This window comes from Glycine max, chromosome 13 (genome assembly GCF_000004515.6).
Source record: "Glycine max cultivar Williams 82 chromosome 13, Glycine_max_v4.0, whole genome shotgun sequence".
Classification (NCBI taxonomy): Eukaryota; Viridiplantae; Streptophyta; class Magnoliopsida; order Fabales; family Fabaceae; genus Glycine; species Glycine max.
The window spans coordinates 38,243,194-38,296,951 of NC_038249.2; the positions used below are offsets into that span (position 1 = coordinate 38,243,194).

At 31.6% G+C, this 53,758-nt stretch overlaps 6 protein-coding genes, 1 non-coding gene and 1 pseudogene across 8 annotated transcripts; 3 read left to right on the forward strand and 5 right to left on the reverse strand.

Moving 5' to 3' along the window:
• Positions 1 to 5,648: 5,648 nt before the first annotated feature.
• GM2S-1 (2S albumin) lies at positions 5,649 to 6,471 on the reverse strand. The gene has a single exon (NM_001251514.2). The coding sequence runs from the start codon at positions 6,443 to 6,445 to the stop codon at positions 5,969 to 5,971; it is 477 nt and encodes a 158-aa protein (NP_001238443.1). The 5' UTR covers positions 6,446 to 6,471; the 3' UTR covers positions 5,649 to 5,968.
• Positions 6,472 to 7,448: 977 nt separating this feature from the next.
• LOC100806336 (DDRGK domain-containing protein 1) lies at positions 7,449 to 11,961 on the forward strand. Its single transcript, XM_003543249.5, has 8 exons — positions 7,449 to 7,657; positions 7,775 to 7,883; positions 8,779 to 8,885; positions 9,544 to 9,645; positions 9,736 to 9,894; positions 10,081 to 10,137; positions 11,460 to 11,496; positions 11,576 to 11,961. The coding sequence occupies exons 1-8, from the start codon at positions 7,535 to 7,537 to the stop codon at positions 11,779 to 11,781; spliced, it is 900 nt and encodes a 299-aa protein (XP_003543297.1). The 5' UTR covers positions 7,449 to 7,534; the 3' UTR covers positions 11,782 to 11,961.
• Positions 11,962 to 12,857: 896 nt separating this feature from the next.
• LOC100786691 (COBRA-like protein 10) lies at positions 12,858 to 15,872 on the reverse strand. Its single transcript, XM_003541832.4, has 2 exons — positions 15,298 to 15,872; positions 12,858 to 14,631 (listed from the first exon to the last, which is right to left on the reverse strand). Exons 1-2 carry the CDS (start codon positions 15,743 to 15,745, stop codon positions 13,229 to 13,231), a joined length of 1,851 nt encoding a protein of 616 aa, XP_003541880.2. The 5' UTR covers positions 15,746 to 15,872; the 3' UTR covers positions 12,858 to 13,228.
• A 2,214-nt stretch (positions 15,873 to 18,086) lies between these two features.
• LOC100805808 (rab GTPase-activating protein 22) lies at positions 18,087 to 25,797 on the reverse strand. The gene is made up of 11 exons (XM_006594748.4): positions 25,377 to 25,797; positions 24,377 to 24,472; positions 22,949 to 23,052; positions 22,378 to 22,640; positions 21,959 to 22,081; positions 21,324 to 21,412; positions 19,960 to 20,065; positions 19,584 to 19,681; positions 19,031 to 19,291; positions 18,773 to 18,856; positions 18,087 to 18,346 (listed from the first exon to the last, which is right to left on the reverse strand). Exons 1-11 carry the CDS (start codon positions 25,464 to 25,466, stop codon positions 18,332 to 18,334), a joined length of 1,329 nt encoding a protein of 442 aa, XP_006594811.1. The 5' UTR covers positions 25,467 to 25,797; the 3' UTR covers positions 18,087 to 18,331.
• Positions 25,798 to 28,838: 3,041 nt separating this feature from the next.
• Positions 28,839 to 30,697, forward strand: LOC100787250 (early nodulin-like protein 3; annotated as a pseudogene).
• A 130-nt stretch (positions 30,698 to 30,827) lies between these two features.
• Positions 30,828 to 38,749, reverse strand: LOC100806869 (protein disulfide-isomerase 5-4). 2 transcript variants are annotated; one of them, XM_003543250.5, is made up of 15 exons: positions 38,498 to 38,749; positions 37,451 to 37,541; positions 37,190 to 37,284; positions 36,556 to 36,613; positions 35,693 to 35,877; positions 35,491 to 35,548; positions 35,052 to 35,092; positions 34,830 to 34,904; positions 33,664 to 33,720; positions 33,052 to 33,118; positions 32,765 to 32,908; positions 32,260 to 32,481; positions 31,489 to 31,641; positions 31,323 to 31,400; positions 30,828 to 31,242 (listed from the first exon to the last, which is right to left on the reverse strand). In XM_003543250.5, exons 1-15 carry the CDS (start codon positions 38,536 to 38,538, stop codon positions 31,165 to 31,167), a joined length of 1,443 nt encoding a protein of 480 aa, XP_003543298.1. In that variant the 5' UTR covers positions 38,539 to 38,749; the 3' UTR covers positions 30,828 to 31,164. The 2 variants fall into 2 exon arrangements, with proteins under 2 accessions (XP_003543298.1, XP_040864361.1); XM_041008427.1 differs by lacking the exon at positions 37,451 to 37,541 and having other exon boundaries at positions 38,498 to 38,735.
• A 2,992-nt stretch (positions 38,750 to 41,741) lies between these two features.
• On the forward strand, positions 41,742 to 41,812 carry TRNAG-CCC (transfer RNA glycine (anticodon CCC)). The gene has a single exon. It is a non-coding gene; the product is annotated as a tRNA-Gly (tRNA).
• A 4,158-nt stretch (positions 41,813 to 45,970) lies between these two features.
• Positions 45,971 to 47,307, reverse strand: LOC102662687 (vascular-related unknown protein 4). The gene is made up of 2 exons (XM_041008428.1): positions 46,940 to 47,307; positions 45,971 to 46,417 (listed from the first exon to the last, which is right to left on the reverse strand). The coding sequence occupies exons 1-2, from the start codon at positions 47,270 to 47,272 to the stop codon at positions 46,277 to 46,279; spliced, it is 474 nt and encodes a 157-aa protein (XP_040864362.1). The 5' UTR covers positions 47,273 to 47,307; the 3' UTR covers positions 45,971 to 46,276.
• Between the last annotated feature and the right edge of the window lie 6,451 nt (positions 47,308 to 53,758).

Below are 53,758 nucleotides of genomic sequence, written 5' to 3' on the forward strand. Positions count from 1 at the left end.
TTATTCTATAGTATTAGTGTTCTTTCCGCGATAGCAATCTTAATTGTGTGTTTTGTGTATGATTAATATATGAAGAAATTATCGTGCACTTCTTTATCCATTGTGTTTTTAGTTGTCTAGTTTGGCATTCAAAAGTGCTTAATTGGTTGGATGTGATGATTTTAAAAGTGGGAAATAAATATTAGAGAGATTTACATCGATGACTTAACAATCACATAAAAAATTTGAGATCTTACTTTAATTCAAAATCTTAAATCTTAAGTTTTTAAGTCTTTTTTTTTACTTATATAATATTAATTTTTTTAAAATTTTTTATTTTACTTTATGTGAGGTTTCACCTCATATTTATGAAACAAGTCCCTAGACTACTTATTTAAGCTAGACAAATGGATTTACAAAGAACTGATATACAACTAGTTGAACGGGTACAAAATGGGGGAAAATGGCCAAAAACTTATTTGAATTGATTTACTTAAGAAAATCTTTTTCTTTTTTTAATTAATTAAAGAACCGCAATATTATGATATTTGATACCATTATTCTTATACGATATTATGATGATGGATAGTTATATTTATTTAATTTCTAAATGTAGATACTTATAGTTATTATTATGTCTTGCTGAATTTAAATGTTATGACGTATTTGATATAGTTTTATATGTTTAGTTATATTATATGTTATGAGTTATGATATTTACAATTAATGTTTAATTTTTAAAATTACGAAATTATAAATATTATATTATTTTTGTTTAATACTATTTAATTATTATGGATTAGTTATGGTTAAACCATTGAATGCTAACTGCTTTCTTCTTCAATTCAATATGACCGGTCCATATTTAAAAATCTTAGTTATTTATTATAATTATTAACAAAGATATTTTTTTTTTTGGTGTACATATTTTTTATTCTTAAATTATCCTTCAATATATTTCTGTCTTCATTTGTTTCTATTTTTTCATGAACCTTTAAAATGTAATTGTTATTAGTATTTTTTTTTAATTTTTTCACTTTTTAAATTTAAAAGTACATACAGATAAAAAAAAATAGTAGATTTACTCTGCCCAAAATAAAAATGAGCTAGGATTACGAACTTATAATAAAAAATTATGATGATCCACTCAATTTCACGATTATAAATTCATTCCATATGAGACCCAACCTAAATGAGATTATATACATTCTCATTATAAGAAAGAGTCATTTGAGCGTATCTAAATAGATATTATGAATGTCTCTCTTTCAACTAGTTTGTTTAAAATTAATTGTTGATTAATATTAATATGATCAATTAATTGGAGATAGCTATATTTCTTGGTATGCTAAATAATTTATATCAGATTGATTTTCTTAATGTTTATGTATCCAGATTAGAGTATCATTATAAGTTATAATATTCAATTTTCCTTAAAAAACAAATAAACAAAACAAAGATTTTAATTTAACAGCATTGCAACTGCTTATATTACCTTGGGTATGTACATGATCACAAACGATGATGATTCTTATTATCACTAAGATGATCTTTAGTTTAATATGACTAGGGTTTTAGCAGAGTTAGTTTAAAGGTAAAACAATTAAAGTTCAAGTTTTAAGTCCACCAATAAAAGAATATTTACTATTACTTTTTGTAAAGTAAATAATGCCATATTTGTTAGGAAAAAATATTACATGTTGAAAAATATACATAATAATTTTTTTAAAAAAAATTAGGACCTCACTTTCCTGCCCTTGGTTTTATTCTTGATGGAGGAAAATACATAGTGCATGTATATGGGGGCACTTATGGAAGTTTCGGGGGTTTTGGTGTTTTAGTGGGGACTGGGTCTGCTTGAATTTGTGTTTCAGTGCTTCCATGGTTCCATGCAACAGTTTCATGCACACTGCCAATAGAGATGCTTTTGTTTGAGTAAACTTAAAAATTTAACAAGGCTCCACCTTAGTTCACCAAATAGTCTTATGGGTTGGGCCTAGTACACTGTGGTTTACTTACCCATATATACTTGGGAATTGCTTGGGGCACCCAACAATTTCCAAAAATACCGAAAATACTCTTATGGTATTTTCGATTATAAATAGCAGGTTCAAATTTTCATTTTCGCAGCGTCATTTTTTCACAAAATTTTCGTGACTTAGTGTAAGTTGCTTCCGTTAAGGGCGATTTGAAAGCGTATTTGGTCTCCGATGGTGTACGTGCGTTTGTGAGGAGTATACGGTGAACTTTGGTCAATTTTCGTCATCAGAAAAGAAGAGGAGTGCAAAAAAAAAATTTGACGTATGTACAGATTGACAATCCGTATGGTCATACGGATTGACAATCCGTACGTACGTCAAATTTGTTTTGCTTAATACCAGCCATTTTTTTGTGATACGGATTAGAATTTTTTAAAAACAAATTTACATTGAAAACAAATCAATTAAAAAAATTAATTTAGTTATTGCTTAAAACAAATCAATTAGAAAAATTTAATTCAGTTATGGCCATATGGATTACAAAATTTTGCAATGATAAAACAAAATAATTTAAAAAAATATTTTAATGATTAATTTTAATTCAGTTATTGCTTAAATTTAGTTATTACTTTTAATTTAGTAATTGGTTAAATTTAACAATGATAAAAAAATTTCATTTAGTCATTAATTAAAAATAACTTATTTAAAAAACATGACCAAATTTTTTCAAAAACAATGAGATACTATTATACATGACAAAACAACTATTATATATAAGAACATTGTTGCAACAAATTTAGAATCAACACATGATAAAACAATTATTATAAAAGAAATATTATATAAATAAATTATTCAAAAGTAATTAAAATATTCATAATAATTAAAATGTTCGAGATCCTAAATTATTCATAAACATGACCAATAAAGCACACGGTTAACATTGGGATCAATGGATTCAAAAACTATTTTCATGTCAACTGTCAAGGATAAGGTCTCACATAAATGTTTCCATCTGACTCTAATTTTAAGTGTCTTCCTCCAATGATTGAACACAAGCCGACATTCTGCAACGTTCTCCAAGTACAAATGAGTTCAGTCTTTGTCTTTAACAAAATAATACATGCTGCTTGGAACGTCCTAACAAATAAAGAAATGTTATGTCAGGAATTTATGTTATGAAATTTAAAACTTGAAAAATAAAGAAATGCTGACAACTAAATTAAAAAGTTGCTTACCAAACTGCTATAACTTTCTGTTGAGTGAGATAAACCTTGAAGGTGACAGAATCTGACACTTGATGGTATAAAGAGTGTCATCTTGGGAATGATCTGAACATGCAAGTGGTCTTGAATATGGTAAGAAAAAAATGCACTCTTACCATAATGAGTTAAGAATACTAGATGGTCTCCAGTCAGCTGGTAAAAATCTCGTAGTGCTGTCCACCCTACTACAATGACTGGTTGGTCCAAATCTTTGTTGTAGACAACGCTATGATAATTTCCGTCTTTGTCAACCAAATGCCATACGGTTTCAAGTACGTCCTTCCACCTGATAGTATGTACCTTACTAACTTCACCGAAAATCTACATTTAATATCACAAAATAAGGTTGGTTAGTTACAGAAAATAACAGAAAAATCATATGTTAATTAAATCAAAATGAACATGACCTGGTGTGAATGGTCTGGAAAATAGTCTCTGGTGGAACCGTGACATTCTGCATCATCTTTGCCATTTCCGTCCATTCTCCGTGCTCTTCAATTGTTAATTATGATATAATTAACATTCAAGCAATTATATGTTAATTCTTACTAGACACAGTCGCAAGAAGCTACTCCAGTTCCTCATTGAGGTTGGTCCAACGTGATGACGACGGATGAGAGCGTGACATTCTGAAATATATTTGACAAAGTAATATTTTAGTATTTTTGTTCTACTAACATTTTCATGTTTTTAATCTAATTTTTCTTTCTCAAATCTAATGTTTGTTTTAAAAATCTAATCTAATCTAAAATGTAATCTAATCCTACTAACATTTTTTAGATAAACTGAATAATAAATAAATCATTCATAAAATCAATAATCAACAAATTAATCACAAACTAAAAATCAATACTAAACAATCTATAAAATGATTGACATATAAATATTTTTCATTTTTCCTCCTTTTTTTCTAATAAAAATCATTTTTTTTAAAAAAAAATCCATACGGATTGTTGATCCATATGGTTCATATGGATTGGTTTTCACTAACTGAAAAAAATATTTTTTTTTAAAAAGTCATACGGATTGCCAATCCGTACGAGTTTTTTACAGAAATAACCATGGAGTAGAGAAGCATGGCAGGGAGGAAGAACAATACACAAAACACAAAAACAAGAAGCACCAATGCAAACCAAAACACAAAACAATACACCATATCTAACGGCAAGGAAGAACAAGCACTATAGGAGGAAGAAGATTCATTAACCTCAAAGACGGGAGAAGAAGAGGCCGCAACGGCAAGGAAGAAGATGCAACAGAGAGGAAGAAGAAGAGGCCGCAACCAATCGATAGTGTGGAGAGGCTGTAGGAGAAGACATAGTGCGGAAGAAGAAGAAGAAGCGGTTTCTCTGAAGAAGAAGACGCGCTTTCTCTTGAAAGAAGAAAAAGCGATTTTTGGAAATGAACAGTGACTCCTACGGACGAGTCATTGTGTCGCTTTTATATGAAAGGGTGAAGGACATTTTCGCCCTTTCACCCACGTTGCTGGGTGCCCAGCAAAAATGCCGGGTGCCCCAAGCAACTGCCTATATACTTCTATGTTTTTGGTATTACCAGGGGCACTAAGGCCCTAGCTACTTGCCCATGCTAATGGGCCTTAGCGGTAGACGTGCACTGCTGCTTGGAATTGGATTGTGGTGGTTGTTCGAATTAGACAGTCTTATATCAAGATGTATGAGAAAGGTTATCCAACCAAAAAATGACGCAAAACTGGGTCATTAATTCCTCTTGTGACAAAAGTAATCAGATAAATAACATATTTAATCCCTGAATTATGTATTTGATCATAATTTAGTCCTTACGAAACAATATGTATCATTAACGTTGAATGCATGCGTGGGACATTATTACTTTTTAAATTGTTGGTTTTACTATTGCTTTTTAAGTTTACGTAAGAAACAACTAATTGCCAATAATTAGTTATTTATAAATAAAAGTACTTGAAATTAATTTTCATTTCAACGTACATCTCAAAATTAACTCTCTTAAAATTCCTTAGTAAGTAAATAAAAAAATAAAGCATTTTGAAATATATACCCTCCCACATCAATACCCTGTTATGATATCTAAATCTAAATATAATCCGCAACAAATTTTACCTTACCAGCAAATATGGGTCAAGAATTTTTTGCCTTCCAACCCATCACAAGTAGTGAGGCAATTTTTAGAAGTGGATTATATATCAGCTCATCCAATACAGTAAATCAACTAGTAGTTGCACATATTATTTCTTTCAATAGATTAATTTATCTTGTCTTCTACTTTCCCATTTCTCTTCCCGTCTCTCTTGTTATTATTATTATTATTGTAAAAAAATAATATAAACTAATAAAAAAAGAAAAATTTCTCTATAGGTTCATAATTTAGTAGTCTCCTAATTAATTTTACCGAATCAATCGGACCATAGCACCCCATCTATGGGGTATTAACGATGGAATGAATCTTTTTATACTTTTATGAGCAAAGAAACAGAACTTGAAGAGCAAAACGAACGATATTCGCAAAGGCAAAGATTTAAACTCGAAAACATTACAAAAGTCTCAAAACAGAGGCAAGGCCATGCACAAAGCACACTCTAAGTGCTTCCATTGCCTACTAAGTAGGGTACGTACACGATCACCATTCACCAGTGATGATCTTTATTAATATACAACACACTCAGAGACAGCTTATGTTATAGCTAGCTAGCATAAACTATCACATCATGTGTTAGTACGTACAAGTGACAACATTGCTTTTAACTTCTTAGTCATCGGAGGACAAGTCGCACTGGATCATGGGTCCAAACCTGCACATAGTAGCCAAGTTAATGAGCTCCTTCTCCATTTTCTTCTTCTGCTTCTCCTCCAGTTCCTCGCTCTGGTTCTCCATTATCTTCTGCAGCGCTTTGCACTGGCATTTGGGGCTTCTCAGCTCGCTCATTTCTGTGCAGCACTTCTGCATGTGTCCTTCTTCTTCTTCGTCTTCGTCTTTTCCTTCGTTCCTCCTTATGTAGTTGATTCTTCCCCGCATGGTCCTGAGAATGTGATTGTCGTCGTCATCATCATCATCGTCATCGCCGCGGCCTTGGATCTTCTCCATGATGTGCTTCTCGCAGGGCGTGAGGTTCACCCCCTGGAGCTGCTTGCGGCAGCTATCTTGCTGGTGCTGCCATTTGGAGGCGCTGCAAGTGTGGGCGATGCAGAAGAGAAGAGAGATGAGGAGGATTGTGAACTTGGTCATTTTGCTATTGATGGGTGAAGTGAAGTGAAGTGAAGGTGGGGGCATTTATTGAAGTTTTAGGGTGTTGTAGTTGCATGGAATATGGTACGTGGAAGTGAAGTGGGGTGGTTTTGGTGCGGTGGCTGCATTTGCTTCAATGCTTGTTAATTTACGTGCTTCCACGTAACATTTCCATGCATTTGGTTTATAAACTGATTACTATCAAACATTATATATCATTAGTATAACCCACTTGGCTTCACGTAATCATATAAGATCTAGTATAAAAAAATTATTTATTTTAAAAAGAATTATGTGTAAAATTTTCTTATTCAACGGTAAATATATGCGGTGAGTGGAATTAATACTCAATAAATTAGGAAACACTGATTTCTAACAAAAGGGAAAAATATTCATTAGCATAGAGAATAATAAGACAAGTTGTGTAATTGTTTTTTTTCCTACTCTAGTATAATAAGACTAATAGGATTGCGGGCCAATTAATGTGAAATTTTTTTGCTTATAGGTTTGGAAATTACCTTGATGAGGTTTAATTTGTCAATGGAGCAAAAAATTGTCTTTTTTTGGTACATCACGTTGAATATTATTAATTAATCTAAATTAACCGAGCAGATATTGATCACTTCGCAGTTTGCACCATATCTTTAGGGGATTGAAATCGCCAGTGTGACAAGGCAGCACCAGATACAACAGATCAATTTGAGTAGAATCATACTTTCTGTAACAAATAATGAAAGTGGTTAAAGCACATTTTTTGTATTTTTTACTTTTTTTTGTTCTTTCATTTTAGTTTTTTAAAATAAAGTAAATATAAGTTCTGTTCTTTTGTAATTATTTCCTTCAAAATTTATTATTTGCACCGCATCTATTTGTAATTATCGCCTACTTGTCAAACTAGGGTGCACTTAGTAAATATCTGGTGCAAATAACAAATGCCTTTATTTTTTGGGCACAGACAGAAACGACATCGTTAAGCCGTGAAGCGAAAGGAACGAAACGGCGTCGTTTAATCTGGAGCCCCAAACGCAGTTGAGAAACCAATTTCGCGAGAAACCAGAGAGAAGAAAGAAGGAAAACAGAGAGAGCGCAATGGAGGAGCTATTCGTAGCAGTTCTATCGATGCTTCTTGTGGCAGCGTTGATCCCACTCTACCTATGGAAACGCCGTCAAGATTCTCAACCTCCCCCTCCCCACCGCGACGAAGCTCCTCAGGTTTGCACCTTCTTCCAACTCCTTCACTCTTCTCCCTTCATTTCGCCCCCAAAACCCTGATCACTTCTATTTTCGAGTCCATGTCGGATTGTTTGATCATCGATGACCAATTGTCAGGCTCCGCGGAGAGAAACCGTGGCGCGCGCCGCCGCCACTCGTCGCATGCGTCGCCGACCTGCCGCCTCTGGAGCTAGCACTTCGGCAGATCCACCTGCGACGCAAGAAGGTTTCTCGCACAACTCGTTCACTTTAATTTATTTTTTTTAATTTGATTTGTTTTGTTTCGGTGTGTGCGATGATGCTTTGGTGAATGAAAATGTTAATCAGAGATGTAACTGGAACTAATATGAGTTGTTTTCCACTAGGAAGGTTTGATAGATGTGAAATCATGAATATTTGGTGATCTTTGTGTGTTTAGGCTCTGTTTGGTTAAATTTCTCAATAAGCATCTATAGGAGAACTGGAGAAGGTAAAAGAAAGACTCTGTTTGGATAAACTTCTCTATAAGCACTCCTACAAAAGTAATTTTAGAAGGAAAAAACGAATTACTTTTCTCTCATAAGCTAATTTTAGCTTATCGAGAATCTTACTTTTGTAGAAGTTTATCCAAACAGAACCTTATGCTTCTTTCAAAATTTAAAATTAGGCTATGCACCATAAGCTAATTTAAAAGTTAAAATTAGGCTATGCACCATAAGCTAATTTATAGAAGTTCTTTATTTAACTTTTCTAAAAGCTGATTTTGACTTATGCATAAGCTAGTTTTAATTTATTCGGAAACTTTAATAATTTAATTCATTTTATCTTTTTATTTCTTCTTGTATAAGTGTTTATGGAGAAGTTCATTTAAACATGGCCTTAGTTTCTTTTCTTTTTGCTTTCTCACTAGATACGTCAATGTTACCATGTTATCGAGTGTTTAGATTAGAATGACATTTAGGGATATTTGCACATGTGGAGTCGACTATTTGGCTTATTGTTTTTGCTATATGGAATTATGGTTGGACTTGTTGGTGAATGGAAATATGATATGTACACTGCTGTGTTGGAAGCATGCGTACAGATCGTATCTTGAAACTTAGTTGCCTTTTTGAAGTGATAAGCCGTATGCATCTAAACAGGATCTGGTGGTGAGAGTGATGATGAAGCTGCCGGCGGAGGGTATTATGAGGCTAAAGCATCAAAGAAAAAGGAGATTAAAAGGCAAGAGAGGGAAGAAAGGCGTCAGGTATTCTCTCTCTTTATATGTCAACTAGCATGGTCAATGGTGGTGTCCATGCATCATTTTCCTTCTTTATACTTGAGTACATTTTTGGCGGGATTCTTGCTATTTGCAGCTTGTAGCCTTCTATACTAATTTACCAAAGAACCATGCTGTTTGAAATTTGACTTATCAAAAAGGATGGTTTCTTGAAATGAAAGACGTTATGTGTATTTGAAGGTTTAGTAAAGGACACTAGTTCAATCTATATTATTATTAAAACCATCCAGTTGCTCCACACGTTTCACTCTCTCTTCTGAGTAAGTTTCCTGCTTGAATGAGATTTCTGTAATTTTGTTAAAAAACATGGTCATTTTGTTTTGACCTCCGTTATTGCTTTTCCGTGCAGTGTGCATGATTACTGTCCCTAGTTTGTATTTAATTCTCAGACTAATACTTAAACTGTTGAGTATTGGATACAAGAACTTTGGAGAATACTGTATAATAGAACTTGAATTCTGATATTGCTGTGGAGTGTGTTATTCAAGACAACACCCCTTCCCCACCCATTCAGGGTGTTGTTATGTATTTCTTGAATTTCTGTGCTTAATGTTTTGCTTTTTGGGGGGTTTCTCTATGTTGATTAAAGTTTAAATAGTTGTATTTTGGTCTATCTCTTTGGAAGGCTGAGGAAGTTGCACGAGAGTCAAGGCTTGCAAAACAAGATCGTTATTCAGAAATGCGGAGGTTGAAGGATGAGGAGCGTGAGGCACAGGAGCGTAAGTTGGTGAGCTTGTTACCTTGTTCCGATTTGATTTTATGATTAACATTCATGTGGTATATTAACTGGTAAGGCACTTGCTTTTAATTCATATAGGAAGAGGAAGCCAGAGCTCAGAAGGCTAAGGAGGAGGAGGCTGCTGCATTAGAGTTTGAGAAGTGGAAAGGTGAATTTTCAGTTGATGATGAGGGTACCCTTGAAGAAGTGCAGGGTAGTACTGAAGACTTGCTAGGCAATTTTGTTGAATATATAAAGGTTATTCTCTGTTTTTTAATTTGTACATTCTTAATTTCCTTGATTTCCCTTTGCTAAATTTGCCAAAATTTATGCATTTCTGTGAGGCATAAAAAATTAATAGCAATTAACTAGGGTTATCACTGTCAACTTTAAAGAGGTTTTATAGCCATTCTAATTTAGACTTAATTTTGTGTAATCATTCAGAAGCACAAATGTGTTCCCTTAGAAGATCTTGCTGCAGAATTTAAATTGCGTACACAGGTATTCTTTCCTATTTTATTCCTTTATTTGAATCAGCCTATATATTTCTTCCATCACCATTTCATTTTCCTTATATTGGTTGTTGCTACAAGTTTTATGAGAGAAGCAGTTTAACTAATATTATGCTTTGCTGGTATGTTTTATGGTCTATGTGCAACATGTATTGTATCTATTTGATTTTTCTAAACATATATTTGGTGTAGGATTTTGTAGAGTTGAAAGAAAACAAGATTTTTAAGATAGAAACAAATAGGGAAAACAAAGATTTGATGAGAGAAAATGTAGTATTCCACCCATTACTTAGGTTGGTTCTATACACAAGCTGTTCTCATGTCCCTGTTTCTACTAATACATGTGACTTATACTATACTACTATATAAATCACCCACCACCAACAACAATATAATTTCTGTTTCCAAAAGAATAGTAGGATGAAAGTATAGTTTAGAAAGATGACTAAGCCTTACCCTGAGGTTACTGATTTTTATTTTTTATTTTCAATGTTTTTTATATTTTGTATTGTAAGGAAGCTAGTGAAAATCAGTGGTTAAAGATAGATGATGCCAATCCAATCTCATATATAGAAAAATATGAGAGTTCTGGAGTGGAGAGATGGAGGAAGGGAAAATGGAGATGCGAGGCAGGGGCCTCACAGGGAGCAACCTCTCTCCATACATAATACAGAGGCCTAAGCCCCAACAGAGTTTTTCTCTCTCAAAAACATTAATACCAATTATTCACTGAATGCCAAAACTTCTGTGCCTATATATATAACCACATGATAACTGTCGCACGAGTCCTGAATTACCTAAATAACTGCCTAAAGACACAAATGCTAGTATGCTACACAACTTCCTAAATTACCGTCTAAAGGCACATCACATAAACGGACCTTGCTATTTATATTAAATACTGCAACTGCACAATAATTTGAACCATTTAATTTGGTTGCACTACAAGTACAATAGTCTAATTCTATTCCTTTTCAAGTACTTTTTATTGCACACCACTCCCCTCTAAATGAAGATACAAAAATTAATTCCTGTTCCCTCTTTCGGGAGAAGAGATATATATAGGTGTTTTATGTTGAATTATAGTTCCATTTTGGTACTTTAGCTTGTATTTTACTTTCTTTATAATTTTATGGGTGTTAACCCAAGTAATGATATCCCTTTGAATGTTTCTAAGTAGCGAAGCCCTATTTTATAGTTTGTTTGAGATTCTATCAATTTATTTATGGATGAAACAAATTGTTATAGTGTGTACTGCCCGAGTGATATCTTTTCCCTCCATGGGCTTCCCTTTTTTTTGTACTGATGCAGGAATGTATCAATCGCATCACATCTCTGGAAAGTATGGGTAAGAACCTTTCTTTATCCTTTCTTTTTAAATTGTTTTCCAAGGTGGATGGATATAATGAGTTTATTTTGTGTATCAGGTCGGCTTTCGGGTGTTATGGATGATAGAGGGAAATTTATTTACATCTCCCAAGAAGAGATGAAAGCCGTTGCTGATTATATTAAGCGGCAAGGGAGGGTTAGCATTTCCCACTTAGCAAGTAAATCGAACCAGTTCATTGATTTGGAGCCTAAAGCCCAGTACTCTGAGGACATTAACATTGCGGAGGAGATAACTGTTAACTGACATTTTTTTTGACTTGTGGGTGGCAGGAAAATCGTGTTGTACATAAAAAAAAAACAATTATCTGTGGTTTGCCTAGGGTTTGTTTGGTACATGACTTTGAACACAGCTTTAGTGTAACAAATTTCAGATTTTTCCTGTGGAAAGTACACAGTATAGAACGAGAACGTATTTCAAGAGGCAGATCTACGTGTCTGAATATGAAATTAGTCCTCAACACTATTTTTTGGAAATTGTTTTCCATTTTGTTGGCCATTGTAACAAGTTTAGCATTACATGCAGATGCAAGACATCAGGGTATGCCCTTTTTTTTTTTTTAAAAACTTTGACAAAATTTGAAACTTGAGATATTTGGAAGTTAGAAAAAGTTAAACAAGAGTAATTCTAACCGTTCTTTTAATTGTCGAGCCTCACCTATTTATCGCTAGACGTAGCCAGTATATAAATGAGGTTAGTATACAAGATGTTAAAACTTTTTCTATTTTTTGACATCTGAAATATTTGGTTTGAGACTTCTCTAGATGATTGGTGGACACTTTTCTACATTTCCAATACTTAATTAATACCTACTTATTTTCTATTTCTCTTTTTATACATTAAGCCATATCACTTATTATACTTAAACTTCTCTTTTTCTTAATTTTGTCAAATAGTTTCTTTGGTGTCTGTCAACCAATTTTTTTTCATATCATATTATTAATTTTGTCAATTACTACTGTGTTCCTATTTCTTTTTGGGTGTTTTTGTAAACATACTTTTTAACAAATTCTTTAGAACATTATTTGTTAAATTTATTAAAATTTACACATTTTTGTGAGTTTCACCTGTTTAACGAATTTCTCTCAATTTTAATCAACATTAGAGTTTGAGATTGTTTTCCTTACTCAATTTATTCCGTTTTATATTATTCTGCGTTGTTTTCTTCCCAATTTGATAATCTTCTAGTTTATTCAAACCAAAGAAATAATAAACCAAGAGAAGCAATATTGAAAATGAAGCTCTTAGGAGCTACATTAGTCCCGACACCTCCCCCCCCCCCCCCCCAAAATCCCAAATTAAATTAAAATCCCATGACAGTTAGAAAATGAACCTATTAATTAATCAGAAGGTAGAACTTTGCTTGAGAAACGTATCTACATGACCTAACAATCCATACACTAGAGTAACGTTGTTCAGACAAGGCAATCTAATCGTAATATGAGCTAGTTACGTACTGAACTTATAATAAGTTCCACACACAATCTTGTATCGATCAGATATACACTGTTATGCACTTTTACACAAAAAGGCTGCATCCCTCATCACATGCATCTTTATCTCTCTGCTCAGTTTGTATAAGCACCCCGTCGTTGATGAGACTGATATATATAAAAAAGCAGCCCCGAAGAGAAGAAAAATAAACCCTTTCAAGCCAGTAACTCTCTCTCTTGTGTCAAGGTAGGTTAATCATTTAGATCATCAAGAAAGTCACAAAAGCTGTGAAAACGAGTGCAATGACACTGATGGAAGATGATTTGCGCCCTGAACTTTTGGCAGGTCTAATTGGAGGAAGTGAACACTCCATTCCATTGAAGAAAACCTTAGTGGGGAACCCATCATGTGTGACATCGAAGTCTTTTATATGCTTCTTGCTGAAAGAAATAACAGATTGTTGTTTCCCTGGAACCCTGGGGTCATTAGCGTGTGTTCCATTGGTTTCTCCAGCCAAGTAATTCAAACCCTTTAACCCTTCAAAGAACACAGTTTTGAGACCAGGAATCCTCGTCCCATTGAAGGAATACACATCTTCAAAATCCTCGAAAGTTCTCCTCAACTGAACTGCAGTGAACCAATCGTCAAAGGAATAGTCCTCCCAGTTGAAAAGTGTGATCCTAGCTGTCCATCCATCCCTGTGATCAGAACTCACGTGCCAGTTTATGCTGACGGGGCAATTGTCCCCACAAGGGAGCTTGCTCGGTACGTGCAAGTGCTTGAGCCTGGCCCATGCACGTGCCTTAACGGACCTGTTAGCAAACGGCACAAGAAGAACATCTGGTGGAAGAAGCATCGGAGAAGCCCTAGAGCTGCACTTCCTCGTGTCATCACACCCACATGCACACGTGTTGCAAGGGATGGCTGATTCGTTGTAGAATGCTGAGAAAGAGACACAACAACGGTTTTCTTGAGGCTTAGGTTTTGTGATGTTGCAAACTATTTGCCAACTTGCAACCGCTGTGCTAATAGCACTAAGCCCACTAGGGTCAGGGAAGACTTGTGGGTCAACCCTAACTGGGGCACTGCACTTGTATTTAGGGTTAATGACACCATCAATGTTCCACTTTGAAGGTGGAGTGAGAGCAGTTCTGTTATCAGTGTCAGGTGCAATTTTGAACACTTGCATCTGGAACATTGACCTAGCTTTGTTCTTGTCCATGATAGGAGGCAAAACAGTGCCATTCCTACAACACCAAGGAAGTTTTCCAACTTTCTCATCTTCTTTTCTCTCTGATGGAAGATCAGAGATTGTTGGCTTCTTTTGACAGGTTGCGACGTTTGTGAAATCCATGTCTTTGTAGAATTTTCCTGCGAGGCCGTACAAGCACTCAGAAGGGTCTCTTCTGCGAGCAAAGGCTCCTTTCATGGAGTATATGAATTCTCCCTTTTGCCATTCCCATGTTAGGTTCCAGTGATCGAGACGACCTAATGGGTGGTTGTTGTCTATTGTGACTTGCGCGTAGTAGTTGTTCTGGAAGGCTTGGAGCACGTCGTATGCTATGGTTATGTCTCCTTTGCGACGAGGTGGGTACTTTGTTTTCTTAGCTTGCTTGGCTTTTACTTTTGGGTCCTTTCTGCAGCATACGAACATTCTCGTGGCTGCACCATTGATTCACACAAATGTCAAAAGCAATTCATATATGTATCATGTTATGTGATAATTGTAATTAAACAAGATTTTACGCTCCATGCTGTGTAATAGTTATATCGATCGTTTTCAATTTCAAGATATAGAAATTGTGTTGTTCCTGTCCTAGGCTATTATAAGACTCTTGCAAGTATATGATTATCATGCATATATGTACTATTTGAAACGAGCTCAATAAATCATGCACAAACGTCAATTATGTTTTTTTATTTATTTACAGTGCATGTTTTAAGACGTATACTCATGCTAATTTCTCAGTATATATTTCCTTGCACCCTTAAAAATTCGTAGGAAAAATAATTAGCAAGTATTTTGCATACAATAATATATTAAATTAATCATTAAAATCACAACTATCCATCAATTTAATCTTTAAAACTACAACATCAATCATTTAAAATTTTATCGTTGTAATTTTCTAAACTAAAAAAATCGTCTTTAATAATTTTGAAAATTAGAACAATAACTTTGTAATTTGAAACACTAAGTTAGCATCTAAGAATATATATATACACACACAGAAAGCACAAGTAAAATGTTTATCATAATTTCAGAAGCATGTTATTGCATGAAATATCCATAACGTGGGAGAAGAGAAAGATATATATGTATTATACCTCTTCGACTGGGTGCAGGGCATTTGAAGCCATCATTCTCAAGATGAATAGTTTTAGGCATTGGCGTAGCCCCAGCACCCAACCCAAACTGCGTCCCCTTCATCTGAATCCTCACACTCATCTGGTCAATATCCCCGGCGGTATCTATGGCGGTCTTCAAGTCCGTCGCGGTGGACCCCATCATCGTGGTCCCGTTCCCCACCTCCGCCGGAAAGTCCCCGGCGTCGGTGAGCACGGCGCCGTCGGCGGAGACCAGAATCTCGCGGTGCTGGAACCCCACGTACATCTTCCACCCCTGCACCTCCTCGTCCCCGACGTTTGTCAGGGACGCCTCCGCCTTGAACGCCCACGCCTGCTTCGACGTGTTCTTCACGTGCGGGTACTCCTTCACGCGCCCAAGGAGCGCGTACGTGAGAAACACACCGTTGCAGGCGTCGAGCTCCGTCATTAGAGGCGGTGGCGGCGACGACAAGGACGAAAATTTTTCAAAGTCATTTTGGCCGTAGCCAACATGGCAGTTCAAGAAGAGAAACAAACAAGCTGTTATTATTTTTGTTGAGTACGAAGAAGTTACCTGCTTTAATAAAGCAGTTTTCATGTTGTGGTATTTTCTTCTTCTATATGGCCAACCAGCTATGCTTTTTTTGTTTTTTTTTTTTTTGTGTGTGTGTTGTACGAGGAAGAAGGTGGTTGCCGCGCGGGGACGACGCGGCGGAGGAGGAGAGGGAAATGGAAAGAGAGAAGGAAAGTGAGGGAATATAAATGGGAGGAGGGAATGAAGAATTGAAGATGGGAGAAGGGAGTTATGTTCCGTTAGTTTTAGCGGTTGTTTCGGGGGACAGGTAATGTTTGGAAGCTATAATTGGAAAGGAAACAGAAGCCTTTGTTAAATTAATTGAGGAACAACAATACTCCTTGGGCTACCATTAAAAAATATATATATACTACTCCTTGGGAATTACTAGGTACACTAATAAATTTTGTTGACAAAAACGGCATTGGGAGCACGTGGTGGTCTTGTTGATTTCATTAAGTCCAAATCATTTTGTTTATAATTTAAGTTAGATTTCATGCATGCAATCATACATTACTATCTCTGAATCTGTGAATAATAATAATACAATCTATCAAATTCATAGGAATGCTAAGACTATTTGGAGGGCTAGTAATTTCTTGGTAATTACAAAATTAAGCTAAAGCTAATTATTAAATAAAAAGTATAATTCAAAAATTGTGATTTTTAATAAATTTCAGTTAATAGAAAATAGTGTATTTTTTTTTGTCACCAAGATACTAATGCTAAAATTTCTAATCAGTACTTTTTTGTTGGTAACCATTTGTCTTAATTGTGAGAGAATTAAAGAGTTTAGTGTTGTATGTATGAAATTTGGTTTTCATTTTTTCCCTTTCATACCATATTACCCGTCACCTTTAATTCTGTTTGTTGCAATGTTTGGTTATTAATATTGTACTCTTTAACTATTAGGGGAAAAAAATAAAAAAAAGAAACATACACAAACAGTTTTCACATCTTCAGAATGGAGACGTCTGTTATTGTCAACTTAATTATCGTTGTGTGAACTAACTTGCTATTTAGTGTTAAAATGATTAACTACTCTCGAGAAATAAGGTAACATTATATAATTAATGCTTTGGGTATAAATACAAACTAATTATGCTAAAATTAGTTAGTTAATTAATTAATGCATGTAAAAAACAAGTCATATACGTATTAGGTTAATTAATGATTATAACACTCCTTATAACAGTTATAAAAGACTTACAAATATATAATATATAATTATCATGCACGTATAATTCCTTCGATTTGAATAAATTTAACAGTTCTATCCATTATCAAATAAAAAATATAGATTACATATTAAAAAAAGAAAAAAATTAAATGACATCACTTAAAACTTTGCTCAATGACATGTTATAGACTAAGTCGTATCATACCGTTGGATGAACTAACCTAGGTATATCACATTCAAAAATGATTCTTGGACATCTTTTAAGTATTTATACATTGAGAGAGATAGAAAGAAATAAATGATTGATTTAATTGACAATGTAATATAATAGAAAAAAATAGAGAAAAATTATAAGTCTTGATGAAGTATTTAAAATTTGTTAGTGTTTAAATATTATCACTCCATAACAGTTAACTCTTCCATCACAAGCAATTTCACCAGAGCTGTTAAACATTGAGTATGAATTGAAATTTATTAAAAGAAAGAAATAAACAAAAAGTGGTTAATCAAATCAAGAAATTGTAAACCAAAAAGAAAACCATCCAAAGGAACGTACTATTGGATTGGAATTAAAATAAAATCTCAATTATGAGGCAACTTGATGACTAATGATAAAAAGAGACTCTCTAAAAGATTTTTATTTTTATTTTTTAAAAAAGAACAATCTAGAATTTTAAGGTCATCGACAGCTTTATTTATTTATTATGTTTTTTTTTAGTTTTTCCTTCTTTGTTGGACTATGGAGTTTATTTAAGTTAATAACAGTCCTCTTTTGCTTAAAAGAAACCCCCTTTAATTCAACAGGACTCGTTAAAGTGAATGGTTTATGACCGTTGTTTTGATTTACTTAATTATTTCTTTTGCTAGATTTTAAATACATTTTTATTCAATTGGCCATTCAATTGTCTCCAATACGATCACTTAACTAGTGGAAATAAATGAATATCAAAACAAAATTAATTTTATTGGCTCGAAATTGAATGGTTGTTTCCTGTATCTTGTTTCCTCTATGCAATAACGAAGTACAAATAGATGGGTATACACAACAATTCTATTTTCATATTTCATAATATACAATCTTACTTCTTTTATGGATACAAAAGGGGAAAAAAATGATTTCACATACAACAATTGCTCAGGGATTTTGATGGTTGGATATTTGAATTCCTTTTTTCAATTCTTTAAAGTCCTATGTTCTCCATTATTGTCTCCCAGGGAGCAACACATCTACCATACAACACATTACAAAAGAATCATTGGGTATTTCGATGTATTTGGTGCTAGGGTTTCTTGGCCTGCAGCAATTACAAAATTACTATAATAGTTAAGAGATAATTAAATAAGATTATACAGGGAAAAGAAAAGAACTACGGGAACACACATATATATGACATACCAAAAAATAAACTATGATTAAGGATCAATACTTAGAATTTGGATTAAAGATTTATACATCCAGTTCAATGTATTGGAGATTATAATGATGTCTCAGAAACTAATTTAATGCATTTTAAGCAAAAAAAAAAAAAAAGACAAACTGTATAGTGTTGATGACAATTGGTATTCCAATTTAGGAGTGACACTAGGCACTACAACATGGTCATATTCATCCACTGCATCTTGAGGAATTGATTACTATAGTCAGTTGCTACTTGCTAGCTATCATGTAGTTTGCTTTTCCTACTAAGATATGGAAAGTGAGGAAGAGTTGCAGAGAATACCTTTTTCAAATATTTCTTGTGAAGTTTCATAGCCCCACTGCAAGCTTTTTTTGCATCTATATTACCAGTTGTGTCATTCAAAATCTGAGGATAATTACATCAGAGGAGCAAAGAAGGAACTTAGTAGATACAAGAATAAATACTTAGTGCAAAGATTCCGTACACTGTCATTCAATCACAAACCATCATTATATATTATATCGCATCCAAGTGATTGCTCCATCTAATTTAATGCAACTTAGATGTGAGAAGACTAACCTTGACAACATCATCCAAGCCCCGTGCTTCTTGGAGTAGTTTTGCACTTTTATCTTTCAATACACTAGCAACAAGGAAAATAGACATAGGAAGAGGTGCTTCTGCATTTTTTGCTCCACTCTTCACAATTTCTCTCTCATACTTTCCACATTGACGTATTGACTTTGTTTTCCCTTTTGAGCCCTCAGCTTTTTCAGAAGCTGATAGAGGCATTTCATACATCAAGAACAATTCAGGATCATATTCTAGAGCCCACATCATCTGTTAAAATTTAAAGTAATTAGTAATTGATCATCATTTTACAAAGATTCCCAAGATATCCACCCCCAAAGAGAAATGAAAGGAATCATGATTCCATAAACTGTTTTCATAGAAGGGGGAAAAAACATTAACAGTGAAACAATAATGGGCTGTGAAAAAACAAAAATTGGAAATCATATCATACTGTGGGCACATCTGTTATATTAAGAAAGCAACTTAATCTTCCTTTGTTCAATAAATGTAACATTATCACAGTTCACAAAGAACAAAGAACAAAAGAAGCCAAGCATACCTCCCAAAGGTACAATGAGTCACAAAAGGAGAATTCTCGACGAAACAAAACCATTAGCATTCGAAAAGCAAACAGATAGTCACCTCCACCAAGATGTTCTGTGCTCCAAAATTAAGAGACAGCACATTAGCACTTTCTGTTTCACAAACATTAACTGAGAACTGTGCAATTAAATTTTATAGAAAAAAGAAGAGACTTATTCAACAAATTTGAATGACAATATAACAGTGATAAAAACAAATCATTTTCCATTAACATTTTCTTCCAATCATTATTTCTTAAAACAGCAATCACATAAAAAACATAATTAAGTAAAAAAATTATATCCATATTTGATCATAAATAAAATACCAAGGCATACATGCAAGAAAAATACCTAAATGTTTATGAAGTTTTGGATCAATTACTTGAGTGACTGAAGCCAGATTACTTAGTTGAGCCGCCACACCAACAGAGCTCTCGGTGCATCTAAAGTTGCCTCGCTTTACAAATTCAAGAACACAAATCATAAGAAACTGAGATGAAATTGAATGTCTGAAATACTACTAATACAAACTAGTTTCTACCAAAAAATGTGTAGCCATAAAGTGTTAACTAATCACATGGAATCCTTGTGCACCCACTTATATAAAATTTCAAGCAGCTACTGTCAATGACCAACTCACCAAAAAGTTTAAGCTGATGGGTGAAGGTTCAAGAATGGGTTTACTACATGATTTGCATCCCTAATACACCCCCAATGCACAAGATCCCATAGGACTCCAAGCTTGTGCAATGCATGGACCCATTTTATTTACTTACCATGTGTTCAAATTCAATTTTTATTCAGAAGAATGGGTGACAAGGGTCAAACTCTTAACCACTCAATCAAGGAGGTTCAAATACTATCTAAGCAACCAACTCTCTTAAAAGCTTAAGCCATTAGGTGAAGACCAAAAATGGGTTTATTACATCTCTAACATGTACAAAATTACAAATACATTATAATTCATCTCTTCCAAGTTTTATATCTGCAAACAGGAATTTCATAAATGGAAGTTCATCTTACAAATTTGGCATTGGCTGTGCAAGGAAAATAAAAATTGAAATTGGCATAATTTTGTAATAGGAGTTTCTAACCAAGTATGCACAAGAAAAGAGTAAAGCAGTGAATTTTTTACATTACAATGAATGGATTTCTGAAACAGTATAATCAAAACATCAGTGTCAAACCTTGAAGAACTTAAGCACAATTTTAACTAGCCTACAAGCACTGTGCAACTTAAGCAAGAGCTAGTATTTAAAGTTAACAGTCAAGGTGAAGCAGACTACGGTCTGTTTGGATAAACTTCTCCAAAAGCACTTCTAGGAAAAGAAAAATGAAATAAGCTTCTCCATATGCTAATATTGGCTCGTGCGTAATTTAAAAACTATCTTTCAGAGAAGCTAATATGAGAGAGCACATAAGCTAGTTTTAGTTTATGGAGAAGCTCATTTCATTTTTTCTTCTTATTTTCTTCTCCTAAAACTGTTTCTGGAGAAGTTTATCCAATAGACCCTAGGAATACATTTCCTAGAAATACCAAACAGTGCAAATTACAATACTTAATCCTCTGAAACCCAGTACACATAAGAGGAAGAAAATCCAAAAATCAAATACTAGATCCCCCCTACCCCCGGGAATATTTTCAAGAAATCTGAGTAAAAAAACGTGTTAAAAGAAATTAATAATAGACCAAAGCATAGAGATAAGATGTTTACAAGTCTGCGCATCAAACGCTCAAAGCACCAAAATGCATCTGCTTCGTCATCAAGAAGAATTATCATTGGGGAGCATATGTCACACATTCCTGCTCAGAATTGTAAAATGAAATCTGAAGCTTAGATAAGTTGCAAATGGTGGTAGCAATTATTTCATTCAAGATCACAAGAAAACATAAGTTAAATTAATATATAAAGCAGTAGGTAATATATTTATTATATTCTTTTTTCCATAAAACAATTTACTGTTTTCTTCTCTCATGGTTCAGATTTCTCTACTTGTTTTCTTTCATCAATGATAATGAATTGAGAGGTTTTAATTTGACTGACCACTTAAAACAGTTGACTAAATGCACGGAAAGGAATTGCTATGTTATTTCAAAAACCCAAATACTTGAACATAGGAAGTTACCATACATTAAATACCAATTAAATTTTCTATGAATGTTGGCCTTTCATTTAGGGTCAGGTTTGTTGAGGTGAACATTAGTGTCAACAGCTAGTCTAGTCAATATATCATAGAATAGTGCAAGCTAGTTGAATGGAATTACCACATGCGTTTCCCAGGATTTAATACAAATATCTAAATACAGTGCAGGTGTATGTCCAAAAGATGCCAAATATGTATGACCCACCTTGACCATAGCCAACGTCCTTATCTATCCAAGCATAAACAGCAAGAATATCCCATAGTTTCGACAAGTTTTCTTGCTTCTCATAAAAAACTAATGTCCTATCAGTGCGAACCACATCAAGACCTGAAATGTATTATGTGCATGAAAAGTGTCATTTGCCATGTTAATTATATAACGGCGATAGGATCTTATATTACACGAGAAAAATTTCACAAAATAATAGAGTCTGCATTCTAACCATATGCCATGCAAATCAAATTGAGTTTGTACAGCAAAGCATTTCAGGCATAATGGATATATGAAGAAAATAATTGTGAAGCAGGGTTCTGCCTAAAACTTGGACAATACATAAAAAAATAGATAGCATATAATGGCCAAAATATAATATACAGCACATTGAGAACAAATTATTCACAAACCTATTTGATGCAGAGTTAACATCCACTGGACTACTGCCTTGTCTGTCACCTTTTCTAAATTATTTGCAGCATCCATACTTGAAGGACTATTATTATGTTGTGGATGTACAGCCAATCCCTTGGCCGGACTTGTTTCTTTCAAAACCAATGGATCTTGAATAGGCTGACCATCTTCAGTAATGACAGGTGCTGTGACAAATCTACCACTTCCAACAAGAGGAAACAATTGGCGGCATTCTTCTTTCCATGTAGCATATTGCATTCTGATGGGGGAAAAAAAGTGATATTCAAGTAAGGATCTATTAGATTTGGAATTCAGAAACTGAAGTTTTATATTACAAAAAGTATTGGTATTATCCCTGTATAAAGGATGGAAGCAATTCTTGTCATATTTTTTAAGGCTTATCAAGCCTGTGTTGACATATTATACTAATTGCATTTTTATTTAAAAAGAAGACCTAGGTAACAGAGAAATGAAAACCAAAAATATCTTTAGGATGCTGTGATGATAATAAGGGTGAAAAAGAGGATTCTTATAAAAAAGAAATCATTTAAAGAGAAAACCAATAACCTTCGGCGTTGTCTTATCTGATATCTTTCCTCAAATGTACTCTTGGGATCATAGCAACCAAGTAGAAATTCCCAAACTTCTCCCTTAATTGATGGATGGACTCCCTGGTTTGAAAATTTTAATAAAGAACCCATCAACCAAAAGCTACATATAAAAACACTTGTCTATTTGCACTTGTGCACATAACAAACAAATATCTTCAATAATTTTAGGGCCATGCCACTTACCAATAATATGATCAGCATAGGTCATGCATTACTCAAGATCATGAAGAAAAAAAAATTAAATATGCAGAAACAAATTAATAGGAGAACTTTCCATGAATATCTTCACATATTTTTGTAGATTGATATGTATGCATATGTATAAATGCACAAAATTCATCTGAAAACAAAGTGTAATACATCAATTTAGTCCCTAATATTATAAGCACTGGTCAATTTCCTTCTTAAAATTTGAAAATGTCATTTTAGTCCCTAAAATTGCCAAACAATGGTTATTTTAGTCCTTAAAGTTATTAAACCATGGTCATTTTAGTCCTTAAAATTCTAACAATAAGGACTAAAATCATTTTGTTTGATAATGTTGGGAACTAAATTGACTGATACACGAAATTTCAAGGACTAATTTGTGTATTACTTGAAAAACAAAAGACATCACTCTCAAATAATATTTGCTACCATAGACTTGTGAAATCTAGATCTAAATTTAACAACAATTTCATTTTCTTTCTTATCTTTCATAGATAAAAAAAAAAGGAGTATTCTGTATTAGTTTCCTTACTATAATACTACCTATGGTCCTATTTATAAGAAACAAGTTGTAGTGTATAAATAGGACCAGAGGTAGTAATAAAGTACAATATTTTCCTACATTACATTCAATTGTTACCTTAGAATGGTAATGTAAAGCCTATGTCAAGTCTTAGAAGAGGTTTAAGTAAGAAACAACAGCAAAACAAACATTTTTTTTTTAAGAAAAAAATAACTCCTAAAAAACAGGAGCAAGTCCGAACAGGAAACTTTCCAATCAAAAGCCTGCTAAAAAGAGGAAGATGTTTCACAAGAATGCATATGAAAATATGTTGAAAAAAGAATTTCAATCTTATCTCATTCAACAATAACTTGAAATTTGCAACTGGCAGAACTAGGCCGGTTTAATTAATTTCTAATACTTGTTGTCTGTACATTCTTCAATCTCAGCCATGGTAATGGAATCTCATGCACTAAAGAGAACCAAATTAGACCCATTAAAAAAGTCCAGTCCATTCCAAGGATCAGTTCAACCATACAAACAGATACCCTTATGTTTTTCAAGCAAGCAAGAGTTCCCTGTTGCACTGACTACACCATAATGGAAAGTAGTAGAGACTAAATTCCATATTCTCAAACATATTGAACCAACATTTTAACTATAAAAAACAATTACCCCGCGGTAGATTCGGCTTAGAGTCTTGCCTATATCTAGATACCCTTCTGGAGTAAATGCAGCATGCCATTTTCTTGCACTTAGTGTTTTGCCAGCCTGGACCATATAACAAGAAGTTAAAGTAAATGAACATTATATAAGTGTTACTAGATTAAAAATTCAACTAAATGTGAAAGTTCTCAGCTGAAGGCGTACAATTTTCTTTCTTTCATTTTTTATCAAAAAACCACAACCAAAAATAATCACAAAAAAGACAAAAGCTATCATAAATTACAAAGTGTATTTTATCCATACTCAGATTTAGAACTCTTATAAGTTACTTATGTAACTGAGCAATCAAGCACTTAATAAGCAGTCCATATGCTGCGTTATTTATAACAGAAAAAAAAAAAAACAAAAATGGAAATCTTAATATAATGAGTGTTTCACTGAACTACTTGATTATATAACTCATTAAGTGCTTCTAATTCATGCAACTAATATCAGGATTATATCCACACAACTAGAGACAATCATATATAATCAATAACGTTTACATTCAATTTCACATTTATGATATGTAATTTCTGTACAATAAGTTGCCGTAAGTGAATCAAGTTTCCTTCATTAAAATTGATACTTGACATCACTGAATTTGAAATACATAACAAGCAAAAGATACCAACATCAAAGCCATTGTTGAGAACTTAGTAAAGGTCAACAATCCATCATTACCCTCATGTATGATTTTCAATTATCTAAAATCATCAGCTATCCCCCAAATGAACAATTCCAGTTTATTCACTTAGCAAGCTCAATATAGCTTAGAAAGAAAGAACAGCCATGTGTGTGTATCTTAAATCACAAAAAGCATTCACAAAACCTCAAATTCACATGCATTGCTCATAAAAGACCAACACCAATTTCCATCAACCTTCCTATTCACCAATGAACAAAGACACACATATTAAAAATAGGGAAAAATATATTAAACCCAAAAAAGGGAAGAATTTTTTTTTACCTTGATCTTAAATCGAGTAACGGGAACATCGGTGCATTCGGGGCGGATTTCATAGAAAGAATCAGCTGAAACTCCCGGATCTCTCCACATCTCAATCAACCAAACAAAAGGGAAACAGAATCAACTAAAAAGCAATGATTTTTGGTGTGAGCAATCCTTAGCAGAACGCAGGAGCTGGACCCTTTGGGAAGATCAAGCAAACCCAGAAACAAAAACTTGTCAAGTGAAGAATTCAAGGATCCAGCTCCAAAAGCTACACAGAACCAAAAAAATAACGGTTATTTATTTATTTTTTTGGATTTTATTGTATTAAATTAATAGTTAGAATGTTATGACATTGTGGGTTGGTAGTGGAGATGATGGTGTGAGAGGAACATGAAGAGGAAGGTAACAATACCCAGTCAAAAGGCTGGAATAGGAATTTAGGAACAGAAAAAGATTCTTAAATTTTCATTACCCTTTACCACACTCCCCGTTTAATGCGTAATAATAAATTTACACGAGATAATGTTTCGTTTATTTTATTTTATTTTTTTACTTTCTTTTACTGTTAATTTTTGTTTTTGATTTTGTTCTTTTGTATGTTCTTGTCTGACAAACTTTATACAACTTATATTCCCATATATGGTTGGAAAAAAAAACTAAAAGAGGAAATAATTAAAATATTAAAAAAATCATATTGTCATTTAATACTAAATTATCCTATATGATAAGCTTGACATAATGTAATCGTTTTTTACTAACAGAGATAAAATTACACTAAAAATAAAATATATTTATTAATGTATACTTATTTGTTTTTGAAAAAGAGTATTTTAGCTTATTATAACTTTAATTTTTTTAAATATACCATATAAAACATGTGTGTATATATTAATATACTCTATAAATATTTGCTGATTTATTTTTTAAAAGAAAATTTTAAAAAGTTATAATTTCATTTTTTTAAATACATTCAAAATGTAAATTGTTCAAATTTTCCTTCTTTTATAAAACGAGTACATGTGCATTAGCTAATCTCAATAAAAAAATAATATTTCTTTATTTAATAAATAAGAAAGACTAATAAGAGAATACCAAAGCAAAAATTAGATTTTTTTTCAGTTGGAATTTGTTATTCGAAATGAGAATCTCCTACCAAAAGATACACTTTTTGGTTACTTTAATGTTATGTAACTTTGCAACTTGAAATTGGTATTTTTTAGGAAGCTTTTTTCATTTTTAATAAATATTCAATTTTTATATGTATTTTTTAATAAATTTTAATGTTGTGTTAAATCTTTAATCAAATAATAATTTTATTTTTTATTCTTAATATGATAAATGAGTAGATTTTATGTATGTTTACCAATAATTTTTTTTCTACTTGTTTTTAGTTGGAATATGTAAAAAACAAACACAAAATCCATTATGAAAGACTAAACACAAGATGGTCAAACATGGAAAAATGACCAAGCAAGAAGAAAGTTGGTGTAGAACCGTGAGACTTGGTCTTGAGCACAGTCTGCTGACCAAGTTTAACGCGGAAACAGAAAGAAAAGTCAACGACAAATAAGCATATGGCATGCAGTTCACGGGTTCAGGTCATAAATTTGAACTTTATGGGATGATTTTTTCCTTGTTAAATAATAAGGTAGTTTAGATATGAGATATCCTACTCAGAACAAAATCAACAAATGCTTTTCTCTGAAATGAAATTAGTCGCACACTCCAACAACTGGCAAAAGTTTCATAATTTATATCTTTAAAAGAAACTAAAAAGTATGAAAATTGAAAAGCTACTTCAGTATATGTATGATTATAGTTAGGCAACAAACAGATTTATTTGTCTCCATTTTTACTGAGTGATCATGACTCTAGATAGATCCATCCATGAAGCGAAAAATAGCTAAGACAAAGATAAAATTTATTCTCATTTAACAAGCAGAGATACTTCCATGAGTCACATCTTGCTATTTTACCTTGTAAAGTTGAAGGGCAGGGGTAACTTTAGATTTTGACTTGCCTATCTTTACATGTTGAATTAGAGATTGTTATTTAAAAGGTTACTTTTTTTTTTCAAATGGCACATTTTTTTAGTTATCTTTTTATTTAGTTGAAAAATATTAAATTAATTATGTATATTTTAAAATATTTTTTCAATTTATTTAATACATATTTCCAAATGGTTTTTATTTTGTGCATGAAAATGACTTTACTTTAAAATATCTAATTTATTTAAAAAATAAACTTGATCAAGCATTCAACTAATGGAGTTTAAATAATTCACAAATAACTTACTTCATTTACACTCTACTTGTCAATCTCTACAACTTTGGCTAAGCATTGAAATAACATTAAATTAGATAAAATTATTATTATTATTAATATAAGTTGAATGCATTTATAATATATTGAAATAATCATTGAAATATAAATATAAATAAACTTTTAGTATTTTTTATCATGTTTTATTGAAACTATATTTATTGATTTTGTCAATTGATTAAGACTCATTATTAGATAATATATTGAAATAATCATTGAAATATAAATATAAATAAACTTTTAGTATTTTTTATCATGTTTTATTGAAACTATATTTATTGATTTTGTCAATTGATTAAGACTCATTATTAGATAACCTAACTTGCTATCATTAGTAAAATCTCACATCACGAACAAGTTTTCTTTTTTTATCTACAAAATTTAGCACAATAATATATTTTTTATTTGCAAAATTCAAACCCAGGATATTGGGTAAAATAAACAATCTGAATCCATTCCACCTGGGTTAACATTATGTTGATAGTAAACCCTCAATTTAGTAACTTAATGCATCTCACCAACTTAGTTTTCTAAATACTTTACTCACACTACTATTTCCATAAAAGATTTAAAGCATCATATTAATTTTCTAAAGATTTTGTCACTTTATTGGTCCCTTAAAAGAAGAGTTGGTTTGAGGCTTAAATTAGTAGTCAAGTTCAGGTTAAGTTTGGCAACGATGGTGTAATGTAGAAGCAGATGATTGTCATTTAGGTGACTCATGATAGAAGATTTTGATGATTCAGGTGTGGAAGAAAAAGTGGTTCTCCTAAGAACAAAGGTAGTAAGGCCGTGGACGTGAAAGGTGAAACCACATACCAACAAATGACAAGTTATTGACAAAACTAATAAAAGGGGCTGATCTGTTAGACGTTTAAAAGTTATAAGATCAAAACTAGAAGAAAAAAAATGGAGGACTAAATTAAATTAATGAATAATGTTAGATACCCAAAGTATTAATTTTGCTAAAAAAAATGTAATATATTTTGACATTTTTTTTTGCACAAAGTATTAATTTTGACATTGAAATAAGATGATCTCAGCTTTTCTTGAATTTGTATGTGCAAAAGAAATAAGATGCCTATAAGCAAAGTATAAACCGACGCACGTTCATGTGTAAAAGATTCAAAGAAATTACTCTTAACAAGGAAAGAGAACTTATGCTTTGCTCCAGAATCAAAGTAACCCAAAGAGAGGAGCGAATGTGAAAAAGTTTCAAAAGCTTCTCTGCCACAGTTCGTAAAGTTTCCATGCATCTGGTGCCTACAAAAACCCATGATGGTCTAGTTTAATGCATCACTGTATCTTCAACATTTCCAGCATTTGGTTGCAATACCCTCTTGTCCTTTCTTAGTTCCTCATTGATATTCCTCTCCAATGGCTACCATCATGTTAAGGTCTAATGAAGTAGTCCATGCCTTGGGCTTGTTCTGTATCTTGCTGATGGTGCATAAGGGTGATGCCTATGAATTTGTAGTTGGAGGCCAAAAAGGGTTGGGGTGTCCCAAGTGACCCCAATTCCAACCCTTACGATCAAGGGCACAAAAGAGCCGATTTCAAGTAGGAGACTCTCTAGGTAAGTTCTTATTTGATCCCAAGTTACCAACCGTATGAATGTCTCCATTGGTTTTAACTTTTGTCATAGGCAAGGGTAAAAAGTGGGACCCTTTTAACTAGTTCTAAACTAATTAAATGACATTTTTTAGAGAGATTTATGGAATTAATTATTTTGTTACAACATATATAGTTTTTGCGTGTACCATTGATTTGATACTGACAATATAAAAGTTTTACTGTCATTTAATAATAAATAGTATTTGATACTGACAATATAAAAGTTTTACTGTCATTATTAGAGAACGTGTTAGTTGATTCCCTTTATGAGTATTAATCCATTGGTGTCTTAGGCTCTTTCTTGAGACAATTCAGAAAAAAAAAAAAGAAAAAAAAAAACTAACTCAATAGAAAGTATTTCTTTCTCATTCTCTCTCTTTTATGGATAAAAAAACATCTTTATAGCTTTACCTAGTCGGAAGTTTAAGAAATTTTGGACCATAGTGCTACACTAATCCAAAGGATCGAAACATTGGGTTGTACCTAACACTTGCCAACACTAGAATGTTAAAACTTTGCCCCAAGTAAAATGACACAATCAATCATTTTGAATTAAAAAAATTTCCAGTTCTTCATTAGAAAGGTGGAGTTACATTTCAATTTACACTTTTGCCAATTGCAGTGTTCAATTACCCTTCTGGTCAAGACTCAGTGATTCAAGTCAGGAGCCAAGACTATGCCAGTTGCAACACTGATGGATAGTAAAAAATTCTCTGGTGGCCACACAGTCATCAAGCTCAACCAATCAGGGCCTCACAACTTCATCAGTGGAAACAAAAACAGCTGTCTCAAAAACGAGAAGCTTGTGGTGATTGTGCTGGCAGACAGGAACAACAAAAACACAAACCAAACAAGCCCTCCCTCTCCTTCGTCTCCTGCTCCTTCTCCTTCCCTTTTGACACAGTCATTAGCTCCATTACCAGCACCTTCTCAGCAACAGGTTCCACCTCCACCATCTCCAGTGGCAGCACCTCCTCAGCAAGAGGCTCCTTCTCCAGCAACAAGTAACCCCACTCCAGCTCCTGTTAGTGATCAACCTTCTCCTCCTCATAATGATGCTTCTTCAATCTTGTTCAACTTTGCTGGTTCTGTTGGAGCATTCATTGCTTCAGTTCTGGTTTTTTCTTTGAGTGGAGTGTATGATATATGAGTGGTTCAGTATATTTCTTTTTTCCACAATTTCTTTTTTTATGGAATCCTATACTTTGAGTTCAGTATTATTGAACTGGCCGTTTGGTCCAAAGTTGGTATGCTAGCTATTTGATATTTGCTTGTGAAAACTGAGAAATAAGCTGACAATATATGCACCCTTTTGTGTGCTTCTTACTTGATGATTGTAATTTGTAAGAATATATTCCATACGTTGAACTTGAAATAAATAAAACCATTTTTAATTGTAATAGAGTCAGTAAATATGGCAGATTAAGGTACTTAATTTTGCTCAATTGCTCCCTACGTACTGAAGCATATGCTGCCGAGCGTGAATTGTGATGTCATGTTCGCTACCTATTCATTCTCCACCTGAGGTGCTCTCCCCTCACCTCTTATGCAAGTAACCAAGTTTATATAATATATTAATGGAGTCAAAAGCAAGAGAAAAAAAAAATCATTAATCATCCTATATCACAGCAGCATTTTTTATCAACCATAACCAAGTGCAAAAAATTAGTGGAGGCAAAAACAGGATGCATTTATGGAGTTCCCAATCCATGTAATGATCATTTTGCTGAATCAAAAACTAAAAAAAAAAATATTTTTATACTTTATGGTGGATCTATTGATAACAATCTGCCAAAAGGCCTCCTCGCTAAATTGGATCTAGCGAAATCAAAAAAGTCCTATGCTATAATAAATTGTCAACTACTTATCAAAAATTTTTGCCAAGCTCAACTTTTTTCATTAGTCTTATAGTGTTGTGCAAAATCGCGTCCATAATTCCAGCAACCTGAAACCACAGAGATGAGTCGTCAACCATACAAATAGAGGAGACTACAAGCACTGAACCACAATATCTGAGATACAAACCGTGAAAATGCCTCCAACAATAGCACAGACATTTGTGATAAAGTGAGAAAAGGACTTCTGGTTTTCCGTTATTAAGACCTGATCATAAAAATAAACATGTAAACCAACCAAATGTTAAAAAGGAAAAGCAGAAACTTATTCAAATCTATAATCTCCATAAGCAGACCTGCATGGGGGAGAGCTCAAGATGGAACTTAGCAACAGGAATGTGTAAACTCTGTGCCACACTGCTGTGCGCTGTGTACTCATACTCCTCAACTAATTTATAATCCTTTCTAGTTATCACCTCTGTTTTAACTATCTGAAGGTAATGCTCCATCTGCAGCCACATATATCAGATAAATGTGTAAATAAATCTCCAAGCATCAGAGATGCTTGTCTTTCTGTAGTTATCGCCCCCACCTCCATGTTGAATAATTTATTATGTTGAAGGAGCTTCTAAATGGTTTTATCGCCTCCACCTCCATGTTGGTTTCTTTTCATTTGTTATACTTTTGGATGCTTCAAACAGAGATTACAGATGCATACAAGATAATAACCCAAACATAATTAGGTTCAACAAGTTCGCACATTTTAAATGGTAAAAGTAACAACGAGTTTTATTGATTTCTGTATTTTTATTGTAGAGGTCTAGAAGCATTCTGTAATGTGTCAAAATTATTTTCCAGATTATGAGTGAAGGAGCAGTGGGAAGGCCCCACTTTATCCTACAATGGTGCTGGAATGTGGTTTATAGAGGACAAAAAGGTATTATAGTCTCAAAAATGAATAGAACTTCATCAGGCCCGGGGCATTCTTGCTATCTATTACATCTTACTATGGCATATGCAGGTCAATATAATTTGTCCATTAATAATTAAACATGCTGAGCCAACCATAAAAAGTCACATTCTCATAAAAAAAAGTTACTAAGCTAGAGGTTTTTATATTAACTTACAGTAACATTTGCTCCTAAATCATGTGTATTGATAAATGATCGACCATTCAGCCTGTCATGGCTGCTACCAACGTAAGGTATCAAGCGCTTCACATCACTCATGACCCTAGGTGATACTTTCCTTCCAAAAGATAAATGGTTTATGACATGTGACATGTTCATTTGAGAAGCATCAAAGGAATGAGCATTGGATCTAGCTGAGAAGATCAAGTTTCCAGGAACCTGCAGAGAGCAAAATAGCTTATATTTCAGCATAATTTTTTTTTTAAAAAAAAAGAAAGAATATGAGGTCATATCCCCTATTCAATTTATTTCTTTTATTTTAACATTAACAACTAAAGCTTCTATTAAAAGCAAAAGAAAATTTAAAAACAAGGTAGGAACCAAATGTATCAATTATTTCCAGAGCAACTTGAATCTTAGTTCATCCTCACTGAAAACAAGAAAGCACTGGAGTTTTTCTACATTAAAGTAGAAGGTTAATTTTACCCAGACAGGAGTATACCTTCTTGACACGCACATATCCGTCAATTCTACACCCTCCTGTTGATGGTGCTGGTCTTTCTGTATTTTTCGCAACATCGGATTTATCCTCCAAAGGTAACTTCTGAGATTCTGAAGGGAGAGATGCAACTAAATTCTCCATTGTCTGCAGGGGGGATACTTCATATCAGGCATGTTTCACTCTAATGGTAAAAAAGTGATGTTCAATTACATTTAAAAGCATTGAGTAGACCCTTTTAAGTTAAACTTGATTCAAATAATGATAATTTAAACTAAATATATGTGTACCTTGACTAGGCTATCTGTGTCACGATCTCCATAATAGGACTCATGATCATGATGTCCATGGTTACTTCTGAAATAGGAAAAAGATGACTAGATATGACCAGAAATCCAAAACTTTAAAAACCCAATCACAGACCAAAGAGGTTCAATATTCTGGATGTACATAAACAATAGCTATCTAGATGTTATCATGCAGATTTCGTTGAATTGACATTACCACAGATAGAATGATTTACTGCTGCGATGTTCAAGGAGGAAAAATAACGGTAGCAGCTACAAGTTATCTTTCATTACTACTACATAGGACATCTCACATCAAAAATTCCCATATGATCTTCCTTTCAAAATTAAGCTCATGTACCTATTCCAATACTAGCATCCTTACATCCTCCCATTCTTCTGTCATTACTATTGACCTTTGAACATTATTCCCATTCTAGAAAAGATTTGAGGACCATTACCATAATTTTTAGAAGGAACAAAACCTATATAGCCTTCCCATGGAAAAATGTAATGTAATTAAGCAAATAAACAAGCATATAATACCTCAAAAATGGAAAGCAGACGAAAGCTATTCTGAAAGAAAAAAAGTCAATAAAGATCTTGTATTATTACCTAACATCACTTCCTTTACGAAAGATACGAATTGAAGGATACCCTTGTATGTGATGGCTGGATATTGAGATGAATAGCAAAAAAACCCAGGAAAAAAGTAGCAAAGTTAGCAAAAATGACAAAAGGAAATATCAAATTACAATGAAGAACATGTACTTTCAATTAAGATAATTTAATAAGTATGGTTAAAGCTCATCACCATCTTCATATTAAGTTATGCATATATCTATAAACCTATATCATAAGATTTGTTTGTAATAATCCATGATTTTGACATGATTCTAACCTCCTGGATGTAACTCCTGTATGCAATGACAGAATACATTACAAAAGAATGAATATCTTTGTTAGAATATATGAAAATATCCATTGTTATCCTGAATCCTGATCATATCTTAGATTATCCTTTATCTGGTTTCCTATTTAGTAGGATTATGATTAGTATAAATAAGGGTTAGTGCTCTAGGTTTCATGATCATATAAACACATGCAACACATCCAAATAGTTAAGAGATTATTATCCAGTCTCTTTTCTCTCAATCTCCTCTCTCTATATGTGGTTGGTAGATACAAAATGTATCTCATTTCAATTCAATGTTTAATATTTAATACATTTCAAATACTCCCATTGTTTTCTTTTTTCATCCATTTTGAAAAATCTACTCTCTTGCTTTAATTGCCTCTAAGTATTAACTAATAAGTGATGTGTGAGACCAATTGATTAAAGCACATTTTATTAATGGTAAAAATGAAAATCAAGTCCTTTTTCTAATCCCTATTCCCTACACATCATTTTGTTGCACTTTGTCCACATTCACAAAACTCAAACTCTAGGAGAACAAAATGCTGGGTGACAAGGAACTTATCCCCTGTTTCTTTCCAATTTTTTTTCCACCAAAAAGTTTAACTCTAGTAATTTTTTTTCACCAATCCATCAGCATGATTGTGTTTATAACTATCTTATCTCTGTACTTTCATCCAAGGTAAAAACTTTCAAGATAGTCCATATATGACTCAGTAAAATTGTAAAGGATAGAAAAACTTAAATTGTCTATAAATAAATACAACAGAAAGTTATTCACCCAAAAAAAACAATACAACAGAAAGATCAAGGAGATAACTAAATCAGCTACAAGTAAGAAACTGAATTCTTAAAAAAGGGGAACCTCCGGCACAAGTCTCCATCTTCAGTGCAATCTACCCTCCCCAAAATAATACGACCATCCATTTCCGGATCATATCTACATAAAAATGCAATTGTACAAATAAGACATCAAATTAGTATAGTGATGCTAAGATAATTACCAATTAAACAAAGGAGATGACACGGTAAACTTTCTAAAGTGCAATTTCTAGGAATGAGACAAGCACAGTAAAAATTAAAGTACCTCTCTTTAATAATTTTAGCTGCCTTCTCCCATGATGGTTTCTGAAAGGAAAGAGATGGAAGTGTCACATAAAAACCTTCAAACATTAAGCAGAAGACCTTCTACATGATTTCTTTAACCAGGATTAAGTAATTCATCAATCATCTTATATGGCAGATGATTTGCACTATGTAGCACTTACACACTTTGATTGCCAAATCATTTCAAAGCTTTTGCATCATGAAGTGGGATTAGTCACTATTAAAGTGTATTTGTTGATGAGGTTGCATTGAACTAAGCATTCAAATTAGCCTTTACCCCTACTGAATTGTTTCTGCCTAAGGGAACGCTTGTTTCTTAAGGAATATAAATTTATTGATAATAGACAACAATAAAGACATCAGGAACACCTTATTTGTTGAAGTGATGAGAAAACAAGAAATGAAGATAAAATAATTACCAAGCGTTGACTCCAGTAACACCAAGGAGCATAAAAATTAACAACTGTAATTGGAAACCTGCAAAAAGGTTATCCAAAATGGGTTAATGATACAAAAATATTGTGCAGTCTGAGACAGAAAAGAAAAAAAACTATTCAACTCTCAAATAACTGAAACTCAAAAAAACAACAAATGAATGAATTACATGATTAACCCACTTACTGATGAGCATATTTATCAAAATTTTGTGTTTTGAGTACAACAGAACCTTCAACAGATTCTTCATTTACTTCATTATCATGCTTAATGCTGTTAGCAGCTGGTTCTGAATGGAATTCAGCACCAGTAGGTCTTAAATTTGAATCAATAGAAAACTTGCGAACTGTTTTTGTTAGATTCAGCCTGTTCTGAAAACAAGAGGTCACAAATTAAGGACAAGGATGAAATATCAACAAACCAAAGATAAAAATGTATTATAGCACAGGAAATAATAAGGTTCATAAAAAGATGGATTTCATTTAGAACATAAAGAATAGTGCCAAAAGAAGCACTAAATCTATGTCAAGTACTTTTTATGTTTCAGTGCCCTGGCTTCACACTTAACGGGCAAATATGGCATATAAAATTTTGAAAGTCTAACAATGAATAAATATTCTGAAGGTTAAAGGTATCTTTATAAAATAAAAATGGAATTTCTAGAAGAACCAATAAAAAACATTTTCTAGTGGTTAATTACAGGTTGTTTAGGCCTGGGTTCACAAAATTATAAAAAGCGCCTTCAATGAATAGTATCCTCATTTTTAGCTAATACTTGGTTACTCAATTGTAATGAATATTTTCATTGATACATTGGTATTAGAGCTAACAAACTAACATTTTATGACCTTATTACATTAACCAAATGGAAATAATAAATAAAAGGAGATATTAATGGTTTTTGCTCTGTCTTAAAGATAGTTTAACTACACTATGGTCAACTTGGAATATGACACATTTAACTTATTAAAAACTAAAGTAAAATTTCTTAAACCAGAAGCATAAATCATTTTTGCAAGAGATGATCAAATGGAATAATAGAAACTTACTGTGCCCAGCACATCACTCACATCAACTGCTGCAAACTCACAGGAGAGGGCAGGAAAACTACAATATAAATTGGAGCCATCAGCAGGAAACAATTAATAAAGAAAAGGAGAGTTCATAAGTAGCCATTATATTAAATTGAACAAGGAATATAAACTCTGAGAAAAATCACGAGACATAACAAACAAAATTATCACCATGGATTTCATGTCAATTTCACAGACCATCACAATGTATCAAACATATATATATATATATATATATATATATATATATAAAATTCCAGTTTGAAAAGGAGCTCGAAAGGAAGAAATAAGTGCACTATATGAACATCATTGATCCAGAAATTGAAAAGTTTTAACCTCTTCCTTGAAGGAAATAATTTCTGTCCAATAAGAAGTCAAATTACAAACCATTTTCTTCAACAAATTAACCAATATTTTGATGAACAAGTTATCAAACCCCTAAGAATTAGATTCTCTAATGGAGAGTTGCACATTCTTGATAACAAGTGATGGTATACAAATATTATGCAACCCAAGTTCTATGCTGTATACCAAGCCCAGGTGGAGAAAACCATGCAGCTACCAATATTTTGCATATTCAAAGATATCAAATGCCTATTTAGCCTTCTACCTGATATTAAAATCTATACGTAAATAGTCCCCATCAGAACTCTTGTCAACAATCACTTGTGTAGAGGTGGTGACAGACAGATAACTATTAAGCTCCTGCAACACAGTTGCATGATATAAGTCAATATGAATTTTGATAACCAAATCTAAGATAAAATTTGTCAAAACCAAATTGAGGCATGAGACCTAATATCAATCCAGAACACATGCATGAAGGCTTCACATGCCATAAACATAAATATTAGTGGTAAAAGCTACAGACCATTCCAAATAAAAATATCATGGCGAGAGCTGCTACTATGGATAGCCCTGCTCCGGATAATGATGCCTCAGTTAAATCTCTAGGGATTTTTCTGTAGACAGAAGAAACAGGTAAACACATATCTATTTGCAAAGGGATAACGTCACATGCATTCACAAATCCACTCCTATATATTTTGAGTCCTTAAACTTGAGTGATTTAATTCCTTATTCGACTCTCCCTCAGAATAACATATGCCATTCTTGCCTGTTTGGTTTCAGAAAACATTTTGCTTTCATTTCTTGTTTTAAGTTTTCATAAATAGTTTTTTTTGGAAGGCAAGTTTTCATAAATAGTTACAAAAATATCATTTTGTTTTCACTTTATTTCTTGTTGCCAAAGATTTACATAAAAAAGTTATTATTAAGAGGTGCGTTTTTTGCCATCATTTTTTGCATATAGACACTGATTAAATAGTAAATACCGCATCATTGCTCTCTTATGCTGCACATTTCTCTCAAATCATTCTCCACAGAACATAAAAATAAATGCAAAACCATTTAATCCAATCGCAAGGTTTTAAAAGACAGCCCACGATAGTGTTTTCAGCTGCAACTTCAAGGTCTCTGGACTCTGGAGTGTCCGACCGTAATACGGCCGCAATTGTGGCCACATTGGCCGCAGTTATTTGCAATTTTCCACAATATCAAGGAATGCGACGAAACCGCGACTGCGACCATTTTTTAAAATCTCGATTAAATGCATAATAGCATCAAAGCGAAATGAATTACAGACCAAGACACACAGTCGCAGGCTACGAAAGCCTCATATATAGGAACGACTGTTCAAATAACAGAGACGGTAATTATTATCTGAAGCAATCGGTAAAAAAAAAATTGTGATCAAATTGACGGAAGCACCGGCATTGCAACTGAAGATTCGCACGCAAACATACAATTCGCTGCATTGGCATTGATAGATAGAACAAAGCTGATCCAAAAAGCGTGAAATGCACGAATTTGGAAGGGGGAAAAACATAGAAACGCGTGATGAGAGGGAGATACTAACCTGTAAAAATCGACGGATTTGATTTTGCTTGAGGAAATCATGGTTGCAAGAAAGTGGAATGAATTTCACGTGAAAAATGGAAAAGGAAAGGAGAATTTTGAGAAAGCTCAAAGCCCAAAGGGGTTGAGATTTGAGAATTGAGAGTGTAATGATGGTAATAGATCGAAGGAGGAGAAGGAGAAGGAGAAGGAGCTTTTCTTCAACTGTTAGCTTTTCCGTTGTGAGTTTTTCGTTCAATACTAACTAAAACTCCGCGCTCTGGTGTCACTCTCACTCGGTTATGCGCCAATATTATTATTATTATTATTATTACTATTATATTTTTTTAATTTTTTATATCTCTGTATCTGTAGAGCCAATTTTTTGTCTAAAAAAGCAAGAAAATAAACAATAAGAAATTATAATGTATGTCGTATAGTTTAAGGGTTGCAATAAAAAATATTATTAAACCCTTAAATTTTATAATAATATATTCATACTTTTTTATCAACTGCCTAAAAAATATTCATAAAAACCATTTGAGGAGTACAAGTAGTAATAATGTATTCATACTTTATATATAAAATGTACTAATATATTATTCTAACTTAATTTATAAGAGAAATTTGTTACAAAACTATAGTATTTGATTTGTTAAAATATTTCTAAGGATGTTGGAATGCATTAAAAGGTAATGTATTTCCTCTAAAAAAACTGAAAATATACTAATATGATTACACACATCCATGTCTATACACTTAATAAAATAAAATAAAAAGGAGTTGAACAATATTTGATATATCGGCCTATCGAACGATATTCTATTTAGCTATATGCAAATTCTCTTTTAAACTAACATATGAGGTAGGATTTATCCCCTCAGTTAAAATTGATGAGCCATGTTGGATTAGAGAATTTCAAGGAGAGTAGCAACAGCAAAATCATCCTGGAAGAGCTAGATCTAATAAATCAAATGTGGATGATGAACAACATTCAAACCATGGCTGCAAGACAATAGCTTCCCTTCAACATAATAAAAGAATCCTATGAAAGATGTTATGGAGTAATGATCTCTTCTCAAGAATGATTGTCATCAGAATCAAAATCATCACTAAAGGAAAACTAACTCCTAATTGGAAAGCCACATATTGTCTGGTTAGAAAGGTCTGGAGACACTGCAAAACAAAGGAAGTTTCAAGGTACTGCAATACAACCAATCTTAGGAGATTCTATAGATAATGTTAATTGAAATTACACACATATATATATATATATATATATGGAGCATAAAATCAATGGCACTAAGTACACACATTATTTTTGTATTGTTACACTTTGCATTCTCATAATGACTTGGATGTTAAAGTGTTTTTGTAGATACCTCCTTTCTTCCACTGTCATCTTGGAACAACACTCAAACACTTCTCTTCACAACTATATCATAACAAATTCATTCTCATGAAAAATGATTCATGTCTTACGGAAGGCATGGGTGTAATGGATAATATACGTAAAAACAGGGTATTTTATTGGATTTTAGCGACTTTTATTCTTGAGTTAAAAAATTGCATATAGCCTAGTTTTTAAATCATAAAAATATTTGCCTAAAAAAATCGTAAAAAACCCTATACAAAGGCAATTAGGCATGATAAATTTCTAATAATATCATTTAAATTAAGAGATGGGCTAATTATGTTGAGAGTTCACAGAAGGGTGTTGCTAGGTGTAACCAGCAGTATTGCTGGTGCACCTAGCATTTCCCCTTTTTTCCAATTTTACCCTTCACGCTTTTTCTGTAAGATCTTACGGAAGAAGCTCCTTGCGTAACATTCTTACGAAAGACCATATTTCGTAACAATGTTACAAAAGATATTCTTCTAAACTTTTACGAAAGAAGTTCTTCCGTAAGATCTTACGGAAGAACCTGTGACTTTCAGGTTATTCGTACAACGCGCTCTAACCAACTGAGCTAATGAACCAATTACGTTACAAAATAAATAATGTTGCTATACATAACACTAAAATTTCTAATGTATATTTAATGCGTATGTAAATTTAAATAATAAATTTTATCACAATTAATTTTGATATAAATCATACAAATTATTTAATCCGTATATTTTTTTTAAAATAAAAAATATTTACTATTACAAAATTTAATATATATTAAATTTTGTAATAATAAAAAAAATTAATGCACAAATGAGTAATTTAACATATTAATAATTAAAAAAAATAAAACTTTAAGGAATTAAAAAAAACCAAAGTTAATTTTTTTTGTTACTAATTTGGTAATCCAAAAAAAAGTATTTCAAATTAAGCAATTCAAAATTAGGCTTACTTAATTATGGATTACTAGATTTGTATCATTTCCATCAATGTTCCAGATTGAGTAATCTAGAATTTTGATTTTCCAGATTACTCAATCTAAAATCTTGTTAGAATCATTACGGATTTGGTAATCTATAATTAGGTTACCTGATTATCTATCTATTATGGCTTACATTCTTCGAGCACTAATCATAAGCCAAACAAATGTCAAAAAAGAAGCAAAAACCTACTTCAAAGGTGTGACAACATAAGGGAAAGGGAAAGGTGCTTAGGTTCAAAGCAATGGAGAGGGAAACAGGTGATGGGGTTCAACACAGGGAAATGGGTGTTTAGTAAGTGAAATAGACAAAGAAGGACATATTTGTCCATTTACTTACTTTAAAGTTTCCTATGAGTTCAAGGAAGCAAAATATGAGGTACATGAAGCAATTACCTCTATTCATGCATCGAGTTTCTTTTCCACTTCAACTGAAATTAATAAATGGGCTAATTATTCCAGTTAAACAAGTTCACTTGGGCTGCTACCAGAGTATATATTGAAATATTATTTATGCATTTGTTTAATTAAACTATTCTATTGAATCACATGATTAATGTAAAAATAACACGTTAGTAAAACTATCAAAAGAATAAAAATTAAATCACATGGCTAATGTAAAAATAAAAAATTCCTGAAATGATTAAAAATATCAACACGAGATTAATGTAAAAATAACACATTAAGATCTTTTATGAAAATATAAGAATTTTTTTATATATTGTTAAAATTTATCTAACATACCCAAGAAAAATTATCTAATAATATCCATATAAATTTATAATTTGTGAGGGATATAATATTCAGCCGTCAGCTGGGAGCGAAAAGAAGCCATGTTTTTTATCGTTAAGTATACATATGTAACTTTATAACAGTCTGCTACAAAATTAACAACAAGCGCATCTGGTGTAGTGGTATCATAGTACCCTCCCACGGTACTGACCAGGGTTCGATTCCCTGGATGCGCAAATTGTATAGAAAAATATATTAACTTTTTTTTAAGAGAGAAAAATACATTACTTGAAAGTAACGAACCTATTGCATATACTCTCGTCTCTCAGGACCAGAACTTCCTTCTAGTCTGTAATCTAAGAGATTAGGCAATGTGATGGCTTCAGAAATTTTAAATTATGAAGACAATACTCATTTAAAATTAGTAAAGGTAATACTAATACAATTGATTATTTTTTAATTATGTTTCAAATTATAGGGATGATTTATAATTATGTATATATTTTTAAAAAGAATCTTGTCCCCTAAGGAAGATTTGTCCCTCAATGAATAATGTACTTGTAAGGAGAATGCTTAAATTTATTATTAATAGACTTCATACTAAAATAAGAGTAAAAAGAGAAATTAGTGATTAACACATTTAAAAATGAGTCTAAGATTTAAAAAAAAAAAAAACAAACTTTTTTCTTCTATAAAAAACACATAAGGCTACCTTCTTAATTTCCTCATGGCAACCAAACTCTGTTAAATGACAAACAGAATGTCATGCATTGATTTTGTGGCTTGTGGTTCCTACACAAGAAATTTCTACCGATCGAGTAACACACCTTCTCGTGTTCACATTGATACATGATTATAGACTCTAGAGCCATCCATTGCCATTCCTGGAAAGTTTATTACTATGGTGGCACAATTTTAATATGGGTGTCTCAATAAAGAAGGCTAGCTTCAATTCCCTCTAGAATATTTTTTTTTATTATGAAAAGACAGGACTTTTTAGACTTACTTAACCATAGGGGAAATAAGTTATCTGAAAAAGACATGGCTGGATGAAGGCCATGCAAGAGAGTTTCTTTTCTCAAAATTATAAAAACTCTTATTGATTCCAGCATATTCCTTAAAAACTCTCAAATCATTTTCAAAAATACTAAACTAGCTACCTGCACCTTAGAAAGTTAGATATGCATAACAAGAAAAAGTATGCTCATTTGTATTTTCTTTTCCTTGCTTTATTGGAACTTGGAAAGACCATAAAAATTGTACTTATATACCTACTGATCCATCGAGCAGCTGGCTCCCTTTGTGCAAATTTGTTGGTAGTTATTTTCATAATCGATTATATATATATATATATATATATATATATATATATATATATATATATATATATATATATATATTCCCCCACATCCTGGCCATATGTAATTTCTTAATATTAGTATAGAGTTGTTGGCGTTGGTTAACCTAGCTAAGCTAGAAAATCCAGGAATTAATTTATTGAAATGCTAGAAAATTGATCATTTTTTATGTAAGCAACTTGATATTGCTATCACTTCAGAAAATAAATAAACCTCAATGCATAATAATAAGGGTTAGAAAAAATAAATTAAGATGCTCGATAGGGGGAAGAATTTATGCACAATATGTGTAATGTGCTGGCAGTGCTTCTTCCTCTGTAATGCATAAGCTCAGTTTTATTTCGCTGAGAATTTGTCAAACCCAATTAAGGAACCAGCAATCCTAATAATAACAGCTGCTTATTTTGCACACATTGTAAATGACCCCTTAACAATATCATTTTACAAAATAGGTTTAATAAATTTAATTCTTAAATCTTGCAATATTTTCATAAAAGTTTATTTTTTATATAATATTAGCGTCTTTTAAAAAAAACAAAGATATAATATTAGTGTAAATATTTTTATACTGTCAATTAATTAAAATTAGTTAATATGGATTTATAAAATAATTATAACAGAAGTTAGCAATCTTATTAATTATACACAAAAATTTATAATAGAATGTCAGAGTATTTATTTTACACTATGAGCATATTTTAATTTTATTCTTATATTTATAATTATGTATATTAAATTTTAAATAATTTAGACGTTCTTTAAATTATTAAATTTATGAACTTAATCAATTTAGTCAGGAAAATCTATCCAACCGATATCAATCTATTTCAAGTTGATAAAAAAAAATGGTGTATGCATGTGTGAAAATTTACAATTGCTGTCAATAAAGAAAAAAGACTTCTATACTTCGTGATGTCACTTTAAAAATAAGTTTTTTTTTTCCTTAGCAGAAGAAATACAACCTCCCATTGCATGTGAGGGCTTAATTTTGTTGGAAATACAGTCTCCTTCCAATTATGTCAGAAGGAGTTATAGTCAAGAGGAGAATATTGTTGGAAATTTTGTTGAGGAAGACTTTTTTTTAATAACTAATGATTGGAGAAAATTAATTAGCTAAAAGACTAGGATCACAAAATTACTGTGAAGGGGAAAAGGGAGTCATGCAATGATGCAATTGCAAACGTAACATTGTTGTTTTTAAAATTTCTCTTGCAATTGTTGTACTGAATATTAGCTAAATATCTGATGGCAATCTCAATTTATATCTTTGCAAAGTCTACTAACGTTAAATTGGTTAATTGTAGTAGATGTTGACTACAATTTTAGATACATTTTACTTTTAGTAATAATTTGAATCTTGGAGTTCTTAGTCTCTGCAAAATATATTATTTTACTAAAAATATAAAAGTACAAGTTTTAATGATAACAAAAAAGAAAAAACTATCACTTCTGAACGCTTGAAATTAATCATAAAAAAGCGATGTCAACACTTTCCTTTCTATTTTAAGCTTTTAGCTACCCCGCAACCACGATGAAAATGATATACAGCATACCATGTAGGTTTCGCAAGAAATTTCATGTGGTATACGTGATGATTAGCTTTATATTAGTTATATTAATTGAAGAGCAGAAATTATGCAAAAAATTGTAATTTCGTTTTTAGAACAAATTCTTATTTTGTTTGTGTTGCAATGTGGTTACGCTCATTATTTGGTTTTTTATCCTTTCTGCACAAATGATTGATTTTTTTTTTCCTGTTCCCTATTTCGTATAAGACGGCAGGCACTTAGAATAAGACAATCAATTCATTAAATTCGTAGGCTTTTTTTTGACGAAAATAGGATTAATATATATATATATATATATATATATATATATATATATATATATATATATATATATACAAAAATGATGTGGAAAAAAAATATTTACACAACAGAGATTATTTTTATCACGTAGGATGACAGAATCACCATGTATCCGATGGAACTTTATTCAACAAAGTCGTAATGTACAAACTCATTTGTGACTCCCCATTGTTTCTCTGTTGCAATTGAAGGTGATGTCAAACGAGGAAAGTGAGTGGCTTTGGGCATCAACACATAGAAGCTGCATCTACAAACCGGGTAATTTTTTTTTTAATTCCCGTTATACTTGAAAATTTATTTATAATATTGTTCGTTTATTTTTAATTACTGTTATAGTTGAAATTTTATTGATAATATTGTTAGTTTTTGTATAATTCTGTTCTACTTTAAAATTTATTAATAAAATTAATTTGTAATATTCAATTTGTTTAGGTAATTTTAATTGTCACGTTATTAACTTATAATCGTCACGTTTTAACTATTTTTTTTAAACCAAATAGTGTGCGGAAAGGATATATGATTGATAAATGCATTTACGATTGATTTTTTTTCTTAAATATGTTTTTATTTCTAATAAATATTTAATTTTTGCATTTATTTTTTTAATAAATTTTTATTTTGTGTTAAATATATAATAAAATAACAATTTTACTTTTTATGCATAACACTTTTTTTAATCCTAGATAAATTAAGAAATTCTATGTTTTTTTCATGATTTTTTTTCATTTGTAATTAATTGAGATTAAAATAAAATTCACTTATTTATTAAATATAAATTTCATTAATTTATTAAGGATTAAAATAAAATATTAAGAATAAAAAATAAAATTATTATTTTATTAAGAACTTAATGAAAAAAATTTGTTAAAAAATAAATAAAAAATTGAATATTTATTTAGGATAAAAATACATTTAAGTTTTTTTATAATAAAATTACCTCTTAAGTTATCATATCTGGCTTATTGCCATTTACTATTTGCACCTTTCTATTAGTCATATTATGCTTTCCATTTTTTATGCGTAGTCTTTGCTTCATAACAGATTGAGTAAGTTCCATATATATACTACTGTTATTCTAGTGTAAAAGATTTAATGCACAGCCATGGCATCGGAAACCAAAAAAAAAAAAAAAAGACTTGATATATACAAATTGCATATGTTTTTTCAATTGCTGGGAAGACTGAAATTTGAAAATAATGATTGATTCATTATATACAACATGCTCTAGCTGTCTAGCATGATTATCCATTTGCCTTAAGAAAACAAAGAAGATTATCTATTTAGTACACTAGAGAGAAATGCACGAGTAATATTCTTTTAACACCTCAACACCCAAACACCTCAGATCACTAATCATTTTTCTGATTTTCTTGTTACACTATTACCTATCACATATAATTTCTTCTTTTTTTTTCTCTGAATGTGGATATTTCCCAAATGCATATATGGGGTGCTTTGTCTTGGAACTAATTAATCAACCTAGATATTTCACTATCATCGAAAAAGGAACTAAGCAACGGCCTTTCTTCTTCAGTTCTGTGTGGTCGTCATTATCCTTCTCATTAAAACTCAGTTCTTTCCTTTCATCTCTTTCTCCCAAGGTATTTCTTTTTTCCTACAAAAACAAATCAAAAAAACATCTTTGTGTTAGTAGAAAAATGCTTCAATCATTCATTCAGTTCCACAATCAAAATGCATATATGGATATAGCAAGGCTTCTGAAATTAAAGAGTACATCATCATTTCGATCAGTCTAGGGAAAGGTAATAAGGAAAAAGAAAGAAGGATAACTATTTCCGTTAGAAAGGAAATGTTCTTTGATTAATTAAGCATAAAATTCTCATGTATTTACTATTCCCTTCCAAATAGCCAAAAGGTACAAAATAATTATATATTATCAATGTAAATTGAGTTGATCAAATTAGCTGGAAAAAGGCCCATTTTATTGAGTAGATCAAATTGAGTTTTGCATTAATTGTATAACTGGTTCTGATACATAGAATTAATTAACTGGAAAAAGCCTAAAATGTTATTCATAAATTATAGAATTAAAAGTATAATTAATATATACAACTTAACTTTCACTAATTGAAAGCAAAGGCAATAATGTAAAAAGAAAAGAAGAAAAATTATGAACCTTGGAGCCTTTGATAGGAGAGCTTGCAGTATCTTCCAAAGCATCATCAACCAAAGCTGTTTTGATCTTCTTTCTCTTCTTCAAACTCGATTGGTTACCATATTCCTTATCTAGTGTGCTGTCAGTTATTTTTTTTATAGCAGCATCAAAGACAAAGGAGGTGGAATAACTATCAACACCAGAGAAAGACATAGAACAATAATTCTGATCATCATCAATATTATGGTTGTCAACAAAGAAATCCTCAAAGTACTTAGTCCAACCACTCTCCTCGGAGGAATCACACTCACTGGTCATATTCTTGGAAGAAGAAGCTTTGCTTATGGTACTCATTGATGCCACCTTAGTTTTCTATCTGAAAGCCAAAACAATATAAGATGAACAAATGATGAAAATTATTATTAGTGGGGTTTGGTGGCCAGTTTTAAAGAAGCAAGTCTCCCACGGAAAGCATATATTTAATATGTAATAAACAAAGAAGAAATGTATATATATATATATATATATATATATATATATATATATATATATATGAAGACTTGGGAATCTAGGGGTGGGAAATTTGAGTGTTTTGAAAATTTATAAAATGGTTCAACATCATCACATTATATTTTATAGTGTGTATGAGTGTTTGACGTTTGTGGTGAGAGAGATAGGTACGTGCCAAGAGATTTGCCAATTTTTTTCTTTATGGCGAAGTTCACTTTCCACTATTTCTTTGAATTAGTCATTCAAACCATAGAAGTTTGGAAATATTCTTTCAGCTAGCTAACTCCCTAATCTCAAAGTCTGGGGAGAAATCGCATATAACTCTAATAATTTGGTTATGCATCATAATAATTCTATATATATTACTGGTGATTCTTTTAAACGAAGGATGATAATTAGGAGTACAAGCTAACTTGCAAAACTTGTACTCCTAATATATATTTGTCTTCATATTATATTCCTCCCTCCTTTCCTTTTTGAAAACATTTTCCTTACAAAGAATGCATTCTGTATTTAACAAAGGAAATAAACATGTTTAATTGTAACGGGATGATATATATGCACCCTTTCTGTAAAAAAAAACGTCCCCCTTTCGCCGACGCAACGCTCCTTAAGCTTCTTTGATTAAGATAAATAACCTAAATTGCAATTTCCCTATTTTAACATAAGATAAAGATATCATGTATTGATTCCAGTATAGAAAGAGCTTGAATATTTTTTTTTATCTATTGAAATTAAAGATGATATTTGAGAATTTATAAGGCTCATATATTTATTCAATGAGGTAGACTCTTTTGATATATAAAAGACTTAAATATGATTCCTTGTTTATATTATTGACATAAATATATTTAATTTTTTTTATAAATTAACTAATATTATTTTAGTTTTTTAGTTAAAAAAAAACCTTTTGCATTGAATCTTTAATAAAATAATTTTGTTGGTCCTTCTTGGCTGGTGTAACATATTTCTTATCTCTAGGATGGATTAGATGAACAATCAACAAAATATGATAGTTAGTCTCTCTACATGATTCCTTCTCACCACCACTATTACAACCAATATCTCAATCATCATTACTATATTAGAGTTGCTCTCTCTACATTCTAATCATTGTTGTGTCATTATTATCATCAATTTTTACGATATACTATCACCTTTATGATTGTTGTTATAATTATAATGATCACAAGCATTGTTATTATGGTTATTATCATTATTATTTTTATTGCTACCATAATAATTACTATTATTATTATTGTCACTGTAATAACTATTAATGTTATATTATTATCGTTGTCAATTATTATTATCACAACAAAACATGATCTTCAGCACCACCATCACTTATCATTATCAAATCTATATAATTAAATACATGATTTGTTAACATTATAAATGTTATCTTATCACTGAGTTTTTATATCATATCTTATCACAGACAATTATATTTTATTTGAAATTTACTTAGTTTCAAAAGACAAAAAGGAAATAATTGAATTTAAACTTAATTTTTAATAATGTTTTATAACTCCTTTATAGTGTATTTTGATAAAGAGTACTGCATCAATGCCTCTATTAATGCATTGTATTAATTTCAATATCATAGATTAGAAGGAAGAAAATAGAAACTACAGATCCACCTCCTTTTGCAGCAGATCGAATCTTGAAAACCTCACGAGAAGTCGAGAATTAAACAGAAAAAGAGCCTTTGCTTTATTTTTTATACATGGCTCACTTTAAGTTTCTTCGATTCCTTTCATAATTTAAGGGTACTCATGCGTTGAAAAAGATAAACAAGTAAGGCATCATCATTGGATGGAATGATGTATCGAGAGTTTAATTTTGTTGACTTAAACCATAAACAAACATACACATAAAGAAGGAATCGTTTTGAAAAGAATAAAGATAGCTGATGACTTTGGCAATTGTTGTTGGCCATTTAAGGACTTTTTTTGTATTAGCTGACATTGCTTCATAATTGTTTTGTCGTCTTGGCCTGTGGACACTACGTCATCACATGATCCTATCAAGGACAAGGAGGCTCGCTCCATTAATATTTTTCTCTCATCTGAGTATGTGGGAGACTAATTTTAAATTCTGAAGACTTTACAATTGCCTGCCCCGTAAAACCTACTTCAAAATAATGTAAATTAATTCTTTCATAAAATGCTGGATATACTTCCTTCTAATTTGATTTCTTGGTAATTAAACAACAAACATTGGTTATCCCAGCTTTTTTATTCCTAAAAAAAAAGAAGAGAGAGTGCCCGTTGTTCTCCTAAAGTTTTCTAAACAGATTTTTAAAAATTAAAATTAATGTTTGATGCGATGACCAATATCTAGTTTTGGGATGAATTTGATCAAAAAGTGTTAAAATGTTGTATTTTAATAATTAATGTTGGTTAATATTATAAGTTAATTATATTAATTATTTATCATTAGTAAATTTTATTTTATATGATCAAATTAAGTGAGTTTATTAAACTATTAAATAAAATTATGAGTTTAAATAAGTAGGTAGTAGTATTACAAGAATATTATGATCTTTAATATACCAAGTTATCACATATAATTTTCATTTTTTCTGATAAAAAATTATGAAATTTCTATTAAAAAATAAAGAAATTCCAGTTGAGAGAAAAATTGTTGATTAAGTTATTCATTGGTTGTTCATTGATTCAATGATGATTAAAAAATACTCCAGGGACCAATTATAAATCAATGTATTTTACTCTAATCTTTAATAACTATGCACATAGTAGATCCTATGGCTTTTGTTTTAACTTTTTTAAGATATGTCCATGTAAATTTTATCTTCTGCATAAATTAAGAATAAAGATTAAAGATTAAAAATATTTTAACAAAAGGATAAAATAAGAATCCAATCCAATTTAACCCAAAAAGTTTTTGATCGGTTATAATAAAGAATTTAGCAAAATTATTCCATCCAAATCGGCTAATATATTTTTACTACTGGATTTCATTTTTCAATTTAGTCTCTTAATTAAGTTTTAAAATTTTAACTTTAATATCTTAAAGTATTTTTGTTAGACCAATCGTTTTTCTGTCAATTTCTATTTTTTTTAACTTAAGGTATTATTAATTTTGGTTGACATGTACACGGTAACATTTCTCATATTTTTTTCACGTGGTAAAATGAAAGAAGGACAAATTTAGTCTAATAGAAACAATTTAATTTATTAAAGTGATTTTTTTAAAGTTAAGAGACTATATATATAACGAAAGTATAAGATGAGGGTAATTAAAAATGTATTATATATATATATATATATATATATAAAGTAATTGAAATGTAAACTCACTTTTACATCGATTTTGTTTATAAAAAGAACCTAAAAGGCGAGCAATTAGCGAATATGTAATATAATATTCCTCTCTGTTAACCTATTTTTGAATTTTTCTTATAAATTTTTTTTTCGTTTTCTTTATCTCATGAGGAAAAAATTATATGTACCACAGCTGTCGATTTTAAACAGAATTGTAGCACACATTCTTGAAAGAATGATTCTTTTTTTCCTAAATGGGACACAAATTCTTAAACAGAGTAGATTGAGTCCCTAATCCTTTCAAATGTTTCATTTTTTGTCCTTATCATCAAGATTGGCTACAAAAATATTAAGATGATATCATTAATTATAACACAACGTTAACAAGAAATGATTTGAACACATTACATCATCAATATCTTTTTGTCCTCTTTGTATTATTATATATAATATATAAAGAGAGAGATTTGTTTTTTACATGGGACGTTTGGTAGAGAGATTTTTAATGTTTTTAGGAATTTCATATTAGAAATCTTAAATTCCTATGTTTGATATGCATATTTTAAAAATCATTCCATGAATATTTTTTGATTGAGTTTGTCACAAAACATTCTCGCGAGAGGAGGTGATCGAGAATCTAAATTTCCTGAATAATTTTTTTTATTGTGGTAAATATAATTAAAAAAATTATATCACTCTTAAGATCATTTAATTTGGTAAACATTTAACATTTTAGGTAAAAGTATCATGTTAATATTTGATTGTAAGAAAATCTTATATAAATGCTAGGAGGAATATCTATTGGTAAACCAAATAATTTTTAATGTAATCATAATTTTCAAGATTTATAATTCCTCGGTAAAAAAAAAAACAAACTTTTCTTGTATCAAACACTTTCTTATTATAATAAATGGGACCTTTTATTAATTATATATATATATATATATATATATATATATATATATATATATATATATATATATATATATATATATATATATATTAAACTTTCTTCGGCATGTATATATGTTACAAACTGCCATGATACTGAATAGCAATGTTCATAAAACATTTATTTTTCTACTTCTGCATGCCATTTGAAAACATGAATAGTTGAATAAAAAATATAAATGAAAAATTAGTCATTTTTATTATTTCATTTTTTCTACTATATTACTTTTAGGAGTTTATTTTGCACAAAACAATGAAAAATGAAATTTCAAAGATTTCATAAATATGCAACATTATTAAATTACTATGATTATATAACTACAAAGAAAAGTCATTCTTGCATATTCTATTTATCCTGTGTATCGCACGAATCAAAATCTATTGTATATAAATATAAGAATTATTAATTTTTAAAGGGAATATTTTTAGGAGATACTCTTGCTCTTATTGAATCATGTTTTATTTTTTTGGTACATCATATGCTCTTATTGAATCATATTTTTAGGAGATACTCTTGCTCTTATCGGAGTATTCCTCAGTTGCCTTCATTTTTCTCTCATCGTCTCAGATCGTAAGTATCAGAATTCTAACGTGATTTTTCAGCAAATAGGGTTTTACAACGAAGGATAGACCTTTTTCTGTGGTTTCATTATAGATCATTTCAATTTTTTTAGTGAATTTTTTACTGACTGTGCTGTTTGGATAATTGATCTAAAATAACTCAACGCAAAAATTTTAGATTACGACTATGGGCATGGTTGATGAAGGAATGCATGACTCTACTCAGATTTACATGATGATCTCGACGTGATTTACATGTATCACACCGTAATTCTGTCCAGATAAAAAAAATAAAAAAAGGAAAAAATAAAGAAAACAAAAAAAATAGAGAAAACAAACAAAAATCAAAAGAAATAAAAAAAAGAAAAAAATGGAAAGCAACGTGAAAAAAAAAAAGGGAAAGAAAGAAAGGAAGAAAGGCAACACGCAGGAGAAAAAAGAAACCAAAAGTAAAAAAAGAAAAAGAAAAAAACGACTAAAGAAAGAAAAGGTGAGTAAAAAAAGAAAAAAAAATGAACACTAACAAAAAAAACTAATTATATTATAGATTAAACTTTCAAAGAGAGTTCATTAAGTCAAGAAAAGTACATATAAAAGTCTAAACAAAAAAGTCAATCAAAAAAGAGTGGAGGGAAGATGCACAAATCCCAAGAAAAAAAGAAGTCAAGAGAAGAAGAGGAATCATCTGGTAATCATAATTCCCTTTTGTGTCTCTTTTTTGCATTTTGGTTTATTTTTTCCCTTCATTCTCTCTTTTCATCTTTTTATTCATTGTTTCTTTCTGCTTCTTCTTTTTTTTTTTTTTGCATATTACTGTGCCACTCTTTGTGGAAACTCCACCATATTCGTTGACAAGGCCTACACGGTTTTTTTTTTCCTTTGTTGGGTTGTGCACATGTTTCTTTGATGCGTTTTTGTTTTTTTTTTCTATCTTTTGCCAATTCCGGCGAGGCAGTTCCTTTGTCTTTGCCGCTGCCACCATTCTCCCTTGGGCCCTTTGCCTGTGGCATTAGATCCCGTTTTCCCTTTCGTTTTTTTCCTTTTCTTTTTCTTTTTTCTATCTCCGTACTGTCGTTGCCCTTGTGGTGGCCTCATGCCGTTGGACCTTGCACCAGTGGTGCCATCGGCAGCGCGCCACCCTTCGTGGTGGTTTTCGCTTTGGCCGTGTCATTTTCTGCGTGAGGCAACTAAAGTTTTCCAACCCAGTTGCTTAATTGCGGGTTGGGTTGGGTAGCCCCGACCTGATTCCAACCCAACCCTAAAAAAAGGGCAAAAAAAAAAAAGAAACAATCATTGTTGTTTACACCACTCCACTTTTTTAGTACCTCCACTCTTCGCACCACATTTTCTCGCACATGCACCTTTTGTTTTGGGCCTAGCTCATTTTTGCGGAGTCTAAAATAAAATGAACTTTACTATTTACACATTTTTTTAACACATGTGCCTTTTCATTTTGGGCCCAACTTATTTTTATGTAAAGTTTGAAACAAAATAAAACTGATAGTTGTATCCCTTTCATTATATGTGC

Coding starts and splice junctions, on each gene's coding strand:
- LOC102662687 (XM_041008428.1), bottom strand. CDS start 47,272: ATGAGTACCATAAGCAAAGCTTCTTCTTCCAAGAATATGACCAGTGAG. Junction 46,418..46,939: donor CTCCTATCAAAGGCTCCAAG/GTTCATAATTTT, acceptor TTGTTTTTGTAG/GAAAAAAGAAATACCTTGGG.
- GM2S-1 (NM_001251514.2), bottom strand. CDS start 6,445: ATGACCAAGTTCACAATCCTCCTCATCTCTCTTCTCTTCTGCATCGCC.
- LOC100806869 (XM_003543250.5), bottom strand. CDS start 38,538: ATGATTTCCTCAAGCAAAATCAAATCCGTCGATTTTTACAG. Junction 35,549..35,692: donor TTTGATAAATATGCTCATCA/GTAAGTGGGTTA, acceptor ACCTTTTTGCAG/GTTTCCAATTACAGTTGTTA. Junction 31,642..32,259: donor ATTTAGGAGCAAATGTTACT/GTAAGTTAATAT, acceptor ATGTGGCTGCAG/ATGGAGCATTACCTTCAGAT.
- LOC100786691 (XM_003541832.4), bottom strand. CDS start 15,745: ATGACGGAGCTCGACGCCTGCAACGGTGTGTTTCTCACGTACGCGCTC. Junction 14,632..15,297: donor CCCTGCACCCAGTCGAAGAG/GTATAATACATA, acceptor TCAATGGTGCAG/CCACGAGAATGTTCGTATGC.
- LOC100806336 (XM_003543249.5), top strand. CDS start 7,535: ATGGAGGAGCTATTCGTAGCAGTTCTATCGATGCTTCTTGTGGCAGCG. Junction 7,884..8,778: donor TCCACCTGCGACGCAAGAAG/GTTTCTCGCACA, acceptor GCATCTAAACAG/GATCTGGTGGTGAGAGTGAT. Junction 11,497..11,575: donor CACATCTCTGGAAAGTATGG/GTAAGAACCTTT, acceptor TTTGTGTATCAG/GTCGGCTTTCGGGTGTTATG.
- LOC100805808 (XM_006594748.4), bottom strand. CDS start 25,466: ATGTGGAGAGATCCGGGAGTTTCAGCTGATTCTTTCTATGAAATCCGC. Junction 24,473..25,376: donor TTACTCGATTTAAGATCAAG/GTAAAAAAAAAT, acceptor TATATGGTCCAG/GCTGGCAAAACACTAAGTGC. Junction 20,066..21,323: donor AGCGTTTGATGCGCAGACTT/GTAAACATCTTA, acceptor GAATTTGTAAAG/CGAGGCAACTTTAGATGCAC.